At 38.8% G+C, this 54,918-nt stretch overlaps 1 protein-coding gene across 4 annotated transcripts; it reads right to left on the bottom strand.

Moving 5' to 3' along the window:
- Window positions 1-4,202: 4,202 nt before the first annotated feature.
- Zkscan8 (zinc finger with KRAB and SCAN domains 8) lies at window positions 4,203-51,027 on the bottom strand. Of its 4 annotated transcripts, XM_020177019.2 has the most exons (9): window positions 35,273-35,412; window positions 29,296-29,802; window positions 28,501-28,642; window positions 26,650-26,741; window positions 26,224-26,347; window positions 24,484-25,423; window positions 11,345-12,231; window positions 9,678-9,789; window positions 4,203-6,195 (listed from the first exon to the last, which is right to left on the bottom strand). In XM_020177019.2, the coding sequence occupies exons 2-7, from the start codon at window positions 29,713-29,715 to the stop codon at window positions 11,547-11,549; spliced, it is 2,403 nt and encodes an 800-aa protein (XP_020032608.2). In that variant the 5' UTR covers window positions 29,716-29,802; window positions 35,273-35,412; the 3' UTR covers window positions 4,203-6,195; window positions 9,678-9,789; window positions 11,345-11,546. The 4 variants fall into 4 exon arrangements, with proteins under 4 accessions (XP_020032608.2, XP_073938766.1, XP_073938768.1 ...); XM_074082665.1 differs by lacking the exons at window positions 4,203-6,195; window positions 9,678-9,789; window positions 11,345-12,231 and having other exon boundaries at window positions 15,087-25,423; window positions 29,296-29,799; XM_074082667.1 differs by lacking the exons at window positions 4,203-6,195; window positions 9,678-9,789; window positions 11,345-12,231; ... (4 more) ...; window positions 29,296-29,802; window positions 35,273-35,412 and adding exons at window positions 40,661-43,965; window positions 48,712-48,838; window positions 49,896-50,360; window positions 50,957-51,027.
- Between the last annotated feature and the right edge of the window lie 3,891 nt (window positions 51,028-54,918).

Genomic DNA, 54,918 nt, shown 5'->3' on the forward strand with positions numbered 1-54,918 from the left:
AGCCATGAAGAAGAATGAAATCTTATTATTCTCAAGTAATGGATGGAACTGGAGAACATCATTCTGAGCGAGGTTAGCCAGGCTCAGAAAACGAAAAAAGTATCATTCCTTTAGCTGGATTATTCTAGGCCCTGTGTCAGGGGTGAAGACACGTCTGGCCCAGGGACATCAATGATTCCCTCTTACTCTCCTAATTGAAGCTGGAAGATCCCTTGAACTTGGTTGCTCTCCTATCCATTAACAAGTATGTGATTTTTCCACTTTTTCTTCTGGAAGGGCAGCCTAAAGAAGAATGCGTTTATCTTGTACTTTGACTTGGAATGATTTTATGTGTTTTAAACATAAATACTGGGAAGGGACTAGAGAAAATAGTTAAATGCTTATTCTACTGAAATTAATATTAGGGTAGGTGACCATATTTATATTTTGACAGGAATTTAAAACTAATATACCAAGGAGAAAAACTCTAAGTTCCTAAATGCTTATGTTTTATATCATTTCAATTTAAATTAATGCTTCCATGTGAATAAGGTCAGGTAGCAATCTGGTTTCTACTTGTCATAGAGGATGTTGTTGATGTCTACTGTATAAAATCCACTTAATTCCTCGGGGGAAGCATTAAGTCTCCCCAAGCAAAAAAAAAGTGGCTATCAAACTAAGATTTTTATAGAATATATGTTTTCTACTGTGAGGGAAACAGGTGGCTTTCAGCTGGTATGTTGTTAATCTGATGGAAATGTCTGTATGTTTCATTATACAAACACATACACCTCATCAGTCAGGTATGTTTTCTCTGATTTGTGCTTTCATAAAAGTAGCATTCTTTTTCTCATTTACCAAAACAGGTTGTATTTTGTAGTAGTTAATAGAGCATGGAAGGTTAAATGGAAAGCACTACATCTTGTTCTTCTGATCCAAAACTAAATGATGGTAGAAAGGCCACTCAAGGAGTACAATCATATGAGAAAAAGAAAACAATATAAAGAGCAGGAATATCCAGATCTCAAGCCTCTTTTGACCTGGCAACTTGGAAGTTTGCTCTGAAGATAAGTTTTTGGTTTTGTGTGACTCACAGCAAGGTGTCACCACCTGCACAATGAAATTTCTGCCTCATCTCTACTCAGATCAGACCTGGCTGTCCTCATAAAAAGCATAAAGACAGGCACATTGTACTGCCACTAAGGACACCATTTCTTCTGAGAAGTATCTTTTTTTATATCATGGGCTCCCAAAGTTCATTCTTTTTTTTTTTTTTGGGTGGTTTTGCGGTCTGAACTCAGGGCCTCATACTTGCTAGGCAGGTGCTTTGCCACTTGAGCCACTCCACCAGCCCTCATTACTTCTCTGGTGAATGTGAACATCTCACCTCCTTCTAGAGCACTTTCTGTTTGGGTGCATGGGCTGGAGCTTAAAGATAAAAATTATTCTCATTGTACAGATAATGATGAGATTAAGTAACTTGCCCAAGATTACAGAGCTAAGTGGTGTGGCCTAGAAATGAAATCTGGCACTCTGACCACTATCTTTTCCTTTACAAGTAGGTTCAGTTGGGTTTGAGAAACTATCACTAATAACTAAGACCTCAGAATTTGGTTAAAAAGAAAATTTCTAGTAGAGTCAGGAGACAGAGACATATATCTCAATCAATCTTCAAAAGCTGTGAGTAGCACAGCCTTGAAGAAGAAAATCAAAACGATACCGCATAGCTCAGTGAGAAAGGACACAAGATATTGATTTGCTTGTCTCCCCCCATACTTGGAAGTCCAGGATTTAGACTTTTTATAACAGAATAACAGATTATTCGTTTTTCACCTGCTGGCTGCATCTCCAATTTTGTCTTCAGATTCTCTAGCACAGATAATGTCAATTTTAACCCCCCTCTGTATGATTCTCTTGCACCCAAATCCAAAGATCTTTGGACAGCACCGTTAGTTCCAGGATCTTTTCTTGGCTGAGAAGCTGGCTTCAGCCAGCTCTGACAATTCCTGGAGCTGCCCAGAACCTCCTGGGATCCAGGGTCTTCCTGCTTGAAATGTAGGTGAGGGTGAACATTCTAAGGTAGTCTCAATGTTTCCCAAGCATGTGCTTCTCTTCCACTTTCTCTACGTGCCAACCTTCTTGCTTGGGCATTGGGAGCCACAAGGGTCACGGTTACACCATATCTCTGCTTAGCGAACATCTTGAGCTGCAACGGCTCTGGACAAAATTTACATGATCACTTGGTTAAGGGTACAGGGGGTCAGGAAGAGTCTCGAGGTGAGAGGTCCTCTTGGAAGATAAAGATTTACTGTAACTAGAACATAGTTGTCAGGGAAGCCAGGTACTTACCTAAGCTAGAACTTAATGACAGTGGCAAACCAAGACGAACGGCTTAGGGTCAAACTGTTGCTGAGGGTGCAGAGAGTGGTCTTTGTAGGTCAGCCCATCTACTACTCCTGCAGCTACTGTAATGCGATCTCTACTGGAGGAGGGCGCTCCCTGGCAGCCCCAGCTGGGCAAAGAGAGCAGTGGGTCGCTATGTACTTCACCCTTGACTCCAGCATCTTTGTCAACCGTTCTTTAACCCCGACTCTTCACTCCAAAGCCTTAGAATGGCCGACTCTTTTCGGCCACGTAGTGAGGAGCGTTTGAGCACGGGCAAAAACTCTCTTTTCCTCTCCCTGGCAGGCCCCGCTGGCGGCTCTCTACCTCTCCTGAGCTGCCTGCGTGGTGCTCAGCCTCCTTCACAGTCCAAACCAGTCTCCGCACACCCAGTCTCCTGGAAAGCAGCAACGTCCCCATTACGTGTTTATGAGGAAACCTTGCACCCAAGAAATGTGACTCATAAAACTGTTGGGGGAAGTCGCACGTTTTGGAGCCAAGAAATTTAAGTCCTATTCTGCGTCATTTTAAACGGGCGCAGTCTGTTCCACATACTCACCAGCACTTTTCAATAACAGCCATTCTTACTGGAGTGAGGTGATTATCTCATTGTGGTTTTGATGTGCATTTCTCTGATTAGTGATGTTGAGCATTTTGTATGTCTTTTGAGAAACGTCTGTTTAGATCTAGTATTAAATCGTGTTGTTTTGTTGTTGAGTTTTGGGGGTTCTTTATATATCCTGGATACTAACCTAGTCAAGTGTAGCATTACAAATATTTTCTCCCCTTCTTTAGGTTGTCTTTTCACTCTGATGATGCCGTTTTGGTAGTACTTGTTTGAACCCAGGGCTTGCTAGGCAGGTGCTCTACCACTTGAGCATGCCTCCAGCCCATATGGTCTATTCTTAACAAAGCAACTAGACAAATAACTTTTAAAACCCAGGACACGTCATATCTTTGCTCAAAACCCTGCAACAGCTTTCAATTTTACTCACAAGAACTCAAAGTCCAAAAATTGGCCTACAAGTTCATTTCTTCATACTCTCTCCCCTAACCTCTTTGACCTCATTCCTGCTGTTTCACTGTCCTTGCCATTTCTCCAATATGACAGCACTTTTCACCTGTTGCTTCCTTTTCCTGGGATGATATTCTTAGGAAAAGGAAGGAAAAACATTGCATTTTCCCCTTTACTCATTGTGCTCTGATTAAGTAGCTTTTAAATTACATTTTAAGTAATAGAATCAGGTTATTTTATTAGACGTCTGAAAATTTAGTTTTGTGTGTATTTGTGCCAGAGAGATAGATAGAAAGAGAGAGAGAGACAGACAGACTGACTCAGTCTTGCTATATAGCACAGGCTGGCCTTGAACTTAATCCTCTTACCTCAGTCTCGAGTGCTACAATTACACACATATACCACCAGTCCTGGCTCAGGAATTATTTTTTGAAGTTAAAGTTATTTAATTCTTACCTTGAGATTCATCTCACCCCAGGCTGCCAGCCCATATGTGCTTGGTTGGTTTAGTTGTCCATTACTTTCAAGAACCCATTCAGAAAAGGTGTTACCATGATCAGGTTATGACACTGGACAGGTCCTTTAGCTCATGAGGGACAGGAATCATTGCCATGCTAGTGAAATGGACACTGCACGTATCTGTGACTTGGCAATTTTGCTTGTGAGTTTAATTCCCAGAAAACTCTCTCAAAGGTGTTCAGAGCAAGATTGTTTATAATGAGTTGATTAAAAACCCCAATGGTCTTCATTAGAGGAATGAGCTATATTATTAGTATATATTAATATAAATAGATCTCAAAAAACAAAACAATATAGAACACAAGGCCGGTTTTGTAAAATAAATATTTAAGGGTGGGTTGGGAATCAGGTAAAGAGAAAAGATTAAACTATATAAAACTGAAAGTAAGGCTGCATACAAAATCAATCTACACTGATCACCCAAGGTCATTCACTGATCAAGTCTGGGAAGAGGGCACAAACCTATGGCAAACTACTAGAAGTCTCTCTTTAGGCTGAATTGACACCAACCCATATAGACCTCTTTGAGTAGTCATTCAACAAGCATGTCTTGAAGGCCTTTACTGTATGTCATTGCTCTGTGTGTTGAGACACAAAGGTCATGGCAAATATGATCTGTTTTTGTACATATCACAGTTCACAAAGCTCATCCACCTTTTTTTTTTTTAACAAACAGGAAATTTTATGAAAACCAATTATGGATTTACAGCATTTCCCAGATCAACTAAGCATAAAAAAGTAAAAGAGTGTAGTCTGGTAGAGGTGACATACTTATTGGGTCCAAGGAATCAGTCAAAATTATTCTCAGAAAAAATAGTTTAATCATCATGAATTAAAAAAATGTAATAAATGTTTATATTATTTGAGGTTGTGATTAGACTTACTTCTATTCTCTATCTTTACAATAGGGAATGAAAAGCTGTCTCATAGTGAAATAAAGAGATCTGTCACAATAATTTAATTCAACTTTACCCATGAAGTAACATAATTGTTTTCTAATAACACCTATTTTTAATGCCATAAAATAATGCCCATTAAAGCAACCATATGCACCTGGCTTTCTCTTAATGGTGACATGTGATATTGAAAAAATCCTATAATATACACCAAATGATTATTAAAGTTCATTTTTGTTATGTATCTTCTGTTGTTTGGTTAGGAATGAGTTGATCAAAATGTTTTCCACTTGTCCCAGTCATAAGATTTATACCTAGTGTGAACTTGGATGTGTTTGACAATATCTGAACTTTGACTAAAGGCTTGCACACATTATTGAAAAGAGCTTTTCTTCACATGGAATTCCTGATGGAATCCTGATAAACCAACATTATTAAGATTCTTTGTAGTGGTCACAGCTATAGAGTTGTATTCCAGTGTGGATTTTCTGACAGATTGACTTTTAGTAAAGACCTACTCATATTCTTATATTTGTTTTCTAGTAATAAGTGCTGGCTTCCAACTGAAGGCTTTCCCTTCCACATTACATTCATTTGGTGCTATCCAGTGTGGGTTTTTTGGTGGGTGACCAAAGTTCAACCATAATGGACCCTTAACTACTCTTCACACGCGTGTTTTTCTTTTTTTCCTCCAGTGCAGATTCCCTGATGTTTAATAAAGTTATTACAGAACTTCAAGGCTTTGCCACACTCATGACATAGATAAGGCTAAAATGGACTTATATTTAATGAGACTTGAGCTCACATAGAAGGCCTCCCACATTGAAGATGTTCACAAGAGTTCTCAGATTCTGACAAGATCATTTCAGTACCCGAAGGTTTTACCACATTCTTTACTCTCATGGAACTCTTTTCTAGAATGGCCTCTCTGGTTTTTAGTGGGACTTGGGTATACACTGAAGGTCTCCCTATGCTTATAGGGATCTCCTTCAGTTTGGATATGCTTATATTTAAGTTAGAGTTTCTGTTGTGCCAGGGTTTATTAGGGAGAGAAAGTTTTGAACCAATGCCTTTTCCACTCTCTTTACATTGAGAGGTTGCTTCTTTTCTACAGTTGAAGCTGAGAATTTTGTGCAAGGGGAATGAGGAATTTTCCACTCCAGAGTACTAGCAAGACTGAATTTCACAGTGAATTCTCTAAGGTGTCTCAGGTCACTTTATCAGCATTATTCTCCTTAGCTTAGGCAATGTCTGATGTGGTAACTCAAAGGGGGTTGCTTGGGTAAATTATTTAGGCTTATTCAATGTGGGGCTGCTGACAAATGCTCCTATTTAGTCCCCTGGGAATCTTCTTGGACTTCTTCTGGAAACTTTGAAACACTCTTTAAGGCCAGGAGTCACTATCTGAAAGAACAGGTGAAACACAAAATCAGCATCTTTTTCCTAAAGGCAGAAAGGGGGATTCAAATGTAACATACATGAGAGTAGCCTACAGAGAGAACCAATTGAAATACCTCTCTTTATATGTGACAGCGCATTAATTTACCCTCTTATCTTTAGTAGTTTCTTTCTTTCTTTTTTTTTTTTTTGTTTTAGGTTTTTTTGAGATACGGTCTTGTTATGTAGCCCAGGTTGGCCTCAAACTCACAATCCTCTTACTTATACCTCCCATCACAGACATGGACCACCACACCTGGCCCTTATTTCTGCTGTTTTGGGTTTATTTTCCTGTTCATTTTCTTTAACATTCTCAAAATAGATGCTTAAAACATTACTGTTCTTTTTTCTTTGAGTTTTGCTAATTTCTAAATATAGCACCTGAATTTTTAAATGAAATAATGTACCTAAACAGATAGAAAAAGTACCTGGAACAGAATAATCCTCAATAAATGGTAGGTAATATTACTATTCGTAGTAATAAAGCAGAAGAAATAAGATAGGGACTAGGGCGGAGATTCAATACTTATTCAAGATCATCTGTGAATGTAATAATATAGAGAGCAGATGAAAGAAAAGGTTATCATATCAACAAGACATTTTATTATGTATTGAAGAGATTATAAAAACCTCACAGCTGGAAGAGATATCAGCAAGTATTTGGTCTGTCTCCTGTACTTTTTATAGAAATTAAGGCCCAGTTAGGTGATTTTGTCTTAATTGCCAGAAAACTTCAAATCAATTGTTGTTGATATGAATTTCAGTCAATTTCAGGGTCAGAAAGGAGAGACATTTATGTTCTACAGGCTGGATGGTGGTTATCCAAAAAGTTATGTCCAAGCTCTAAGCCCCATAACCTGTGAATGTGACCTTATATGAAAAAAGAATCTTTGCAGATGTAATTAAGTTTGCAATCTCAAAATGAGATCCTGAATTATCCAGGTCCTATGTCTAGTGATGAAGATTCTTATAAAAGAAGAGAAGACAGAGAAGAGGCAAGGGCCAGTATGAAGACAGAAGCAGAGATTTGGGTGGTGTGGCAATAATCCAAAGAATTATTATAAACTGGAAGAGGCCAGGAAGGATTCTCCCCTAGAGTCTTCAAAGGGATTGTAGACCTGCCAACATATTGATTTCAGACTTGGCCTCCAGAATAAAGTAAGAATACATTTCTTTTTGTTTTATGACACTAAGTTTATGGTTAATTTGTTACAGCATCCCTAGAACACTAAAATACCATCTGAAGAGATTAAACAAGATGACACTACCTTCTTGCTTCAGCTCTCCTACTATAAACAAGTGTCCTTTTGAGGCATAACTGGTACCTTTTTCTGTTGTGGGTGATTCTACTATTTAAAATGATTCACAAGTGTGGTGCTGAAGTGTGGTTTAGTGTTCCTATACACAGACTGTGTTGTACCTTACAGAGAAAATATGTTAGATATGCTTCATTCATGGATAAGCTATAGTGCTGTTGGCTATGAATATAATATTAATGAATGAACAATTCAATACATCCAGAAAAACAAAGAGGAAATTTGTCCATCTGCACATGAAACCTGGAAAGTGCTCAAGTAATATAGTGAGTGATGAAGCTATAGCAGAGTGACTAAATTTGTGGATGCATAACATGAATACTGATTTATTTTTTAAAAAAAGTATAGTGGGCAGCATTATTTTGAGGCAGCAGAGCTTATTTGAAAAGACAAAGAAATTTATGGTCAGAAAAATGTTAAAACCTCAGCTAGTGCTGACTGGTTCATACATCATTCTAATTAACAGTAGAAAATGTTAAGTTTGAAGGCAAGGCAGGTTCTACAGATCAAGAGGCTATGGAAACATTTAAAAAATATTTGCTCATTGTTATACAAGAAAAGAGTTATGTGCAAGAGGTGGTCTTCAACACTGATGTGACTGGCTTATTTTACAAGGATGCTGGCAAACAGATGTATACAATACATATGACATCTTGATTGGTGAAAACGCTGCAAAAGGATCATAGGAATCTAACCCAGTATTTCCTTTAGGAACAATAGTTGGATATTAGTTAACGCACTGTTTTCAGCAACTTTATAGAACACAACTTCTGTGACTAATGAGAATCAACTACATTTGACAAAAACCAGATCCATTAGAAGGACAGATTCTAAGAATAAAAAATGGGAAAATGACTTATTTTGAGCTTAAGGAACTGGCAGATCTCAGAAACTATTTCTCCTCTACTGAATGTGTAGCCCAAGAAGTGAATGGTCAGCCTACATTTGGAATCACCAGCTCTCAGAAATGTTGGCAATATGTATGGGAGATGGCTAATGTCAAGATGGATCACTGAGAGGGGAACCTACAACTGAAGATATCTACAGCTGCATGTCTTCCAGACAAGGTTACCAATTATCACTTCTTTCTACTATGGTACTAGCAGTTATTCTAGTGTAATAAAGCAAAGGGGAAAAATATAAAGATTGAAAAGGAGAAATACTATTGTCATTATTTGTAAGTGGTATATAAAAAAAAACCAAAATATCTACATATAAATTATTAGAGTGCTGGATACAAAGTCAATATTTAAAAATAAACAGAAAGTGAAATTTAAAAATGACTACCCTAACAATTACATGGAAAAATATTAAATGCTTAGGAATAAATCTAACAAAGATATTGACGTCCTCTGCACAGAAAACAATAAAATACTGTTGGGAAAAGTATTAAAAAATCCTAAAGAAATAAAAGGCCATGTTTATGGATTAGAGGACTCACAAAAATGTTGATTTTCCAGATTAATATATAAATCTAATATAATCCCAATACAAATCCCAAATACCCTTTTTACGAATAAGTAACTTGATAATTGATTCTAAAATTTAGAATGTGAAGGGCCAAGAACTGCTATGACACTTTTGAAGTAGGAGACAGGTTAGTGTCAAGAGCTGATCTGGAGAGAGCTGAGCTGTCAGGAGTTAAAGTGGTAACATAAAATGGATCTATCTATTCCATTCGCCTAGTCCCCAAATGGACTCTGAATCTTCTAGGAATAGGGTGCTGTTTCCATTTATTTTTGTATTCCTAGAACCTAGTATAAGGCCCAACCTGAAGGAAATAATTTGAGCTCACAAGGAATAATTATGTACATGCCCTGAACTGCTCACAGTAAACCCCTCAGTAAAAAAAATTTCTTGAGGTGGAAGCTGGTGGCTTGTGCCTAAAATCCCAGCTACCTGGGAGCGGAGATTGAGAGGACTGTGGTTTGAGGACAGACTGGGAAAATAGTTCTTGAGACCCCATCTCCAAAATGACCAGAGCAAAATGGACTGGAGTTATTGTTCAAGTGGTAAAGTGCAAAGCCCTGAGTTCAAACCCCAGTCTAACAACAACAACCAAAGAAAGAAAGAAAAGAAAAGAAATTTCTCTTTCCAAAATATTTGCTCCCTTGAAGTCTTCAGAATACTTACCATTCATGCTTAATATTCACAGTTGTGGTTTGGGGTGGGATATGGCATTACTTCAATGCTGATCCTCACAAGATATTCTCCTCCCAAAAGACTCGATATGCAAACCTCCATCCTAGGAACAAACCAAATAGCAGGGGTCAGAAAGATAAACACCAAACAACAACAAACAAACAAAAAGGAGTGATAGCACATTTAAAAACCCCACACCTTCCTTCAATTGCCAAAGGAAGGAAGCAGAACACAGGAATTTACACAGCAAAGAGAACTTTTTGGGGTTTGCTGAGTCTCTTCACTTCTGTCTCTAAGTGTGTGCTTTATTTTCTCTAACATGCTCCATGTCTTGAGAGAGGTTCTATCTCTTTAAATTGAGAAAGCATTTGCCTAGCATGCATGAGGTCCTGGGCTTAATCACCAACATTGCAATAAAACCCTCAAAAATCCTGAATTACAGAACCATGACCTTCTCTGCCTTCAACCGTCATATCCAGACCTACCATTACTTGGGGAAGAGTAGTAGGCACTACCACAATGCCAGAGATTTTATAACATACTTTTTCACATGCATCTGTGACCTCAGTGCTTATTGGTTACATGTTGACTCAGAGCTTCATGGAGCCCAGTGTGTCTGACAGCTGGCCTACCTGATGTGCTAACAGAATTCAGGAAAACTGTGAATTCCTTTGCATCTCAGAGCTCTCTTCTAAAAATGAACATCATTTCACTTACCCAGACAGTGTTCCTTCTACCTGTTTGAAATGTGGCCCAAAGCAATCTGCAATTTCTATCAACTGGTATTAATCTTGGATCTCATGAGTTAAGTTTCGGGGATCAAAAGAATTTCAGGTCTGTTAACTAAGAGTGAGAAATTTATTAAAATAGAAAAGTAATAATAAAGTAATTTTGAGTCTAGATTCCTCTCCCGAGTTTCACATGTGCATATAGAGGGTGTGGGGATTAAGCTATGGCCTGGTGGACAGCTCTACTGGGATTCCTACAGATAAAACAAAAATATTTTGTAAATTGAATGCTCATTAACTGTCTACTGCTTCTCAAACCTGGGCTCTTCTGGTTGATATTAGGTATTACATTAGGTTATATTAGTAAATTATATAAACTCTTCGAGTTATCTTAAAACCAATGCTAACCCCAAATCAAATTCCCCAAGCTTGACCAATTCTCTCTTATCTATGAGCCTTTGCATATGCCACACCACACTTAAGAGAAACACTAAATGCAAGGTCAGAAGTTATAAGTTCCTTCCAAGAAACTCCTCAGGAGATTGTCATTTTGGCTCAGGAATCTCAGTCAAGTTCAGGGACTCACTTGATCAGAAAGTCAAAAGACACAAGTTTTTTTGACTAAGCAAGAACAACTATGAAGAATTACGGATTTCTACTTAAAGATATAATCTACCTCCTGTCAAGAGGTCACTAATGAAGCTTATCATCACTGGTACAATAAAGCAAAGCAAGATCAATAGAGATACATGGTCCCTCTCTCATCAACCAACATTGCTTTCAGTTTCAAAATTTATTGTTTCGTCTCTGAAAATGGTATCAAAAATGACAAAAAGCTTGCATGTAATAAACATGTCTAAATTATTAAAGTTTGTTCTTACTAAAGCAACACAATGTCCACTATGAAATATGATTTTTAAATGGTTTTACCTTATGGATTGTAAAACTGCATTCTATGAAGGAGATATGATTTTACAGCCTTAAACACTGTGCTGATGGAACCGCTTTTAGTGACTTCTTGCTCCTCCAATATTCCAAGAGAGGAAGTGTCAATTAAGATACTAATTTTTTTTTTAATCATACTGTTCTTTTGATGCAACAAAAGGCCTCTGGAGTATCTTCACCACATGCATCAGTTATGACACTTTCCTTTGGCATGTATTTTCTGGTGTTTAGTAAGATTAGAGCTCCCTCGGAAAGCTTTTCCACACTCATCACACTCATATGGTTTTTCTCCAGTATGGATTCTCTGGTGGTGAATAAGGGTTGAGATCTGACTGAATGCTTTTCCACACTCTCCACACTCATAGGGCTTTTCTCCAGAGTGAATCCTCTGGTGATTAATAAGGGCTGAGTTCACATAGAAGGCTTTCCCACACTCCTTACATTCATATGGCTTCTCTCCTGTGTGGATCCTCTGATGTTTGATGAGGGCTGAGCTCACACTGAAAGCTTTTCCACACTCACCACACTCATATGGTTTTTCTCCAGTATGGATTCTCTGATGCTTAATAAGGTCTGAGCTCACGCTAAATGCTCTGCCGCACTCATTGCAGTCATAGGGCTTCTCTCCATTGTGGATTCTCTGGTGTACAATCAGGTGTGCCCTCACACTGAAGGCTTTCTGACATTCGTTACAAGTATAGGGCTTCTCCCCAGTATGGATTCTTTCGTGCACAGTGAGGGTTGAGCGAACACTGAAGGCTTTTCCACAGTGATCACACTCATAAGGTTTCTCTCCAGTGTGAATTCTCCGGTGTCGGACAAGGCCTGAGCTCTGGGCAAATTTTTTTCCACATTCACTGCATTTATACCGTCTTTCTTCTGTGGCCCTGCCTTCATGCTTTTTTAACTGGTTCATATACTGTGAGACTTTTTCATACTCAGGAATCTGTAAAGAATCCCCATTATACATGCTAGAAACCTTTTGGTGTGGGTCCATCCTTACAAGAATCTTCCCTTTGAAGTTGATACTTTGTTCACAACTCTGGTCCTGATTCCTGAAATAAACAACACATTTTTCAAATGTGCTTTATGCCCTGATGCTAAAGCAATATAATGTGATTTAGACTAAACCAGAGCTCTTAAACATTTGCAGTACTTCTAGGACACACCAATTATATGGGAGCCAGATCAAATATTTTCATTCAGTCTTGGTACAAGACACAGTAACATTACAGAACCACTGAAATGACCACCTGACTAAAATAGCTATTTAATTGTCTTCTATAAAGGTATATAAAACAGAACTTCAGGATAAGAAATAAGAAATAATGTGTATTGGCTGGGGATGTAGCTCAGTGGCAGAGCACTTGCCTAGCATGCACAAGATCCTGGGTTTGTACTCCAGCCTGAAACAATATAGTGCATAGTTCCTACTTTAGAAGATTTTTAAAAATCATATCAAAATAAATTTTTTAAAAGGACAGAAATCGAAGATATTTGCAGATAGGGAAGATGAAGGAGCATGGGAATAGATATGTCAAAAGAACTGAAATTCAACTGGAAGTTTGAAAAAAATGACAATAACATAAGTCATTGACAGGTATGTTTTATCACCCACAGGAGTCCACACTACTTGAGCTAGACATGAGGAGAAAAAAAGCACTGCCCATTGTAATGTCACAATCGCAGCAGCTGCTGTTGCTATGATAAACAGTATCTTAGCAACAGGGATGCTTTGTCTCCTCTGCAATTCTGACAAACTCTTCACCATCCCATTCCATCTTTATAGATTAATGCGTGGAGAACATGGTGGATTGCCCCTACTCTCTTATCCCCTGGGAATAAACGCAGTTGTCTCCAAACTTGATAAAAATTTTACTCCAAACTCAAGTTACAATAATTATCTCCCTCTGCCCTTTCCATGTTACGAATAGTCTCAACAGTGGTTCTTGACAGGGTGAAAACAGCATTTCACACTTCCTCTCCCAAACCGGTAACTTCGGTACATAACAACAAAAGCAATTAAATCCCAGTGCTGCGACATTCTACCAAAACAAAAACCCAAGGCAAGGAAGAGCGCAGGACCCGGCGCGTTAGACGAGTGAGTCGAAGTCACTCCTGACAGCAGGGGTCTTGCTAGCCTTGGAGAAGCTGCCAAGGCTGGGGACTGGCCCCAAGCTACCCGCCTGGCGAAGCCTCAGGCTCCGCGCGTCCAGCCGCCCTTCTCCCACTCGGGGGATCGGCTCAGCCTGCGCAGTAAGAGCGGGGGTGGGGGAGGCGGGGTCCGGAGGAAGGGAAAGGGGAAGAAGGTGCAGGTTAGGGGGAACAGGGCGAGACTGAGAGAGGAGGAAAGGGCAGTAATGTGGGAAGAGTAGAGAAGCGAGAGAACACACAGGGCTGAGGCACCCCGGCGCCGTACGTGGTCTCTTCTTTCCTTCGCGGCTGTTCAGCCCAAGTACCACGCAAAATCCTAGGGCAAAGTCAAGAAGCCACTCACCAGGAAAACTGTGATTAGACTAATTGACTGATGGAGGGCAGCTGCCAGCCTAGAGCGACGACTTCCGCGGAATCCCGCTGGGCCCTGGGCGATCCGCTCTAGGATCCTGGAAGCTTCCCTCTCGGTGGTTCGTGAGCCGACAGGAATGGGGAGTCTGAAGAAAGGATCTATTTACTCAGAAGAAGGTATTTTACGCTCTTTATCTCCTTTAATCCTGCAGGGCAGACATTAAAGTCCTCCTCTCTAATATAAGAAAACCGAGAAGCAAGTAAAGTTTCTAGGGTCAGACAATCGATAAAACAGTCCAGATGACATTAGAACCTGGGTCTTGCCTTCCAGGTGGGTCACCTCATGGCTCTTCAGGACTGGGCACTGAGACTAATCTCAAAATTAATTTGTAGGAGCTGGGACAATGGTGGAGTGCTTGCCTAGGGCGCCCCAGCAGCAATAACAAACAGGATAATTAGTAAATTTAACACCATTCCAAAAAAAATATATATCAACTTTTTAGAAGTATATTTTAGCATTCACATAGAAAATAAAGAAGCAAAACCTGAAAACAGAAAAAAAAAAAAAAAAAAAAAGAAAGCTAAAAGAGGAGCTCCTCCCCCTAGCCCACAGGTGAAAGGAGCCAGGTGATGACTCTCTCCCCACCTCCAAGTTCAAGGTGATATAAAAAAACGACCTACCAAAACACCCCGGCCCTTCTTCTTCTTCTCTACCTTCACCTGGCTGGACTGGTGACTCCCCTTCCCTCAATAAAGCTATTTTACCTCACCCCATCCACGGGTTCTGCTTGGATTCTTCCACCCAGAACTCCAGGAGCAAGATCTTCTAGAAACACTGTTTGCCAATAACAATAAAGCTTAAACAGTGTGATACTGGCAAGACAGACAAATGGTACAGAAGAGAAAGAACAGAAACACAGTCAGAGGCAGAAATTTAGCATATGATAAAAGCAAATACGTAAGAAGTTGAGAACTGGGTAATCATTTGGAAAGACATTAAATTGGATTCCAACCTCACTCAACAAACCAGGAAATAGTCCTAATAAATCAAAGTTGTAAATGTTAAAAATGAAACTATACAAGTATCAAGGAAAAATGTGGCAGGTGCCTTTTATAACCTCAGAGTAGAAAGGCCTTTCTAATAATGAGCCCAAATCCAGAGGTCATAAATGAAAACATTGATAAATTTGGCCAACACCCAAAGAATCAAAATTCCTTCCAAATGTGTGAAGAGAGAGAGAGAGAGAGAGAGAGAGAGAGAGAGAGAGAGAGAGAGAGAAAGAGAGAGAAAGAGAAAGACGTCTCAGACAAGGGCCAGCAAAAAGGAGCTCATAAACAATAAAAATCATGGAAATGGCAGAACTGAGTTAGATTTCTTTTTGCTCCAGCCTCACTGAGCCAGACTCTGCTAAGCACTTAGGATGCATATCTTAATCCCAGTGAGTTTTTTTTTTGTTGTTGTTGTTTGTTTGTAGTTCAGTTGTAGAGTGCTTGCTAGAGAATGTAGGTTCCATTCTCAGTACTACTGATGGAAGGAAAAAAAAGAGTCCCTTATTTCTAGAACTTCCAGAAGACTACAAAATGTCAAAGCTTAACATTTACAACTCTCATATAGAGGAAAGAGTTTATGTAACTGACATTTCAGTGGTGTATTCCTAGGTGGCACTGGAGAAATATTCTCCCTCTTCTCCCAGAGCTAATTTTTTTTGCCAGGTTACTTTTTGACTATATGCAAGAGAAAAAAAATTATACACATGAATTTATGAAGAAATCACTGTAAAAATGAGTAAGTCAGTAAGTAAAACAGACCATCCCAGGGAGATAAGGAAGAAAAAATTACAATAACTATCTGGATAGCACTTCTATGAACCAGGTATGTTCATGTAATTCTCGTAAGAGCTGCAGGCAGGTGTTTTTTCATCTTCAGTTATAGATGAAGAAACACAGAGATGTCGTTAAAAATTACAAAATCACAGGTAGCCTGGCTTCAGACTTACATACTTACAAAGAAGAAAAAAGAAAAGAGAGAGTGACAATACACATTTTAAGATGTGTATTTACCTTTCTCTGCCTAGTGTCTGGGTTCAGCCAATTCCTTAAAGCCCATCAGTTTAGCCACTTCCCTTTGGCAACCAGGCACTCCCACCCCTCCAGCAAGGCTGTTCCTACACCCAGAATTGGTACTTCACAGGCAGGATTCAGGAAGGGGCCTTAACCAGTGTCAACCAGCCTGCTGGAGCCAGCTCAGAGTGTGCTGGTCTGGAGACTTTTCTTATTAATAGAATCCCTGGGGCCATCAAAATCAGTTTCTCTAAATATGCAGCCACACGGGGTACCTATAAATAATCTACAATTCTGATTCCTTTTGGGAGCACTTTTTAGGAACAATTCTGTAAAAGAAACATTATTTTACTGAAATAAAAGACAAAGACTGCCATAGCTGTTACACTAACTAGTAGGTATCATGGGAGGAAAATACACAAGGTCAAAAGAGGTGTTATTTGCAAAAGGCTGTGATATGATAACATGCAACAGGTCTGCCACTGGAATCTCCCTGCCATGGCCTTGGAGGAGCACTGCTGGGAGAGTTGGAAAGGCATCTGAAAAACCTACAAGGTTCCTAGAAGGCTTGCTAAAATGGAAGTGACTGCTAAAGGCAGAGGTGACAATTTAATAAATTATTCTATTCTGCATCCCAAATGAAATGGCATGGGCACAAGAAATGGAGGTGGAAGAGGAAGCCTCTCCTAAATTTGTACTTTCCCCCTTTTGTTTGGAAAAGCGCAGTGAAAATTTGATGGGCAGTGATACCAACTGTACCAGGACTGCACTTGTCGTCACTCAATGAAGACGGCAGGAAAAACCACGGTTATAGAGAGGGAAGCAGTCTTAGCTCCCCGCAGCAATAAATTGCGAAAAAAGCTTTTTCCTAGGAGGTTACATTTGGGAATAATCCCCACATTATCAGGAGCTTTTACTTTTCCTGGGGGGGTCCTGCCCACATTTCACCCATGCAGCCTGGCGAGAGGTCTGAGAAATTGCAACGCTGGATCGCCCACCCACGCCCGGGAGCCCAAACAAGCCCAGTCCACCTCCACCCGAAAGCAGCCTACCAGTGATGGGGGCCCAGGGGCTCGGAAACCTCTGGGATGGGCCTGGCTTTCTTTCAAGTTGGTTTCCCATTGCTTGCTACAGTCGCAGCCCTAACTTTGTCCTGCGCTGGGAAGTCTCGGTTCCAGGCCATTAGCAAGGCTCTGATTTCCTATCTCACCTTTCAAGAAACTGATTTTTGCTTCGCGAGTTTTACCCAGGGTAGAGTTACTCTTGAATCCTGGAATTTAAAGACATTTCAACTGGGAAACGTCTCTTGGGAGGGCCTTACATGAGCCCTTATACCAACATATGGGTCACAGGAAAGCCAAGGCTGTGTATCTTATGTGCTTTTTTGAAGATTAAGGGCTATATATGAACACAGGATTTTTGAAACATAGCTGTGTTACTACAAAAATCCCTTGGACAGTACTCAATTATTTATGAAAAATTTAACTCAAAAGACATCAGTCAGTACACTGCTTTGGACATGTAAGCTAATAAAAGGAATAATTCCTAAAATGAAATTCAGATGGACTCATGAAGTTTAATTCCAGTCCATGGCAGAGCATAAATTAAGCAACCACAGTAAAGGTTAGACACATGCACGTAAGCAGTCAAATATAAACTGGGGAAAGCCTCAGGAAACCTGGATTCTATTTCCATCTATACAGCAGTGGGTTAAGTCAAGTCATGTGGCCTCTCTGGGCCTCCATTTTCAGAAAGGTTGGAACACTGAATGATACCCAAACCTACCATTCTTAAGCTATGAATATTTAAGTGCAATACAGTTCTTTGGTGCCATCACTAAACCACTCTTCTAATTCTGGAGTTGATTCTTTTAAACTTGAAGGAAGAAGTACTACCGAACTGCAAAAGCAGACTAGTTTTTTGAGACATGGTCCTCCTTTTGTAGCCCAGGCTTACCTTGAACTTCTGATCCTCCTGCCGCCCTCCACCTCCCTGAGTGCTGGGATAAAAGGCATAGGCTACTACACCCAGCTGGAGACTAGTGTTTCCACCACCTATTTAGGAAATCACATTTTCTCTGACACATGTGCTTCTAAGTGGGATTAAAACTGTTAAAAAAAACTTTATGGGACTGGATTTTACTTGGCAAACTGACATTGATTTGTAGTTTCCTCAGTGTTAGTAATTATTCCTGTCTAGTGACTGCCCAAGGGGTTCATTAATTGTCCCCAAAGCTAAATCTTTGCTAAGCTATGGTACTAAGCCAAGATGTGGAAGGTTAAAACTAGATTTGTACTCCTACATCATTTGCATTCCTATAACACTTGTCATAGGATAGTAGCAGAACTGATGTTGAAAGCACCCTTAAAGTAGCATCCTAACAGGCAATGGGGTGTAGTTGGACAAAGAGGAATATTATTTCAACTTTTTTGTGGTGCTAAGGATCAAACCTAAGGCCTTATACATGCTAGGTAAGTGCTCTAAAACTGAGTAACATCTCCGGCTCTGGAACTTCCAGTGTTCTACAGTGTAGTAGAATAATGGTAGTTGACAACAATTAATAAAAATAGCTAGCATGATTCTGAATGTCCCCAACACAAAAAAATTTAAAATGTCTGAGGTGACAGATGTGCCAGTTACCCTTGCACATGTATACACCTTGTATACATGTAATGAGATCTCATACTGTACCCCATAAAAATGTACAATTACTATGTGTCAATTAAAAAAAGCATTATCAAAGCTTTTTAAAATCAACATATTGACATGTATGTTACAGTGAACCCAAACATTAAGGGTCCTTTTTCTTTAGTAATCTTAGCACTAAACACACACACTTAGGATTCTGTTAAAGCTTTGTACAACTAGCTTTTCTAATTGTAATGTTAGTGTTTCATATCTTTTTCTTCAGTTTACCTTAAATATATCTAGACCACAGTTCCTCAATCTTGGTGTAAAACATTTTGGGGCCAGAAACTTCTCTGCTGTAGAGGCTTGTCCTGGCATGCAGGACGGTTAGCAGCATCCCGTACTCTATCCACTAGACGCCAGTAGCATCCCGGCTGTCCACAGATAGCCAAATTTCTCCAACTGATCTAACTTCAGATACAAAATCCTTTTATAACTTTAACACAATCATTTTTAAGTGTTTCCCATTTTCTTTCTTAATTCATAAACAAATTTGCTCAAGCAAATGGAGAGCTTCAAACTTCAATTTCCCACACATACCCTCCCCTAGAATTGTTCTTTTTGGGCCTCCTCTTAAGTACGGGAAATCCTGATGTACTCTACTTTGAGGAAATGTGTCTTTTTGAGTATACAAAGTGATGAGACATCCTTGAAAACTGCTTAAAATTTTCTATAGATAATACCACAAATAATCCACACAATAATTCAACAAGCATTTATTAAATGCCTACTATGTGCTCAGCACTGTACTAGGCACTAGAGGGTGCAGCAATACAAATGGGAGTTATTCCTGCCCTCGAGGAGCTTACAATTTAATTTTGGAAATAAATACAAACATGAAACTACAATGTAGACTGCTGGAAAATAATTACAGAACAACACATTAGTAAGTGCATGGATCACAGTACAAACTCAAAAGATAAGTGCTAGGGGAAGTCAATTAGGGAGAGATCATTCAGAAGATACAAAGGAAGCTAGGTTTTGAAGGGAGTGATGAATATGAGCTAGGGCCAAAGAGTAAGCAAGAACAGTGTGAGAAAGGCACAGAGGCAAGGGCTTGTAAGACAACAGTAGAAGGCTGTAGGGTGCTTGAATGTGATCAATCAAGTGAACATGCTGGAGAGTAATGAAGGTTGAGGCAGATTAAGCATGAAGGGCAAAGTAATCAAGAACTTGGAACCTTACTGCTCTGGTAAGAATTATCTGTTGATTGTTGAGTCAAATGAAGCATCATGAAAAAGGGAGTTTGAAGAGGATCATTTGGATGCTTTATACAAGATGGGGATTCTGAAGGCAAGAAAACTGGAAAAGAAGAGTTATAGTAACCTGGACCTTACCTGATGTAGATTTGCATGGCAAGCTATAAGGATGGTAGAAATGTAAAAGATCAAGTCTCAAGAAGAAAACTAAGAATTAGATTAACAGCAAGATTTTACATATGGAGAGTAGAGGGTAGAAAAACATGAAAGGATAACTTCAAAGTGGGATGAAAAATACAAAGAGCGGTGTCTGTAAAGCAGTTAAGCAACACTGCCTCTTTAAAAAGAAAATGGAGGCTGAGGTTAACCAAATTGAATAAACAGGAATACAGAAAAGTTGTAAGTAAAAGTAAGATGAAGCTTCTTCTTAAAGGAGAAAAAGGAATAATAAAGAAAAGCCAGGGTCAGGTGCCAGTGGCTCACCTGTAATTCCAGCTACTTATGAGGTGGAGATTGGGAGGATCATGGTTTGAGGCCAGGCAGAGTTAGCAAGACTCCATCTCAACTAATAGCTGGGCATGACACACATCTGTCACCCCAGCTGTTCAGGAAGCATTAATAGGAGGATCATGATCTAGGCTGCCCTGAGCAAAAACACAAGATCCTATCTGAAAAACATCTAAAAGTAAAAAGGGGGACTAGAGGCATGGCTCAAACAGCAGAGTACCTACTTAGCCAGCACAAAGCCCTGAGTTTAAACCCCAGTACTACCAAATAGAAGAAAAAAGAAAGTCAGATATTAAAGAAAAGTGACCTAAAACGATTCCCCCATAAGCCAAAGGAGTAGAGAATTCCTGAGGTTCAGGGGGAATTCAACAATATGAAATATAAATTCAACAATACATAATATAAATGAGATTATGGACAGGCATGAAGTTGGGTATGATGACAAAACCTATAATCCCAGCATTTGGGAGGCTGAGGCAGGAAAATCAGAAGTTCCAGGTCAGCCTGGACTATACAGTGAGACCCTGTCTCAAACCCCTCCCCCACCAAAAAAAAAAAGCGGTAGTATTTATTCACTGGTGATTCTAAGGACATTTCAGAGGAATAGTGAGTACCAATATGGAGAAGTTTTAAGAATTAAGGAGGAAATGGGATGAAAATGGATGATATTTTTAAAAAAAACCCAGGATACAAGTTAGAAATGGGCAATGAACTTGAAGGGTTTCCCAGTTTAGGCTGTAAATGAACTTATTGTTATGATCCTAACTATCTGCCCAGCTTGGAACATACATGTCTCATTTCCTTCCACAATTCTACTTTTCCTTAGGCAGTTGAGAGAGAAATGTATTTGAATCTGTAAATTATCATTGATTTATCCTCTCAGTTACTTTTTTAAACTATGCTTTATTTATTAATTTAGCTTTCTGGTACTAAAAAGCATCCAAGTATCATTACTTAAAGATGACAAAACCCCAAATAGTATTTTCAACCAATGGTCCAGTAATTGTAATGGGTTTGTACTACATTGTATATTTTCTTGCCCAGTATTTCTTATGAGCAGGGATACATGTTTTTAAAATGGCTGGCCAACAATTAAGAGAGTTCATTACATGGAGCAGAGCATAGTGGGCAGAAGCCCAGACTCTAACATCAGACTCTGTAGGTTAGAATCTTTGTTTTATCATTTACTGGCTCTGTGATATGGGTTCTAAGCCTTTGTTCCATCATCTATAAAATGGAGCATATAACAAATAATGTCTATCATGAGCAGGAAAAATGCTTAACAGTGTTTGGCACAAAGTAAGTGCTCAATAAGACTCAGCTATTGTTATCTGGAGACTTAGAACCAAGAGTAAAGCTAAACTGTTCCATATGGGACTCAATCGCCATAGTCTAACATGGTCATCTTGGTTCATTGAGAAATTCTTTGAATCTCCCAGGGATATATTGGATGGCAAGTTATGGAAGAACCACTTTACTGTGCCAGTTCCTAAAATGAGATGCTGAGGATGGGAAAAGTATTGATGAATAATCATTTTAGATTGAGAGTATAAAAATAGAATCTACAGGATAAAGAAACATAATGCATGCCATTCATAGTTGAAAGCTCAAAATAATGTCATACAGATTAATAATATTCTAATGCTAAGACAACTCAAGATCAAGAATGGTGTCTACTTAGGTCTGCTATGAATTCAACCTTCTATTATTTTATACCATTTGGCTATTTCTATATATATGCTGAATTAGCTTTGATAACTTTTAAGTGACAATCTTTTCTCACATTTACGCCAGCATAACACTAATCTTCCTACTCAAAATAGTTTTTTTTTTTTTTCCCTCTGAATTTCTGCCAGATGCTTAACAATTCTGAAATTTAAGAAATCTGGCCATACATTACTCTGGGTACTAATGCCTAGAGAGACACTGGCAGCTACATCTACATATATTTTATTATGTTGCTCTGCTAAAAGAGCTACTTATTGAAATAGAAGGCGAGTGTTCCACGAAAGCATCTGAGAGGAGGGGATGTGTACACAGACATGTGCATACACACATTTATTTTCTCTCTGACAACTTACCCATTCTATATAATTTTTGAACACAAGGAAGCACTGGCCCTAGGCAGATTAGTATCTTACAGAGGTTAAGGCACAACTGAAGCAGGGAGCAAGGATCTAGACACAACTGGTTTCTTGAAATTTTAATTTTAATTACAGGGAGTTACAAATGATTATCTATGCCATCAAAAAAAAAAAGGATAATGAAATAAAGTTTTTGGAAAAGCTAACCAAGGAAACTAGGGTGACAAGTGATGAGTATGTACCAATGACTTGATGAAATAAATGTAGATGACCTTGATGTTGTTAGTGTCAACGTGGGCCATAGGGAGGTAGAGAGATGTTATAGAGAAGAATTTATGATCCAAAAGGTAGACCTCTATGAGGTCATAAAATCCCTTTCTAGGATAGTCACAGTGTGAAATTATGTTATTTTTCTTGGAATTTTCATCAGAACCTACATAATTGTCTTCTGAACAGGCTTAATGGAATAATTTCAAGTGTGAGGGTTAATTCTGTAAAGCAAAATTTATTCAATTTTAAGCCCAGTAAAATAAGTGGCTAATCAAATGGTCCAAATGAAATGTAATTAATGTACAGGTTTTCTTGCACAGTTTATTCAATAGGAATTTTAAGAACATTCCAATATTTGGAGGAATAGTAGCACTATTAGAATAACAGTAGTTTAAAATCAGTAGAACTATGTAATTTAAATGACACACCATTTTGGATGCATAAGATTTGGCATGTTACTTTGAACCAGTCTCATTACTTTATACAGTACCCCTTGGGATATTGAAAGCCTCAAAGATGAAATATAGTACCTGGTGATGATCAGTTTAACAGTATGTCTGTTGGCAGATTACAGAACACAAATTACTGAGGGAGTGCACCAGAATTCAGAAGAATGAGGAACTGTAGATAAGATATCTGACAGATTACTACTGTGGATATTTAAGTTATACAAAAGAAGGGCAAGAAACTGATGGAAAACAATGAAGGAGGTGATGAGGCCATCAAAGAAGGTGGGTCTACGGTAATGACAAGTGACAAGTCAGGGAGTTTGTGCAAGGTGATAGGAACCTGAGATAGCAGAACTGTAATGGACCAAAAGGGATGATGTACATTCTTTGTAAAGGTTTTTGTCTTCTTCAAGCACTTCTGTCTCCTCTTTGTTCTACGTGATGCCATAAATGGGACAGTACAAATACCTTTCGTATGTAGGAGAGGTGGAAGGAGAGTCAGAGTCACCACAAGGTACAACCATCCAAGCTCAAGATCAGTCAGGCTGAGTCTCCACTCACCTCTTTTTCTGCATCACTCACTCAAGCACCACTAATGCGTCCACTTCCTTTGCTGACACAGGTACTGGGACTGGGGGTGGTGAAGGATACGGACAGATGATCAATGACTCCGTGGAGTCAGGAAAGGTGATAAATGAAGAAAAATGCTGGCGTGCTGTTAAAAATATAGCATTCTGAGTTTGCATGGGAATATGGATTTCCACCAAATAGAATGAATATTAGAATAAAAAAATGAAACACTTAAGCATAAATACATTAAGTGTCTATAAAAATTTCCCTAGAACTAGGCTCTTAGAAAGCTAAATACAAATATAAGTCTTATTGAAGTCTGCTTTTGACTGTAAAGCAGCTTCTTAGATCAGATTAGGAGTTAACAAGGGCACCTTCAGGGGAGTAAATGGGAGAAGAGGATCATAGGAGATGGGAAGAAGCAGAGGAGCTAAGAGTAGCAGCCTCTCTCAAACCTACAGCTATTCACCCAAATGACAAAGTTTAGTGCCTCAAGCCACAACAAGCAACTTGCTAAAATGTTATTTAAAATTTTTAAAGGATATATTACGCTGTTGGGAGTGTCACTTCATCAGATACTTCCCCAAACAGTCAAGCTAATCAACCTGCATCAAGGCACTGGGCCCCAACTACTGAAGATCTAGTCTTAACTTTGCCACCATTATAGATTCTATCACTAGATAATGACAAACTTTCTGCCTTTTTTACTACATTAAAAGATCTTTCCACCAGTGCATGGTTTCCTGAAACCATAAGACCAAAGCTTTTTCTAAACTCCTATGGTTTCAGACTTTTCTCCACTGTGGATTCTCTGATGTCGAATGAGACTTGACCTCTGAATAAAGGCTTTCCCACACTCATTGCATTGATAGGGTTTTTCCCCTGTGTGGATTCTCAGATGTTGAATGAGGCCAGTGTTCCCATTGAAAGCTTTCCCACATTCTTTACATTTATAGGGTCTTTCTCCAGTGTGGATTCTCTGATGTTCAATTAGGCCTGACTTCTGACTGAAGGCCCTCCCACACTCATTGCATTTGTAGGGTTTCTCCCCAGTGTGGCTTCTCTGATGGCCAATAAGATGTGAGCTCCGCCTGAAGGTTTTCCCACACTCATCACACTCATAGGGTTTCTCCCCAGTGTGGATTCTCTGATGTCCAATGAGGTGTGAACTATGACTGAAAGCTTTCCCACATTCATTACATTCATAGGGTCTCTCCCCACTGTGGATTCTCTGGTGCAGAATAAGACCCGCACTCTGACTGAAAGCCTTCCCACACTGATTGCACTGATAAGGCTTCTCCCCAGTGTGGATTCTCTGGTGCAGAATCAGGCCTGTGTTTTGACTGAAGGCTTTACCACATTCCTTACAGTGATAGCGTTTTACTTTGTTGTGGATATCCTGATGGGAAAGAAGGGCTGACCTGTAACTGAAGGCTTTACCACACACATTACACTGATAGGGTTTCTCCCCTGTGTGGATTCTCCAATGGCGAACAAGGCCTGAGCTCTGAGCAAAGCTTTTCCCACATTCATCACATTTATGTCGTCTCTCTTGTGTGGGATTTCCCCGCTGCCTCTCTAATCTGCCCAGAAGGTCTCGGGCTTCTCCATGCTCAAGACCCCCGATAACATCCCCGTTGCATTTGGCAGTTGGCTCTTCATGTGGTTGGATTCCAGTAGATATTACCTGTTTTGAAGCTAATTCCTTGTTCTCATTCCTGGTCTCACCACCTGAAACAGAAATGTAATAAGTAAACATCAAGTCAATGTCACTTTATATTGTCTATGCTAGGAGAAAAGAATTAAAGACAGGGGAAAAGCAAAGTACACAAGAAATAACTACAAGTAAACAAAAACTTCTGTCTCCAAAATGGCTTCAAAATAAAGGGCAGATATGTGCAGGATCAAACCAAAGTACCACAAGCCAGCTAGAGAGGAGATGCCATGAAAAAAGAGGGTTACTGAAGGGGGACTAAAGTTGGGAAGGGATCAACTGAGAAGTGGAACTAGAATGGGAAGCAGTACGGAACTACTTAAAGATCTAATGGGCAGGATAGAAATGGGCAAATGCAGTAAACAGTGCTGAAAAAGGAAGAGGCACAAGAGGCTTATGTGAAAAAAAAAATTTATGTAAAGATCCTATGGGAACTTGAGAAGAAATGTATGAATTCAGCACTAGAGAGATGTCAATTTTCAACTGGCAAACAGAACAATACTCAGTGAAAAACTGTAAGGAATTCTTGGATTAGAAAACAAAACGTTTTGGCTTAGACATCAATAATTCTCAAACCCATATTTCTGTATTGTTTTCTGAGTTTAAACTCAACTATCTCAACTATGGCTTCCAGAAAAGCTCACAGCTACCATACACCTAACAAAGAAAATAAAATTTTGTGGTTGTTTTTCTTTTCTTTTTTTTGGTGGTACTGTGGTTTGAAAACAGGTCTTCGTGCTTGCTAGGCAGGTGTTCTACTGCTTGAGCATGCTCCCAAAAATTCTTAAATTGTAATAATAACCATAGCTCTCCTTACCCAGGGAGAACATGTTTCTGTAATTCTCTGGCCTGTTGTCTCTACTCAGATCCTTCTGTGATGGATCAAGAAGCCACTCCTCTCGAATAAGAGACACAGCCATGTCTTCAATCTTCTCCAAAGTCTGAAACAAAACAAGACTCTGATTTGGGGCCTGAAACTGTTCCACAGCTCAAACCTAAAGTGCCAGAGAGAACTACTAGTGTTGGGAGAGGACTAAGGGCTGGGAATGTACTATGTAAAGGGAAGAAGAGGAAAATGCATTAGATTTATTGGGGGAAATTGAAGGTCAATTTGTCATTATGTGAAAGAATTTGGGGCAAGTTCTTGCATAGGTACTGCTACAGTCAGTCCAGTTATGGGGCAGATGCCACAAACACAACCAACCAGAGATATGAGGTTTTAGTGAGAAGGAGCACAACTTACCTGGAACCCTGCTGTAAGAAGTGTAGCTGTCATCTCCTGGTCTCCAGAACTTCCTTTCTGGGATGGAGTAGGACTCTGAGAAGTAGACTTGGCTGAGAGAGGAGAAAGGAGCTGTGAATGAGACCAGCTCTGTCCTGTGGCTGTGGAAGCCAGCACTCACCCATTACAAATTATCGGTACTCTAGTACACATGTGTGCCAAAGGTTTTGCATATAAAGTACTGACATCTTAGATTCTAGGCCCATATCTATGACTGCCCACAGAACATCTTTACTTTGCTATTCTTGAACTTAGCCTGAAGTTACAGTCAAAAATATAAAGTGTACTGATTTCTGATCAGGAATTACTTTCCAATTTCTTTTCTACCACCAAAACTACCATCTTTGTGCTTGTGTATAGTACTTCTTTAGGTCCTGATATCCTAGCAAACTGAATATAAGAACTAACCTATTTCTTCTTACTCAATTTCCTTTCTGAAATGTCTATCATACCTGCCAGTATCTGATTCCTGTGGATATCAGACAGTTTATTATGAAAATCAACAGTATGCCCAACCAACATGTGTTTTGGGCAATAAGCTTTAGGACTTCGGAAAAGAATTATATTACTAATTCAAAGTGTATCTATGCTTCTATAGAAATATTAAAACTTTACTTATATGAAACAAACTAAACTACATAAGTGAAAAAATATAAAATACAGAGGGAAATGAGACTAGAGCATCTTATTCTGTAAGAAAATATGGTAATTCTCAAAAAATGATGGAGAAATGTCAAAAAGACATAGGAGCCAAACTTAAGGAGTTTCCTCTGGTCAAGTCTGAGGTGATTTAAACATCAAAATAAAGACAGTAACAGAAAATGTATGTAATAAGGAAGAATTTATAAGTCCACAGTGATAAATTAAAAAATAATAGCAACAAAATAAATTGGGGTAAAGGGAATACTGTCTCTTAAAATAAACAGCAAATCAATGTAGAGGAAATGACACAGTTAGAAAGTCACTGTTTTGTAACTGGCTTAGTAACCATTGACTCAGTCAAGAAGCAATAAATGTTGAAACCAGTGTTCTAGCAACAAAGTTTGATGAGAACTCGGATATTTATACAGATTGAAGAATATTTCCCCACAAATTACTTGTTAGCTACAAAGGGAAAAATATTAACTTTATAGTGATTAGCCAAGCAATATTAACCTTAACCAAGTCACTGAAGATAACATCTATTGGGACAAATTTCTGGAGTGTTCCTGCCAAATATATATAACCTGAATTGAAATGTTAGAAAATAACAAGCAAATCCAAATTGCAGCCATTTACAAAATAACTAACCTGTATTTTTTGAAAGTGTCAAGACTGTGAAGGGAAAAGAAAGGCTAAGGAACTATGCCAAGTTAAAGGAGACTAAAGAGAATTATGTCTAATTGCACAGTCTGACCTTAGGCTAGACTCTGGACCAAAAAAACATTATTGGGACAACTGGAAAAACATAACTGTGGACTAAATTATTTTAATATTACCTCTTCTAATTGTGTTAATTTTATTGTGGTTATCTAAGGAAATACTAAAATAGTCACAAATAAAGTGGTGTGATGCTAACAAAATCTCAAAAATGTCCACATTGTAAACATGCTGGAGTAGCAGAAATGTGTGAATACATGAAAACCCTCAAGTTGTTCATTTGTTCATAAAGTTTACTAGGACTATCAACTTATATTTGAAGCCTAGTTATTTTGAACCCAGGTATTGGGACGGGTATGTAAATAGTGATTCTAGGAACAAGAGCGATATCCCAAATGTATGCCTTTCTTTTTTTAATTTCCTCATCTTTACCATTGAAATCTGGCTTCTCACCTTTCTCTTGTTGTCTTTGGGGCACTGGAGAGATATGATGGGTTGCCACAGGTTGGAGCTGAGTATTTGGAGGTTCCGGTGCAGATTCTGGAGGCACTACCTCCTCCCAAAGTACCCTATGCCCATGTACACGAGCTGGGACCTGGAAATAATGGGACATCTGGGTTATAAGGAATCTCTTTGAGAAATGAAGTGGACAATGTACCAGGATCAATAGCTCACCTAAAGAAGTTCTTGCTTAGAGAAGCAAGCAGCAGAATCTCATTTACTTCCTATGGGCAGCAAGGAACACAAAAAAGTAGGCAGGCACAGAAAGCAAGGCACTGTTTCTACTTAGCAATGAAGGAAAAGTTTTCTATTGATGTCCTTCCTCCCTGCTATATAGAATACCAGTATTTTGTGTTCCCAAGATAGGAGAGAAAGAATGACAAACAGAAACTTAGAGCAGTGCCATACAGTGGCAAAAACCTTTTGATAAGGAACTGAGTTCTGGTCCATATCCATCTTTAATTATTTGGGTGCTCCTGTAAAGTGATTTAAGCTCCTTATGTATCAGGTTCCCATCAGACAAACAGAACAATATTACATTTGTAGGGATGTTATAAGAATAAAAAATGGACTATATTCTTTACAACAATAAAGTTATCTACAAATATAAGATATAACATGAGGATAACTATTTTCATCCTTACCCAAAAGAAACCAAAGCTCAGCATTTACTCTCCCACAATGAAGCCAATGTCCCTCCACCCGGCTTCCAGGACTTCCAGTCACAGCATGCACACCCCTACTTACTGGTCGTCCTAGTATATCAATCTGCCTTTCCAAGTCCTCCAATAGGGTCACCACCTCCTCTCCATTTTCTAACTGATGCTCCTTAACCAGAGTCTGCAGATCCTCTGGCAGGATTGTCAGGAACTGCTCTAGTACCAGAAGCTCCAGGATTTGCTCCTTGGAGTTTAAGTCTGGCCTAAGCCACTGATGGCAAAGTGCCCGAAGCTGGATCAGAGCTTCTCGGGGTCCCAGTGTCTCCTGGTAGCATAACTGTCTGAAGCGTTGGCGAAATAGTTCTTGGCCAGGAGGGTTATTGTCATGCAGGCTAGATTCCTGGTCCCAATCATGATCCTCTTCTACTTTGACAATGACAAGATCCTCTTCAGGAGCCTGGTCTGGTGGAGATGGGACTGAAGAAGACTTTCTTGATTCTGTAGCCATTTAGGGATGGAAAAGCTCAGGTGGTTCTTTTCCACTACCTTCTTTAACTTCTTAAGAGGAGAACCTTCTGAACACTCAAGGGTACTTCTTCCAGAATAGAAAATGACAGTATTAAAGGAAGTTAAAAAAAAAAAAAAGTCAAAAAGCATAAGATATCTTAATAAGCTTCCTCCAACCCCCATGACACAGACTTCATCTCAGCTATTTAAATGATCCTCTTCAGTGTTCCAGAAATAACTCTACCTCTTTAATCTGCTATGTCAAACCTACCCATTGAGTAATCCCTTCCATCTGCAGGTCTAACTGAAATTCTGTATCTAACTTTGGGTGGTCCTCAGTGCTGCTGATTTAACTTCTAGTAGCATTTGTTACACCAGCTACACTAAACTGTTTCAATACACTTCAGTTCTCAGAATTTCCCTCATTTTCAATAGATGAGACTAACTTCCACATTATGCAGCTTAAAGTATTGATAAGAACTTTCTTCTTTTCTACCTAACATTCAATATCCTGCTTGTGCTCCCCATCTTCTCTCCTATCTCAAGGTCTACTTTAGACTTTAGCTCTAGAAATTCTTTGAAGCAGTGTACATCCAAAGAACCTAGATGCCACATAAATACTTTCAATGCAAAAATCTAATCCCATATACCAATGACCTTCCAGAATGTTATATAAATAAAAAGTGTATTTTCTTCTGAGTCTGACATCTTTCACTTAGTACATTACATTTGCTATTAATCAATGTTGTATGTATCAGCAGTTTGTTCCTTATACAAATGTATGTTTATTCATTCCTCACCAGATGGGATTTTGACTTGTTTTCAGTTTTTGATCAAAACATATAAAGCCACTAATATGTATATGTGATTTTTGTGTGAACATTATTTTTATTTCACTTGGATAAAATCCAGAAGTAAAATTATTGGGGTCATAAAGTATATATGTAACTTCATAAGAAACTGTAAACTGTTTTCCAATGTGGCTATAACATTTTGCATTGTACTCGAAATGAGTTGAACTTGTTCCCTAGACTCACCAGCACTTGACATTTTTTTTATTTCTTCATATTTTAGATTTTCTAATAGGTTTGTGCCTTGATTTGTTATTTCTTTACTACGTTGAGCATCTTCAGCGCCCCCCTGCCCCAAGTATTGGGGTTTGAGCGTAGGGCCTTGCACTTGTTAGATAGGTACTGTATCATTTGAGGCACACCTCTAGCCCAGATGATCATCTTTTTATGTTTATGTGCTTATTTGTCATCTGTTCATTTTTTTTGACAAAGTATCTATTTGAAATTTTGTTTTTTTTTTTTTTTTTGAGACAAGGTTTCAGTAGGTAGCTCCAGCCTAGCCTTAAACTGGCAATCTTCTGGCCTCAGCTTTCTGAGAGCTGGGATTATAGGTGTGTACTACCATCCTAATTTTATTTCTTAATTGATTTTTTTTTTCTGAGAATTCCTTATATGTTTTGGATACTTTGTGAGATGTGTGATTTACAAATATTTCCTCCCTTTTACTCTTTTAAAAGTTGCTTTTGAAGAATAGAAATTAATAATTTTTTTGAAATGTAATTTAGTTTTTTTCTTTTTAAGGGTTGTGTTTTTGATGTCATACCTAAGAAATTTTCGTTTAACCCAGAGTCACAAAGATTTTTCTTTTAAAAGTTGTATGATGTTTTATATTTAGGACTAGGATCTATTTTGAGTTAATTTTTGTATAGAGTTGGGGTATGGATAGAGTTTCTTTTTTTCCTCCCTCTTGTATACAGATAACAAATTGTTGTAGCACCATTTGCAGAAAGGATTATCTTTTATTCACTGAATTATCTTTTCATCTCAGTCAAAAATCAACTAACCATAAAATATAAGGATCTAATTCACTGATACAACCTGTCTTGATTATGGTGGATTTTCAAATATTGAAATCAAGTAGTTTGAGTCCTACTACTTTGTTGTTTGTTTTAGAAACTACTTTGGCTTTTCTAGTTTTATTGCCTTTTGATATACATTTTTGAATCAGCTTGTTTATCCTTACAAAACTTCCTGGAATTGAATTTGTGTTGAATATAGTTTTTGCAGACAGTTATATGAAGTTATATTGGAATAAGGTAGATGCTTAATCCAATGTGACTGTTGTATTTTTAAGAGACAAAGGGACAGACACAGAAGGAGACATTTGTGTGAGGCCACAGACACATACACAGAAGAGAACTATTTTACTATGGAGGTAAAGGTGGAGTTATACAGCTGCAAGGCAAGACATACCAAGGATTCCAGGTGACAACCAGAAAGTAGAGAGCATGACCCTGAGGATACCTTCATTTTGGACTTCTAGCCTCCCTGTCAAAGAATAAATTACTATAGTATTGTGATACTCTGATAACCCTAGAAAACTAATATACAACAGGAAGACTTTTAACAAATACATGATATGACTTACCGCCTTAAAATCTTTCAATAGGGGAAGCAAACTCTTTTGCAAAGCCTTGACTAGCTGTATCTGTTGTAAACTCACATTTGCATAGCCTCTTCTGACCATGACTTTTTCCTATTCTTTTCTACAGAGCTCTTTGCTCTAGAGCTCACTGATTCCCAATCAGGGGCAACTCTGCTCCCCCATACCAGGGGCCTTTGGCAATGCCTGGGAATATTTCTGGATGTCACAACTAGGGGAATGGCGTGCTACTATTACATAGTGCCTAAAAGCTAGAAATGCTACTAACACCTGTCAATGCAACATATAGCCCCTACAACAAAATAATTATTTGGCCTAAAGTGTCAAAAGCTAATAAATGCCAAAACTGATAAATCCTAAAACCATTCACATCTAACTCTAACCTGTCTATCACCTTTTTCATGAGTTCTCTGTCATTCCCCAATCCCCCAGTGGATTAAGGTGCTCATTTCTGTCAAAGTATTTCCCACATGCCCCAAATAAAGACTTACCACATTGTGTTGAATATTATAAATGCCTGCTTATAGCTACAGCCTTCTTGTGAACATTTATTTGTGACACTAACCTTTTACTTTGAATTTCTCTTTAAGTTAGGGAAGTTATACGGCCTATCTGTATGCTAGGAAGATCACAATGGCAGTGTTGTGAAGAATGGAGAAGAGTGAAATCACAGGCAGATCCAAAAGCAGTTAGCAGAGGATGCTAACATCAATATAAAAACACAGACCTACACAGTCCACAAAGAGAAAGAGATAGGCACTTCGGAAGACAATCTGATTACGTACAGTTCCTGACATAAGTGTTCGAAGAAGTACTTTTTTATCTTTTTTTTTTTGGTGGTGGGGTTGATTGGTTCATGGAACTCCTCAATCTAATGAAAACAGATTTTCCTCAGAAAAATGCCCAAAGATACAAAATTTTACATTCAATTGCAGCAGAATTTATAGACTTGAAATCTGTTTAAGAACACGAAGAAGGCTAAAAAAAAAACCCCTATTTGAGTATGTAAAGTAAATGAAAGGAATTTGAAAATTATCTTCAAAGTTTGACAAGGCTAAGAATAGTGTGTATTGGGGTGGGGGTAAACTACAGTTTAGAAGAACCAATGAGCAAGAGTTAACTGTTTACAGTTAAGTATAGCTACTGACTTCTGGAATCTAATTCATGGACTATGACTTTATAGCGATGTGGAGGGATTTGCTAAAATAATGAGAATGGGGTAAGAGTGTATTCGGGCAAGATGCCAAGATTATGTGTGTGTGTGTAATTTGAGAATGTGATGCTACATAGTTATTATGGTCCTGTCATGTTTTCTTAAAGTCAAAATTAATTTTTAACTACTGAACAACTATCATATAATCAATCCTTGTGAATAGTAGCTATCAAAAACTTCAATGTGTGCACCACTCAAGAACTTTATATTGTTATGTGGTATTAAAGTCTTAAAAATGACACTGATAAAAATCACCTAATTATTAGATTTGTTTGTATTTTATACCTAACTATTCAACAGTTTTTGTCTATTCCCATCTTGATTTTTTTTTTTTTTTTTTTGTGAGACAGGTCTTGTTATGTAGTCCAGGCTGCCCTTAAACTGGTGATCCTCCTGGCTCAACCTCTTGGGTGCCAGAATTACAGACATGTACCACAGCACCCAGCCCCTTCATTTTTTTTTGGTGGTTAATATTACATTTTATAGTCTCTTCCTTGTCCAATCAAAAACTTGAAAAGTTTTTGAGAATTACAATCTATAACAGTACAAAGTTAGTCCACTATGAATTTTCCTCTCCCATAATTCTAGGTGTATACACCTGTATTAAGTTGATAAGCACTTGTGGCTACATATTCTCCTTAAACAACATCTAGTCAGGTTTATGGATTTATGAATTTAAAAGAGACAATCTTTAAAGCTTCTTCTGCATCTCAAGAACTATAACTGTGAATTACTGAAGGCACAATTCAACTTTAACAGCATAATTTTTCAATAGACGGAGAAGGAATGAATTCTTCCTTTGAACTAATTAAGTCTAATTTGAGAAATGTTTGAGAATAAAACAAGACATTTTCCAGACTTTAAAGATGAAAAGGAAAGGGAGATGAAGCAAATGTTATGTTTGTAGTCATCTCAACTTGCACTAGCTGACTGTTTTGACATCTATCACATTTCACGTTTTACTACAGAAATTCAAAATGCCTGTATTTACTAAAATAACGACTGTTACATAAATACTTTCAAGTAAATTAATCAAACAACAGAAATACTTTCTAGGAGCTGGTGCTGTCAATCTTAAAGTAGTCTGACAACACTCATGACCGACTTCAGTTTTGAAAATGGGGCGCCTACCAAAGAGCTCTCAGGTATCTACCTCAATTAGCCTTTAAACATTAAGTAAGCAAAGTATTCTGAATATGGTTGAATTCCCTGTACCCTGAAACTGTTGAAAATGTTTCTTTTGTACAATTACTCAGTCAACATACCATCATTTTCAAAATACACTAAAAAGATCAGAATAACCTAACAGCAGAAACAGAAGGTATTTATGGATAACTGGGGCTTCAAAAGCAAAACATGTCTCTGATTTTACTGAAACCGAAACACAAAATTGCTAAGTTAAAACAATTCAGACTGTGGACAGTTGGATAAAAGATAACGCGGGGTTTTAAGAAGAGGGGAAAGGGGTATGAGGAAGAACGAGGGAGAATGAAGGAGGGGGGTGAATCTCATTAAGATGCATTATAAGCAGATATGTAAATATCAAAATGAATCCCCTCTGTACAACTAACATATGCTAATAAGGATGTTTAAAAAAAAAGATAACGTGGGGGAAGTACCTCAAGTCGCGACAAATAAGAGCGACCGCAAAATAACAGCACAAAACGATTGGCTGTGAAGAAAGCCGAGCCCCATTAAAAGTCGCCTGGCAAAAAGTTGAGGGATGCGTACTTCGCCTGAGTGCAACCACGGCGGCCCCGCGGCGTGCCAACCAGCCCGGGCGCCGACCCCCACGGACCCCTCTCCCGACCCCTCAGGCCCGGCTGCGGCTGCGGCCTGCTCCGGCCACAAAGCGACCCCTTCCTCCGGCCCGGAGCCCGACCGCGCTCACCGTGAGTTCCGGAGGCTGCCCGCGGTGGGGACGGGAGGCGCAAAGAGGGCCAGACCCCGAGGAAGCGCGGGGAGGGAACCCGACAACAGCAGCACTGGGACCAGGCCCCTCCAGCCACTAACTTCCAAACCTGCCGAGGTACCACACCGGCCAGCACTCATCTTGCCCCAAAGGCACTTCCGGAAGCTCTCTAGGAATCCGGGAGGTCTGAAAGCTCTATGGTCGGCCCACACCGGGGACACAGGCACCTCAATCCTTTGGGCAGTGCGCGGTGCCTTGAGCTCTTCCCACGTCTTAGCTGCTGTCGCGGTCCGTGAGCATTCTGAGAAATAACACACCTTTCTGTCACCTACGCTTTGAGCGCCTGGCCACCTTCGGGCAAGGGTAACGGTCCCCAACGGATAGATCTGCAGGAGTGCCGACGGCGGGGCTTGGGAACCCGAGGGAGCACTTCATGGATCCTAAGGATGTCAATTAAATGGACTCGTGTTTGATCATCTTAAATACTCTGCACTTTTCTGTTCTCCATAAATTTATCCAGTCCTCCATCATAGACTTCAAATTTGAGAAATTCCTGCTAATCCTATTTTGTAGTTCTGCGAATCTACTATGGCACCTAGGAATACTATACCTTAGGAATTCCTAATCATATTTCATAGTTCCGCGAATCCCTTATGGCACCTAGGAATAGTACACCTTATACTGTTCAAAATTGGAAAGTAATTACATATGAATTCTTTTGTATCTTTACATATTTCTCACCCTTTCCCATCCTAACGAATTGCAATTTTAGAAAAACTTGTTTTACAGTTTAGCTTTTTAAAAGTTAAGTCTGTGGTGTAATCTTCAGGAATAGACCCTAGTTTTAAGACTGCATAGTTCAGGAAACGAGCCTGTGTTCATTCTTTATATGTTTCTATAAATGTCTTCTAACTTTTCAGACTAAATAGGAATGTGTGTGTGGGGGGGGTGGAGGTTGCGGGAAACGTTTGTTCTCTTGGTTCTGCATTATTCCTTTGGTACCTTTTCCAACCACCCATTTTTATAACTATACCATTTTTACACTGGGGGTACAGTGTGGCATTTACTAAAGTTCTTAAACTATATCATATTTGGATTCATCCCCTCCATCATTCTTCAACTACTTATTTTTAATGACTTTTCAGGTTTCCTCCCCAAACTTCACATTATTATTATTATTATTATTGGTAATAGTGGAGGGATTTCAGGGCTTCAAGCTTGCAAAGCAGACACTACCACTTGAGCCACTCCTCTAGTCCCTTTGCCTTAATTTCTTTTTTAAATTAATGGATCCTAACCAATCCTTAAAACAAATTTAAAGTTCTCTGTTGCCTTCTTGTTTTTATACTTTGAAATATTAAAATAATAAAACATGATTTTAAAAAATGACTTCTGCACCCCAAGTGCTATAACCTAGAGCACTGGAAGAGAATTCCCCCAAATTTTTAATTTCTCTTGTCTGGTGGCAGATATTTCTCAGATTATATTTTTAAGGATGCTTGTATCTACTTTTGGAGATTTGTTTTCAAGCAGAATAGTAAAGATAATGCCTCACTCTGGGACAAGACTGAACAAAGATTGTTTCCTAAGCTTGAGGTTTCTCTGCTAGGATACAACGGCATTGTGTGAACAACATCCACTCGGTGTCCTCCACATCATCTTTGTGGGTTGGGGACAACATGAAACTCATGATGCCTGTGTTAATAAGTAATAACCTCGTAGTCTGGTGTCTTCTGCCAGTTCCCATAACACTGTAGCAAGTTAAGAGTTGGGAATGTAGCTTAGTGGCAGAGCACTTGCCTAGCATGCACATAGACCATAGGTTCAATCCCCAGCACCACAAACACACAAAAACATGGTGACAGGTTAAATTGTTAGCTTTCAAGTAGAGGCAGACCTTCCTGATTTTTCAAGTAGGAGTAATGACTGTCAAGTTTGGAGTGCATTGTTCTCTTTACATGTACAAATACCATACGTAATTACTCCCATCTATGAAGTTTTCTTCTAAAAGGGAATATATATGTATATATACATACATATGTATATGTATCTTGTGACACTATTTTTCATTGATAATTTATCATTTTAATAGCTGAATGGCATTCCACAACAGGATATGGCAAATGTAATTGTTCTTCTACGGAAAGACCATTTAGATATTTTCCTTTTTTTCTACCACCAGTAATCCTGTCTGCCTTTTCTTGCTCTCCAGAATATCCATCTCCCTTCCCTTTTCTTCAGTACTCCCGAATCAAAGGACTTCTCATTTGAGCCAAACACTGGTCTATTATTCTGTAACGGCTTTCTCTGATTTTAGCATTCTATTTTGTATTGAGCATATTGTCGTTTATTACTTGCTATTATCACATTTGTTGTCAAATAGATTAACGAATCCTCAGTTTAGGTGTTTAATATTGGTTCTGAGATCTCCTTCCACATTCTAGTACGTAGCAGCCCTTGAAATATGCACGTGCCATTCAGTTATGACAGGGAAAGTGAGTTTGACTTGTTTTGTAAACTAGCTAAATTTATCCACCGGACTCATTTGCTCCTTTCTGTGCTTCTCTTAATCCCTTCTTAGACGGATCTTCATTCAGCCAAAGTACTTATTACCAAGCGCCCAGCGCACAATAACCGTCAGTAGCTTGCATTCTTCCCGGTCCTGGTTTCTCCCCCGCCCGAGCCCTCACTTTTTGCCCGTGCTCCACAAAAGTGAAAGTGGCTAATGAGTCCCGTTTGTCTGACACGGAGGAGCGTGACAGCAGACACCGCGCAGGGCCGGGAGTGTTCAGGTTACTCTCCTGATTTCCACAAACCGGGAAACAGGTTTGGAGAGGTTTTTTGTTTGTTTTTGATTGTCCTGGGGAGTGGTGGAGTCAGAATGTGAACCCTGGTTTCAAGGATTCTAGCGTCCACACCACCTGTTTCGCTCTGGGTCCTCATTTCCTACGGATGAGACAAATTCAAGCCACCGAGTCCGCAAGGTCCTGCCAGATCGCAGTGTGCGTTGTGTTCAACGTCGATCGCCGACATCCCAGCCCGCTCTTCTCCCGGAAGAGCGGGGGCCTGCGACCCGGCTGGACGACAGCAGAACCCTGCCTTCCTCGACCGCGGCGGGATGAGGCTCCTGAGGCTGCGGCTGTGAACACCGCGTCCCTCCCGGCGCCCCGGGAGCCGGCTTCCGCCCCGAGAGCCCGCGCCCGCTGCACTCCAGCTCTTAGGAAGCCGCAGGCTGGGCCGGCCCCGCGGAGAGGACCGGGATAGGAAGGTTCCGCCCGCCGTAAATGCGGGTCCCCAGGCAGCCCGGTTCGCACGGGTCGGCGGTGGTGGAGGGACGGTTTACGAAACGCATCAAAACGAGTCCCCTCTTTCTTCATGTGGGGCCTTGGGTCTCTTTTCCTGCCGGAACGCCAGTGTTTCCGGAGCCAGGAAAAGTCGGCGCCCTTTTCCGCGTTCTTTTGTGACTGCTACCCACTTCCGGTTGCTAACGGTTTCAGAGTGGCTCCTAAATCGCAAAGCTTCCTGGGCCTGAAAATGGCCTGGGAGGGTGAGGGTCGGAAAGAGGGCAAGGTTGGGGGTGGTTGCCAGTGGACAAGCTGCACTGCCCGAGTTGGGATTGTGGTTAGGTATTTAGGGAGTAGTTCAGAATTATGGTAATTGTTAACATTATGGGTATTATGTAAAAATATAACAAAAACAACGCAATGAGTCATAAAGATCAAAGGCCAATTAGCTGATTTAGCAGGTTTTTGGGGGGAGGGGGTGGTACTGGAGTTTGAACTCAGGGTTTCATGCTTGCTAGGCTCTATCACTGATTCATGCTCCCAGCCCTAAGCAGCTTTTCTGGGAAGAAAATGCTGAATTTAATGCTAACAAAAACTCCTAACCGTGCTAAGACATGTAACATGTAACTGTGTGTCAGGCACTGTTCCAAACCTTTTGTATTTGGTCATTCATTTAACTCCGACTTTATGAGGCAGATACCATTATAATACCATTTTACAAATGGAGAACCCGAAACACAAAGAGTAAGTGCATTACCCACGGTCATATAACTAGTAACTGGCAAAACATGGATTCATACCCGGGCACTCTTCTCTGAACCTCTGTGCTCTGTTGCCTTTCACTGACAACCTGATTTTAACAGCTTAGGAAACGCACTATATAGATGAAGTTTAGGTATGTACAAAGACATTATTGTAGCAGTGTTCTGAATCTTACCTGGTTTGTGGTCAGCTTGCCTTTAGACAGAGGGTCCTTGACAAAGGATGCTTTCTACATGCTTTTAAAGAGAAAATAATACAAAATTTCATTTTAATACAAAGACCCACTTCGAAGTACCACCTCCTGTTACAGTCCTCTAAATTGTCTGTCCTTATTTTGTTTCTATTAGGTTAAATCCTTTGAAATATTTGGTATTTGACAAACAAAACCAACAATTTTATGCTTAATACGTAACATTTTTTCATGTAAGAATTTTAGGAATCTGTCACAATCTGCAAGTTTCCCTGGCTTTATCTCCAAAATGTTCCTTGAATGTTTCTCTTCATGTCCACTGCAAATCCATGGTCCATGCCATCACCTTCTCTCACCTAGGTTACTGCAGTGATCTCTTGACTGGTCTCCCTTCACTTTTTTTTTTTTTTGCAATCTTGCCTCTTTAGGGAGCCAGAATGATCTTTTAAAAACAAGCATGGGATGTTTCTCCCTTCCAGTGGCACCCGTCATGCTTAGAATACATATCCTGGCCACTGATTACCTTTGTGATCTAACCTTATTCAATTTCCCCCTAATCCAGTGTTTTAAATACATGGTCTTTCAGTTCTTGCAACAACACAACACATTCATTTCTACCAGAGACTTTACATTAGATGCCCCTTTGCCTGGAATAGTCTTCAGAATTTCTACAGGATAGACATTTATATTCAGTTAGAATTTCAGCTCTCTAGAAAAGCCTTTCTGACCAGCTGTAGTAGTTATTCAGTCACTTAATTTATTTCAATTCATAGTTATAGTCTATACACTACTTTCTTTTATTTGACTTTGTTTTGTTCGTTGGTCTCCTTTTAATGTATTATAGATTTAAAGCATCAGGAATTTTGTCTCCTGCTGTATCTCCAGCACTTAGAAGCTTGGTACAAAGCATACATTCAATAAATCCTTGTTAATTAATTAAGAAGAAATATGTAAAAAGTCCTTGACATCATAGAACTTAGTTTCACAGAAGTGAGATGGTTTGGCAAATGAGAATGGGACCTACCATGAGGGTGAGATCTTAGTTGAAGCTGTCTAAAATATAGGAATTTGATCCATTTACATATTAATTTTTCTAATAGCCACATTAAAAATGTAAAATAGCTGGTGAAATTAATTTTAATAATGCATTTTATTTAAACCATTATATACAAAGTATTACTGTAGCAACATTTAATCAATATAAAAATATTATTGAAATACTTTATCCTTTTTTCTATACAAAGTCTTTGAAAGCTGGTGTTTATACTTATTGCACATCTTAATTCAGATATTAAATTTTCATAAAAAGTAATTGTTCTACATTGTCATTACATTCATTACAGAAAACTAAAAATGGAAAAAGTGGATTTACATTCCCAGATTAATCAAAACACATATGTAAAGGTTTTCCAGTATCTGACTTCAGTGTAAGTTTTAAAATTTAATTAAATTTAGTTCCTTAGCTGCATAGCCTCATTTCAAGTGCTAGTAGCCACTAGGTACATGTCTATATTCATGATTAGGTCAAAGGGGCAGAAGAGCGGATAGCATCAGAAGTGTGGCATAGAGGGAAGCTGAAGGTCTGCAAAAATGCAGGGTAAGCTTTTTATGCATAAAAAGCTTCATGATCATTAAGAAATCTTTTTCTCAATTGATTCAGATGGGTTTGAAATACTGCTCAAATGATTACAGTAAATCATAATACAAGTATTAGTGTGAAACATAACATTTTAAGAATGTATCAGTTGATATGAAACTTTCAAAGTAAACAGTATTTATCTATTTCTTTATTTAGAAACAGGGTCTTGCTATGTAGCCCAGGCTGGCCTCAAATTTGTGAGCCTCCTGAGTGCTGGGATTATAGCTATATGGCATCATGTCTGGTTACATTATTTTTTTAGGAGCATTATTTTCAAATAATGTAAGGACACATTATACATTATTTTCAAAAGACATAAAAACTCAGCGTATCTGTATGGAATTCTTTAAGTGAAGGTTTTAAGATTCATCTTCCTATAGTAGTAGACATAAAAATAATTCTGGTGGTTTTCCTGATTTCAAACACAATGCAAATCTTTTCAACAAGAGATCTGAAGAGATTAGATCACTTCTTTCCTGATCATTTTTGTGATGACTGTTACTAGAAAGCCAAAGAACTAGAGGTTTGGGCAGTTTGATAGGGTGGGAATTTGAATGTGCTGTGGTTTTGTCACGATTCCCATTATATTATGAAATTCTCAAATTAGGGATGTAACACGGTTGCAATACATGAAATGCTAATACATTAGAAGCCAAAAGAAAAAAAAATTGGACTATTCACAATCTTGAAGTATTGGTATTTTAAGGGTCCTAGTTTCTCATTAGTGTAAGGTATCTGACAGAGGATCCTACTTTGTAAAGGATAATAACAATCTGTGTACAAAGATGTGGTAATTTAAACTTTAAATTTCTATCAGATAACTGCTGGATTATATTTTCTTCAATAATCATCTCCAACTACAACACATCCTTTTTAAGGATGATAAAGTGCCATAAATGATTATTACAAATTGTTTTCTTTTGGAGTGTTTGCATTTTATCACCTGTTAGTGCAGACTCAACGGGTATTTCTTTAGCTGCTTCTTGAACTCAGAAATATACAATATAGAAGCTGAAAGATACCTTACCAGTGACTGACTTAGTCAGCAATGTCCTTTAGAACTTTCCACATGATAAAAGGGGGTCTATAGTTGAGCTGTCCAGTACAGTAGCTAGTGCAGATACGTATCCCTTATTCAAATTGCTTGGGACCAGAAGTCTTTCTGATTTTGGAATATTTGCATATAGGCAATGGAAAGGACTGAAGTCTAAACATAAAATTGACTTGTTTCATATACACCTTATATCCATTCCCAAAGGTAATTTTATACAATATTTTAAGTAATTTTATTCATGAAATAGTTTTTATATTATATCTGAAGGGTCTGGGATGGTCTTCTTTTCCTTTGGGATGCTGAATAAACTGTGCATTGTATGCCTGAGTTTTGAATGCCATCCACCACAAGGTCAGGTAGAAACATTCCACATGCTGACACTCAAAAATTTTGGATTTTGGATTTGGAGGGCTCAGCCTGTAACATGGCTATTGATCCATTTGAAATGTGACTAATGTCACTGAGAAACTGAATTTACATTGTCTTTGACTTAATTTAAATTCATAAACCCACACGTGGGTACTAGCTACCATATTGGACAGAACAGTTCTAGACCAACCTATCTCTCGTCTCCCCATATCTCCATCAGAGTAAAATGACCTGAGATTCAGAAGAAAAGTGATATCCAAAATTATAGATCCCTAATATATTCTATTATCCCCTTCCTAGCTGCTCCTACTGATTGCTTACTGTTTTCCTTTCCACGTTAATGTTTTCTCAGCCTCTTGTGTTTTCTTGCTCTTTATCATTGGAAAATAAAGTATTTCTACAAAAATGACCACACTCCAATTTTAAGATAAAAAGGGATAAATAATTAGGCCATTATATTAATAATAATGAAAGAGAATCAACACTTGTTTAGTTCTTAATTTCATAAACATAGCTAGTGGGCCTCTATTATCTAGGGGAAATGAAGACAGAGAACAATTTAAATGTCTTACCTAACAGTCAAGTGAAAAGGAACTAGAGCAGAGAGGCAAAATTCACTTTCAATCAGGAAACATCAGTCTTGGGTTACAAGTGAGTAGTGCCGTCAATGGACAAGGCTTTCTGAAATAACTCTTGATTCCTCCCCCCAAAAAACTGAACTTAGAAATAAAATGGTATTTTACTCAGTGCTAGAGAAATTTTTAATGCAATTGAAGCTTTGCCTATATTATGGAAACTTATAATGTCTTTAAGGTAGATTCTCTGACAACTAATTAGGCATTAAAGAACACTTGCTATTTTTGCCTTTTTAGTAGAGCTTATTTGCTATATGAATTCTTTGATGTCTAATAAGAGTTGAACTTACACGGAAGAGCCTTCCACACTCATCACATTCATAGGGTTTTTCACCAGTGTGGATTCTTTGATGCTGGATAAGACCTGAGCGCCCACTGAAACCTTTCCCACATTCTTTACATTTATAGGGTTTCACTCCAGTGTGTACTCTATGGTGTCCAATGAGATGTGAGCGCTGAATGAAGGCTTTTCCACATTCATCACATTTATAGGGCTTTTCACCAGTGTGAATTCTCCTGTGTTTACTAAGGTCTGAGCTATGACGGAAACTTTTTCCACATTCATTACACTTATATCGTCTTCTTTCTCTCTGTTGCCATGCTAATATCTCCTCTTTGAATTCAGGATGCTGAGGAAAATCTTTGCTAAGTCTGTTGTTTATCTCCTCAAAGAATTGCGTATCTTTGGGCCTATCTTCCTTCTGTGATGACTCCTCATTCTCAGTCCTGTTTATATTACCTGTAATAAACAGTACACAAACAGGTTCAATTCTAGATTTGAGAAGCAAATAGCCTATGGAAGAACATGTAAGTGTATTAAAAAATAATAAGCCATAACACATATGTTACATATTTGGCATTATTTTGGTTTCAGTACCATTATAGCATATACTTACAATGTAGGAAAAAAAGAATTTAGCAGGATAACTTATTTGATTACAGATTGAGAGGAAAAGGTAAAAATGTGTATCAAGAGACTACCTGTTAATCCTACACAAAGGCAGAGTAGTAAGTGGAAGGACTATAAATATGCCAAAGATAATGAGAAATAGCCAGAGAGACTTGAGGATCAGAGATGGGGAAGGAGGTAAAAAAGTTCAGAAGAAATGTGCATGGCCTGAAACACAGGCAGTAAGTGAGTAAAAGTGACTAGCAAGGATAATAAGATTTGGGATATGAGAGGAATATAGTGAATTAGAACTATCCAAAGAGGAGAGAATGTGTGTAAGTGTATTAGTCAGTTTTTCATTGCTGTAAGAAAACAACTTGAGGGAGTAAAGATTTATTTTGGCTCATGGTTTAAGAAGCTTTTCACTCCATGGTTGACTAGCTCCATTGCTACAGGCTTGTGACAGACAAAAACATTACGGCGGTACGGCATGGTAGAATAAGGCTGCTTACCTCATGGTAGGCAGGAAGCAGAGAGCAACAGGAAGGGGACAAGGACAATATATATCCTTCTGGGATATGCCGCCAGTGACCTTCCTACAACCATGCCCCACTTCCTATATAACCCATTAAGTATGAACTCATCAATAGCTTAACCCATTGATGAAATTAGCACCCTCATGATCCAATCACCTCTCAACAGTGCCACCAGCTAGGGGTCAACCTTTCAACACAGGAGATTTTTGAGGAGGGGCACATCATATTCAAACCACAGGAGGAGTGTAATAAGTAGCTGGAAAGAGAGTAAGATCATGCAGGTCAGGGTATACAGGAGAAGGAAAATAAGCAGAATGTGACAGTCTGGTGTTGTTATGTGCTGGGCTGAATTGTTCTCACTGAACTGATATTCTCACTATCATCTCCTCCTGGCTAAATCCTAGCTTGGAAGCCAGGCATGGTAGTATGTGTCTGGCTTGGGCGCTGAGACAGGAAGATCACAAACTCAAAGCTATATAGTGAAACCCCCACCTTAAAAATTAAACAAAAAAATCATTGCTTGGTTGTTTCAAATTTTATAGTGCATCAAAATTATCAGGGTTTATTATATCACAGATTACTGGGTTCTTCCTACCTTCTGAAGCTTCTGCTTCAGTAGGCCTGGGAAAGAACCCAAACATATGTGTGTGTTTCTAGTAGTTTTCCTGGCAAGAGAGATACTGCTGGTCCAGGGACAACATTTTGAGAACCACTGGCCTTGCCATTATTCAAGGTCCATCTCAAATGCTATCTCCTCCAGGAAGTTTTTCATAATCTTCCAAACTAGATGTGTTTTCCCCCTCTTCCAAATTCTGATGTTCTCAACCACAGGCTTAGCATAGAACTTGCCCATAGCAAGTACTAACCAAATATTTGAGTTGAATTCTGTAAGAAAATAGCTGTTTTAAGGATTTGGAGAGGGTAAAAGAGATTCCCTGTTTGGTAATGTGGAAACTACCATCTCAACAGATTGCCATCTCACAGAATACCATCTGTGTAAAAACAATGGTTATAGTTTTTAATTGACATGATGAAAGAAGCAGCAAGAGCTTCCAGAACATTTCAATGCCTGGGCTGGAAGTAAAAAGCACTGGCTCCAGCCTCACCCAATGCATGAATTCCATTCTTCACTGTTAGCACCTTGACTGCTTCCTGCAAAATCCCAAATCCTCCTCATCTTACCTTACTCCCTACAATTATTATTGTTTTTTTTAAAACAACACAAAGTTAATCTCCTATAGTTCTGGAGGCTAGAAGTCTGAAATCAAGCTATTGGCAGGCTCATTACTCTAGCCAACAGACAACTCTTTTTTTTAAATTTTTATTTTATTCATATGTGCATACAATGTTTGGGTCATTTCTCCCTCCTTCCCTCCCACCCCCCCGCCCCACTCTCTCCCTTACCCCTCACTACCTGGCAGAAACTATTTTGCCCTTATCTCTAATTTTGTTGAAGAGAGAGTATAAGCAATAATAGGAAGGAACAAGGGTTTTTGCTAGTTGAGATAAGAATAGCTATACAGGGAGTTGACTCACATTGATTTCCTGTGCATGTGTGTTACCCTCTAGGTTAATTGTTCTTGATCTAACCTTTTCTCTAGTTCCTGGTCCCCTTCTCCTATTGGCTTTAGTTGCTTTAAAGTATCTGCTTTAGTTTCTCTGCATTGAGGGCAACAAATGCTATCTAGTTTTTTAGGTCTTACCTATCCTCATATCTCCCTTGTGTGCTCTCGCTTTTATCTTGTGATCAAAGTTCAATCCCCTTGTTGTGTTTGCCCTTGATCTAATGTCCGCATATGAGGAAGAACATATGATTTTTGGTCTTTTGGGCCAGACTAACCTCACTCAGAATGATGTTTTCCAATTCCATCCATTTACCTGTGAATGATAACATTTCGTTCTTCTTCATGGCTGCATAAAATTCCATTGTGTATAAATACCACATTTTCTTAATCCATTTGTCAGTGGTGGGGCATCTTGGCTGTTTCCATAACTTGGCTATTGTGAGTAGTGCTACAATAAACATGGGTGTGCAGGTGCCTCTGGAGTAACCTGTGTCACATTCTTTTGGGTATATCCCCAAGAGTGGTATTGCTGGATCATATGGTAGATCAATGTTTTTCCAGAGTGGTTGTACTAGTTTACATTCCCACCAGCAGTGTAAGAGGGTCCAACAGACAGCTCTAATACTATCTTACTACTATAGAAGGATACACTGTAAAAAATAAAAAAAAACTACATAAAATTGCTGTTAGTTTTTCTATTTAAGAGTAAATTTATTTTTAAAAGATATTATATTTTTGGCACATCATCTTGGTTTCTTTTTTTAAAGTGTTCTGAACTAACAGGCCAGACCCAGTTTCTGATTCTAATCTTAGTTCTACCTCTAATTTCTATGGAAATTTAGACAAGGCCACTATGGATATATTTATTCAATTATAAAATGAGGACTTGGACCTTTTTTTTTTTTTTTTGGTCCAAGTATGGTGGTGATAGGGAACACATAAAAATTGTGGAACGTTCTTAGTGTTATACCTTGGAAAAAAATGTATCTATACGGCTCAATGTAGATAAAATAGACTTCCTGAAGAATTCTCAGCCCTCAAGTTAGCTAGATTTCCTGAAGCTCATATTTTAACTATATAATATTCCCTTGAATATTATGGTAGCAACATATGTGCAAAACTTCAATTTTAAATACAGGAAGTATGTGTTTTTCTGGAATTAAGCTAACAGAAGACAGTGAAAGTAGTCCAGAAGCGTTTATAGAAAATCAGAGTCATCTAGAGTTTAAAGTTTCGAAGACATTAAGTCAGCAGGCATACAGTAGTCAGCAACTTCGTGTTCTGTACAGTGGAATTTAGCATGCTGACAAATTACTGTGAAGTGTATCATGAACATGTCCTGCCCCTGCTTTTTTTTTGTTGGGACTGGGGTTTGAACTCAGGTCCTCATACTTGATAGGCAGGTGCTCTTACTGCTTAAGCCACTCTGCCAGCCCTGTCCCCTTCTTATGTGTTTATGACTCTTTACAGAAAACAGGCAATGACTCCATATAAGTAAATTTACTAAAGCTCATTAAGATGAGGTCAAAAGGTGGGATACTAATCCAAGAGGACTGATGTCTTCATAAGAAGAAATAGCAGGAGGGCTCTTGTACAGAGAAAAGGCCATTTGAAGACATAGCAAGAAGTCTGAAAGCCAAGGAAAGAGGCCTCATCAGAAACTAACCCTTATCTTGGATTTCCAGCCTTCAGAACTGTGAGAAAATAAATTTCTGTTAAGTCACCCCATCTACAGTATTCTGTTGATGCAACCCTATCCAACTAACTATAGGGTGCCAAAAATTCTCCTGTCTCAAAATGGAAACTTAAGGGAACTTGGAACTAGAGTCATTAGATAACAGGTAGAAGTATAAAATATTAACTTGAATGAGTATTTGAACCCCACTCTCTATCTCTTGGGCCAACTAGCAGCTTTTATGTATAGTGAAAAACTGAAGTATAATTCATTCTGTGTTGGGAAAAATCGAAGAGGGTGAAATTCTTTGTAGTGAGGTGAAGAATAAATAGTAAATCTTTAAAAGGAGAAAACAGAAGTGACAATGCTCCCCTCTCTGCTATGGTTTTAATATTGTTCCTTTGAAACTCATATTGGAGTTTAATCCCCATTATGAAGGGTATTAAAAGGGTGCAAATTTAATCAGATTATGGTGTTAAAGGTAGGACCTTTGAGAGGTGACCAGGATAAGGTCATCTGAGTGGAGTCCCCATGATTGAAGACTATTGGCTTTATATGAAGTGAAGGGAGAGGGATCAGAAAACACACACATACTCCTTGTCTCCTAACATGTGATGCCTTTTGCTGCTTTGGAATTCTGCCTGGATGAAAGCCATCATTAGATACAGCTCCTAGACCATGGGCTGCAGAACCTGAGCCACAATAAACTTCTTTTCTTTATAACATATCCAGCCAGAGGTATTGTGTTATTAGCAACAGAACATGGATTACAATACTCTCTAAATTCCTCCCTCATATACACAAAATTCTGACTACTTACCATTCCCAGATTCTTGCTCCAGTGGGGTCTTCTTTGAATGGAGTTGAATGGTCAGTGACTCATATGGCCTTCCCAAGGGAGTCAGTTTGTGCAAGAGTATTTCCTTTCTTTCTGAATCCGCTGGGAGCTGGGAACAAGAGGTATAATTGGACTTGTCAGATAGATTTTGTGGAAACTGGAAGAACTTTAAATAAAAGATCTATTTTAAACACATATGTAAATAACACAATGAATTCCCTTGTACAACTATTATATGCTAATAAAAGCATAAAAAAAGATCTAAGAAGCATCTGCTAGGAATGGTGCATAGAAAAGGGGGACAAATTTTCATTCAATTGTAAATGGCCATGATTAGGACAAGGGCCAAATCTCTGTAGTTCAGGGCACTGGAAAGTGAAATTCTGTCCCTTCTCCCATTGGTCTTAGAGAAGTACAGGATTATAGTCTTGGGATTTAGTAGGAACCTTAAAAATCATCTTGACCAACTTCCAGCAATGGGAGCATTTCTTCTATCATGCTATTCAATATGGCAGCCATTAGCAAAATGTAGTTCAGTACTTAAAATATGGCTAGTATAAATTGGGATAGGCTACGTGTAAATTATACACCAAATTGTGAAAACTAAATAGAAAAAAAAACAGACCTAAAACAGTTGATTTTATTGATTACACGATTAAATAGTTTGGATTAAATAAATTTCATTTCATGTTTTACTTTTATTAAAATTACTAAATCTTTGGCTATTACAAAACTTAAATTATATATATAGATCATTTTTTTTTCTGGACAGTACTGTTCCGCAATGTCTTTGACATCTGACCTCTACTTGAATACATCTGTGGAAAGGAGTTTCTTATGGGATAGGCCAACTTATTTATGGGTAGCTTTGAATATGTGTTTCTTTTTCTCAGAGATATTTATTTGTTTTCCTGTAACTTTCTACTGATCCTAGTCTTCCAAAGTGAAACAGAATTTGTCCCCCTCCCCTTTTTTTTTTTCAAAAAAAACATTTCTTCTCTTTACTTAGCCACATGTTAAGTTATTTTACACGGGTAGTCATGCCCCTCCCTAAGCCTTTGTTCTTCTCAGGGTATACATATGAAATACTTTCAGTATTTCTTTAATGTGCCTTTTGTTTTGACTTGGCCCATACACCCTGACTACTCAGTCAAATGACTGCATACCTGCTTTCGGGGCTCATCAAGCTCTCTTTCCAGATCCTCCAGCACAGTCACTGCCTCCTCACCAGTCTCTGGATGGTGTGCATGCACCCATGCTTGCAGGTGCCTAGGAAGAATGCTCAGGAACTGTTCCAGGACAAGCAGGTTCAAAATCTCCTCCTTGGTGTGGCATTCTGGCCTCAGCCACTGGCAGCAAAGCTCCCAGAGCTGGGTAAGAGCTTCCCGGGGTCCAGGTACATCCTGATAGCAGAGTTTCCTGAAGTGCTGCCTGAAGAGTTCCCTCCTATAAGGACTGTACTCTTGTGAGATGGAGTCCTGTCCCCAATACTGGTTCTCTGAATTAACTATAAAAAGTTCTTTTTGTTCTTCAGGTTCTATGGCTGCAGCCATTCTGGGCTTTATCAGGAGATTAATCCTTCTACTTGAGATCTTGTCTCAGAGACAGTCCTAAGGCACAAAAAGTCGTCACTACAAAGAAAGAAGAAAATCTGCTGCAATGATAAACACATACTAATGAAGCTAAGCCACCAGACTTGAGTCACAAAAAACAGTCTCACAGGAGGCTGTAAAAAAGAACAGTGGAGCGGGGGCATGATTGAATCTGGGCTCTCCTGCATAATGATGAGGAAGTTACTCACCTAGAGTACAGACCCTCATGTAAAAGGCTCATGTTTCTCACTGGGTTGATATACAGATTAAATGACGAAGGTGTGCGATATTCCTGACGTGTCAGCTGCCCCAAGTAAGCACTGAACAAGCGCTAAGTGTTAGAAACAAAACAAAACAAAACAAACCTCTTTCCAGATGCATGGATCGGCTTGTGTTCCCCGGGCTCACAGGTTGCAGGGGTTGATGCCAACTCAGGAAAGGGGTCAAATGAAGGTCTGGGCAGAGGAACCCGCAACTCGTGTCCCCTTCCACCTCAGGCTCTCCCGGAAGGTCTGTCGGGGATGGGGGAGAGAGCAGATGCTCACTGCGTCCACGACAGGGAGGTGTGGGGAGGGGAATGCTGCTGACAGCTTTGTCCCCTCCTCCTCTCCACCTGGGAGCCGGGAAACACTCACCTCACGCGCGGAGAGGAACAGGTGACACAGCCGGGAACAAAGGCCGGACGGACTCAGAGTCCAACCGCGCCAGACGGCGGCCCGCGGGGCACTTCCGGCCGCTCTAGCGGCCTCGGCCTCGGTGGTCCTCAATGGTGGAGGACCTAGTTTCTGTACCTTTATTAAAAACTTTTTTCCCTTCTCAAAATATATTTTAAGTTTAATTACTAAAGAAATAATGTAAGTAAGTAAAGCTTTCACACAAGGTTTTTGTTTTTTTTTTAAAGGAACTGTGTCCAGGCATCCAGTATTGACAACAAATGATCCCCGGGTGCTTATATCCTTCTGTAGTTATATTGCACAAATATGTATAACCCTCAGTTTTTCACACTGCCCAAATTGCAACATTTCTGCACCTTGTTTATTTTTCCTTCTGTTGTACATAAAGGGACTCCCTGCCTTGCTAAAAACAAAACAAGAAACTACTGCACAGTATCCAATTGTGTATGTGTGCCATAATTTAGTAACTACACCACTGACGGTCATGTAGGTGGCTTCCAACTTTTCTTTTTCAATCCCTGTTTTAGAAATGAGTGTCAACAGACATAATTTCTTATATGTAAGGATACATTCGTAAACTATAATATTAGAATTACTAGATAGAGACATTTGTACTTTTGTTAGTGCCAAATCTAATCATGGAGCTCACTGGTTATGTTTTTATCTGTATTTGACAACACAGCTTTGGCTTTTGATCTTTGCTAATTTGATGAGTGAAAAATATTCTCTTTGATTTTGTCCACCCTCTTCCCTTCTTTCCAAAAATATGCCAGGCTCTGTTCTAGAAGTTAGAACTAGTTTTGAACAAAACAGTGACCTTGCTTTCACGTAATTTGTGTGTGTGTGCCTGCAATTAACAAGATGGTGGATGTTAGTGCTAAGAAGAAAACAAAGGAAATCAGGAGTTTGGAGTGTGATTGAAATGATGCAATCTAAACAAGAGACTTCTGGATGACGTCACTAGTGAATGATTGTTTGAGCAAAGACTGAAGGGCCTAAAGGAATGGGCCACCAGGAGTAAAAATATTTCAGGAAGAGGGACAGCAAATATATAGGTCTAGAGTGGAGTTTGAAGTATTTTTAGGTGCTGGGAGAGAAAGAGGGAGAGGTAGTGACAGGTCTTGGGTGTATGCAAACATACTGTTTTTACTCCAAGAGGAGAAGCTATTTGGGGCTTCTGAATAGAGGAGTAACATGATCAATCTATCCCCCTGTACAACTATTATATGCTAATAAAATCATTAAAAAAAGATCAAAAGAAGCATCTACTAGGGATGGGGCATAGAAGAGAGGGACAAATTTTCATTCATTTTTCTGGCTGCTAAATATAGACTTATATGTGAAGGACTTTCAGCAAGGGCAGAAACAGGGAGATAGTTGGGAAAGCCATTGCTACTTTGGAGTGGGGAGGGCCTTTTTAAGAATGACATAAGATCTTAGTACCATAAAACCAAAGCACCATAATGTAAATGACAAATGAAAGTAGTTTTATAAAAATTCTAAATTTTTGAATGAAAAGTCAAAATGCAAACTAAAAGTAAAATATACCAGCCTTAAAAGACATAGAGCTTATTTTCCTAATATACAGACCTTTGATCAAAAATACAAATGTGAACATGCCAATACAAAAGTTGACAAATACTTAAGCAAGCACTCATAGGATACAAATCTTAAGGAAAATAATGAATATGAAAAGGTTCCTTAATAATTCAAGAATTTAAAACAAGAAAGATTTGTCTATTTTTTCAGATTGCTAAAGACGAAACATTTGGTAATATTCAGGATTGGAATGTGTGGCGACACAGGCACACTCAGCTGTACATTTTTAGAAGGTAGGTTCTAATAAAATTAATATGTCTATAACCCTTGATGCAATAGCTTAGTTTCTTGGAATTATCCATATAGAAGTGCTTATACAAATCATATGTGTACAAATACTGTTTTTTTAAGTTGTGAAACCTAAATACTCAATATTTGTAAATTTAAATTTCTGTATGTATATTCATTAAAATACCACTCAGTTTTTAAAAATTTGAAGATGTCAAAAGTACATTGAATTCAAAAAGTTACAAAACAGCATGCTATGATATTTTTGTATAACTTTAAATAGGTTCACAATAGTTGTCACTTGGAGTAACTCACAGAGAAACTGCATTTAATACATTATATATTTCTGTAAAGTCTCAATTTTGTTAATCAAAATTTGTTACTGGTGTAACTGAGAAGATAACTGCCTTTAAAAGCCTGTTTATTCTTCACAGCCTACAAAAATGTTCTTGTTTTCAATATTTATAAAATAATGTTTCTGTATCTCTCCCTTTTCCATGTTAGGGATTGAACCCAGGGCCTAGTATATGGTAGGCAAGCACATTACCACTGAGTTTCTTTTGCTGTTTTTGGCTTTTGAAACTACAAAAACAAAAACAAAAAAAACCCCTTGCACCAATCAAACAAAACCCACAAACCTACATAACTAACTAGAGGACTAAAAAATAACAGCATTTGACAGATGTATATTCACAACTGAATTATTTTTTAAAGGAGATTGGAAATAAATGTTCTACTGAAGAAGTTAGGGAAAGGAGAAAGATTCTGTCCTTAAACCAAAGTTAGGAAAAGAAAAAGAAAAGCAGAAGCAAATGAATTAAAGATAAAAATTTGACATTAATAAATAAATTCAGGAATGAAATATTTGTAAATAGGCCCATGAAACAAAAAGTCCTTTAAAATACTGAACAATAACATTAGTACATGAGCTGAGGGTATAGCTCTGTCTCAGTGGTAGAGCATATGATTAGCATGTGGGAGGCCCTGGGTTCAATCCCCAACATCAAAAAAAAGAAAGAGAAAAAGAGCGGCAGAGTGGCTCAAGTGGTAGAGTACCTGCCTAGAAAGCATGAGGCCCTGAGTTCAAATTCCAGTACCATCAAAAAAAAAAGCAAGAAAAAGTAAAAAATCTCAGTGAAATTGGTGGTTCTGAGGGAAAAGAGTCATCATTCCAAAATTAAGAAGTAGAAAAATTTAAACCATCCCCAGAGTAAATAATTGGAAGTTATCAACGAATCATCTCCACAAAGACTCAGATAATTCTGTAACATTTGGGTCTTCATTCTGAAGCATCATTTGTCACATAAAACTTTTCTCTTTTTGTGGTACTTTGGGGTTGAACTTGGTGCCTCTTGCTTGCTAGGCAGGTACTCTATCACTTGAGCCACTCTGCCAACCCTTTATGTGTTGGTTATTTTTGAGACATGGCTTCGCTTTATGCCCAGGCTAGCCTGGACCAGGATCCTCCTATTTGGGCCTCTCCATGTAGATTAGATGGGATGATAGGTAGGTACCACCATACCCAGCCACTGATTGAGATGGCCTGGGCTGGCCTAGAAATGATATCCTTTTGTTTTCTGCTTCCCAAGTAGCTGGGATTATAGACTTGAGCCACTGCACCTGGAAAACTTTGATTAAATAAATCTGTTATGCTTTTCTCTTGTTAACCCATTTTTGTCATAAGGGTGTTGGCCATGGCCCTTATGAGAGGTATCATACCTTCTCCCCCATAGTTCTGGAGCCCGATGGAGGTGAATGAATGCCTGATTCTTTCTGGAGCCTGTAGATGAGATTCTGGGAAAACCAGCAAAAAACCAGCAAAGAAAGGTAAGAATTTCACTGGATTTATGCCTATAGTGCTGGGTATGGGATACAGGGTAAAATTTTCCCTTTATTATCCCATACATTGAAGACATTCATTCCTCCTTTTAGCCACCACTGCTGTCCTACTTCATCAAGATCATTTTTTCAAATTTCCCAACATGATCACTGTCTCTTCTCTGTTCTTCAGTCAATGCAGTTATTTCCTGGCCTGTAGCTCTTTCAGCAGGATGGTCAGGACTTGCCCCAGCACCAGCAGCTCTAGGATCTGCTGT

Source organism: Castor canadensis, chromosome 8 (genome assembly GCF_047511655.1).
Source record: "Castor canadensis chromosome 8, mCasCan1.hap1v2, whole genome shotgun sequence".
Classification (NCBI taxonomy): domain Eukaryota; kingdom Metazoa; phylum Chordata; class Mammalia; order Rodentia; family Castoridae; genus Castor; species Castor canadensis.

Excerpts from the sequence above, each read along its gene's own strand:
- Zkscan8 (XM_020177019.2), bottom strand. The coding sequence starts at position 29,715 with ATGGCTACAGAATCAAGAAAGTCTTCTTCAGTCCCATCTCCACCAGAC. Across the intron at positions 28,643-29,295 it reads TTGATATACTAGGACGACCA|GTCCCAGCTCGTGTACATGG; the intron begins GTAAGTAGGGGT and ends CATTATTTCCAG. Across the intron at positions 26,742-28,500 it reads CCAAAGACAACAAGAGAAAG|CCAAGTCTACTTCTCAGAGT; the intron begins GTGAGAAGCCAG and ends CTCCTCTCTCAG.